General features: G+C 40.0%; 1 protein-coding gene and 1 pseudogene across 1 annotated transcript; both read right to left on the reverse strand.

The window, feature by feature from the left end:
- Positions 1-4,777: 4,777 nt before the first annotated feature.
- On the reverse strand, positions 4,778-50,118 carry LOC114886195 (annotated as a pseudogene).
- A 247-nt stretch (positions 50,119-50,365) lies between these two features.
- On the reverse strand, positions 50,366-54,852 carry CUNH12orf42 (chromosome unknown C12orf42 homolog). The gene is made up of 2 exons (XM_029206730.1): positions 54,447-54,852; positions 50,366-50,814 (listed from the first exon to the last, which is right to left on the reverse strand). The coding sequence occupies exons 1-2, from the start codon at positions 54,850-54,852 to the stop codon at positions 50,366-50,368; spliced, it is 855 nt and encodes a 284-aa protein (XP_029062563.1).
- Between the last annotated feature and the right edge of the window lie 17,237 nt (positions 54,853-72,089).

A 72,089-nucleotide genomic window follows, 5' to 3' on the forward strand; every position in this document is an offset into this window, starting at 1 on the left:
TTTCTGGCAGAGTCTTCATAGCTAAATGATAATTCAAGCCAAGGCAAGGCAATTATTCATTTAAGGGCTCCATATGAACAAAGCATTTTTAAGTTGAAAATCAAATTGTCTTACAAATGTTTATATACAGACATATAAATGTTTCAGATGTACATATGTACATATTTTGATACATGTAAGGGGTCTCCTCATCCCTTTGAGAAACATAAGTATGTAAGAGTGATCTAGAAAATTTCAAAGATTAAGGAAGTCATGAAGGAGGTGAATTTTCAACTGCTTTGAGGCAACCTCTTTGGAGGCAAATATAAATGGAATGGGATTCTGGTCTGACACCCTCTAGTTGTGGGATCTTACACAAACCACTTAACTTCTTTATCTCTTAATATCTCCATCTGTGAAAATGATGTATTGAAAGAATTAAATGTAATTATGTGTGTGAAAGTGTCTAACAGTGTTCAGTACAAAGCTGACTTTAAAAAAGTTAGTTCCTTTTCTCTCTTTTAACATTTTTACATGCACTTACTGAGCCCCTACTAATGTTCTAGACATGGTTCATCCCTTGAGAATACAGAGTTGGAAGACAACTGAGCCTCCAAAACAGTCCACAGTTTAGTGGATAAAAATGATCAGAAAACTTACAAATAAACACAACATACCTTGTGCTGAACCAAAATAAGCACAGACTGGAGGGAGGACCAGGTTGGGGTGGGGGCTGATGGGGGGATGGGCTTAAGGGAGCCCTTTGTGGGAGCGTGATACAGTCTGGTAAATACTCGTGGAGATTGACAGTGAGGTTCTATAATTTTTTTCTGTGGGGGAATTCAACCTCACAACAAACCTGCAAGTTACATATGAATATTCCCATTTTTCAGGTGATGAAACAGCAGAGCCTAGAGAGTGCTTACCAATGTTTATGAGCATGAATACCAGAGAATAAATAAGGATGACAATCATATGATACCATGATTCAAAGACACAGCAAAAGGGCTTCCCTGGTGGTGCAGTGGTTGAGAGTCCGCCTGCCGATGCAGGGGACACGGGTTCGTGCCCCGGTCCGGGAGGATCCCACGTGCCACGGAGCGGCTGGGCCCGTGAGCCATGGCCGCTGAGCCTGCGCGTCCGGAGCCTGTGCTCCGCAACGGGAGAGGCCACAACAGTGAGAGGCCCGCGTACCGCAAAAAAAAAAAAAAAAAATAAAGACACAGCAAAAGAGCGTCGTTGACTAAAACCAGCTGGGCCAGAATCTCAACATAAGTGAAGCAACAGACTAACATCAACTCTATTCCAGGCTGGAGTGACTAGATTTCTAAAGATATCAAAGGTCCTTTTGGAGGTCCTTCCTTGGAGTGGTGAAAAGTTTGGGAGTGTCCATTTTGCTAAGAAAACCTCCTCACATTATCCTGCGTCTATCATTTCCCTGGTCCAACTCAATCCAGGAGAGAAGGCAGGCACTCATAAGAGGCTGCTGAACAAATAGAGACTACCCAGTTTCAGTACAGCTCCTATTAAATAAGAGAAGAACAAACTGAAACACACAGGGTGGACAATACCCCGTGATGCAAATCGGTCGGCTTTATGTTATCATACTGAAAGACTAATATTACCTGTTCGTTAGGAAACAAAAGGCAGGGTGAGTGAGCAAACCAGTCAACCTTCAGATTTTCTTGCCTTCCAGGAAAGAGTTACATATGTCAACATTGACTCAGCGGGGCTGGTTGCTATTTAGAAAGAAAGTCGTGTTACACCCACTGAGGTTTTTGTTCAAGCTGTGACAATATTCCCTATAGAACATCAGCTTCTGCATAGTTAGGGTCATAATCTGGGGTTGAGGTAAATGAAAAATTTTCCCTACTTTTACAAAAATCAAATATATCTAAATGTATGTGTGCTTAATTTTATAAAGGATTCATATTTAACTTCTTAGAAAGTCAGTTTAAGAGTCTTTGAGATAAAGATGCAAAGAGGTTTACCAGCTCACAGAAAAGAAACAGGGCTTGCTTTAGACACACCACAGTTAGGGGCTCAAAGGTCACCAGGTCCTGGTTTTCCTGTCTCTCCTTTCTTCTCTTTTCCACACATCTCGCCTTCACATGCAGTAGGAAAGGCAAGGCTTTTTCCCAAGAGCACCTACCTAAGCTTCTGAGATACGATCCAATTGGTATAGATATGGACTGTACCCATCCCAGAAGAAACCAATCATTACGGCCACAGAAATGCAATATGTTGATAATTCAGGGAAGCGAGAGGCCAATAATAAATAGTGTTTCTGTTCATGAAATATGGCTCAAGAGTTTTCCAAAGGAGAAAAGGGGGAGACTAAAAGCAAATCAAGCTGGTCTTCAAGGGATGTTAGGTGAGAGAGAGGGTCACCATCCCTGTAGATGTTGATTTATAGCAGATAATCACATTACTTCAATAACAAGCTATGTTTATTTATTTATTTTACACTTTTTAGGTCGCGCGGCATGTGGGACCTTAGTTCCCCGACCAGGGATCGAACCCGTGCCCCCTGCATTGGGAGCACAGAGTCTTAACCACTGTTCTGCCAGGGAAGTCCCAGCAAGCTATATTTTAAAATGCTGTCTTTCCTGTTTTCTCCCGTGCTCACATGGATTCCTAATGCCCAGAATCATCTTCACAACTCATCCTGCCTTCCGCCCTTTTTACCTCAAACTTTTTCATGGTTATCTTTTCCTCTAATCACTTCTTCTCAGAATCCTTCACCAGCTTTTTCTTCTCTGCCATTCCTTTGAGTGTGAGTGTCCTTTCAGGGCCTGCCCTGGGGATTCTTTTATCACTGTGTATATATCCCTGAATAAGTCCATCTACTTCATGGCTTCAAGCACTATTCAGATCCATATCTCAAATTCTGACCCCTCTTTGGTGCTCCCAAAAGCACCCCTTTCTTGGTCTCTTAAGTTGCATTAACCTAATATTTATCAAGCACCTGCAACGTGCCATTCACTGCTTGATATGCTAGGGTAACAACAAAGCACAAGCAAGGCGTGGTTCCAGCCCTCAAAGAGTAGTCATTCTGGCATGGAGGGTAGGTGCTAAAATGAGTAATTGCAAATGTAATTAATGCTAAGAAAAGAGAAGAACAGGATAGACTGGTGGTCTCTGGACCCACACTGTGAACTGCTTACTGGATGCTTCCACCTCCAGGATTTGCAATACCTCAATATCTACAGATTCTAATTCAACATATTCTCCCCAAATCATGTTCTGTACTCCATGTCAGGTTAGTGAAATCACCAACTACGTAATCCCTCACACTGGCAGCTTCGTCTCTTGCCTCTCCTCTTCTCCTACCGTTCACTAAATCCTATTGGTTTTCATTTCCTGAATACCTCCTGCCATTATTGCTCTCTATGTGCTATACACTTCAGTGAACTTTAGGCTCCTTGAATTTAATACACTCTCTCACATGCTATTCCTAATGCCTGGAGTCATCTTCGCAATTCATTCTGCCTTTCTCCCTTTCTACCTCCAAGACCCTTTGCATGTACCCAGTAACCCACTTTTGTAGAAACAGGACTTTACTCAGTATCATGGGTCATAGTTTTCTCTATTCCCTAGCCAAAAAAACAGTGCTTGGAACACAGCAGATTATCATTAAATACAAAATGAATAAATGAATGAATACATAAATAAAGATATCTGCTGTACCATGACCTCCACTGGATTAAAGTAGTATTTTTGGTAAGCACTTCACATCAGGTTAAGACCACATGTCCACTATGCAGTATGGTGGTTTTGTATTGCATCAACTTGGCAAAGCCGGAATTACATTTCTCAGGATAGCTTTTCTATATGGTTCTGGGTTAGAGATGGTCAAAAAGGAACTTGTGGGCAGAAATGAGGCAGTAACCACTATATTCTTTTCTCTCTCTCTTTTTTTTTTTTTTTGCGCAGGCCTCTCACCATCGCGGTCTCTCCCGCTGCGGAGCACAGGCTCCAGACGCGCAGGCTCAGAAGCCGTGGCCCACGGGCCCGGCCGCTCCGCGGCATGTGGGATCTTCCCGGACCGGGGCACGAACCCGCGTCCCCTGCACTGGCAGGCGGATTCCCAACCACTGCGCCACCAGAGAAGCCCAACCACTATATTCGTGAAGGTCATTGTGGTTAGAGGTGGTGAAACACAGTTACACAGGTATCAGCAAATTCCAGTTTGTTCGCCTCTTAACCAGTCTGCGTTCTTTTCTTTCAGACAGCTTGGTTTGCTGACCAAAGGCAAACCTAAGCCCATCACGAGACACCTGGCTTCAAACTCACCGAGCGGGCACACCGAGCTTCCAGGGTTCTCTGCAAGCTTTGATTTGTCCATGGCACCTGTGCTTTATGATGGCTGATTAGTGTCTCTGCTCTAAGCCTCCAATTCCCCTTTATAGACCTTCAAGCCCCAGCTCTTTCCACACTGTGTAGTCCATGCTTATAACTTATTCCTTAATCCATATTATTCATATAGTGTTCTGCTTTTTTAAAACAGATGTAAACTATTTATTGAATATTTGCCACCAAATATTGTTAAATACATCATCTGGCAGCATATCGCTTCCAAGTTAAAATGTCAGAAACAAATACGAATATTTACAATTCTTTTAAGGAATGTTATATGAGACATTAGACTGTAAATTTTTTGGCTTATAATTCTTAAATAAATGATAATAGCAAATAAAATCTTCAGTGCGAGATTGTGATTAAGAGACATTTTACAAAAACACAAAGTGGCAATAATACCACTCAACATCCTGGGTTAGATCCCTTCAGGAGAGACTCATAATTTATACAGCCAAACTTGAAAATTTACAGATAAAGGTAGTTCAACACTGCCACTGAGAAGCACATCTCTTAACGTGTACAGCCTTGAGGGCACAGTTTTGAAGGTCTGAAATACCAAGTTGGTTTGATGAGTTAGTCGGTTGGCACCTAGGAATACATTGATTGCCCTGCCATTTCAAAACAGCTTTTCAGAGTATGTCTGAAACTTTTGGAATACTTTAAAAATTCTTTACTTTTGGCACTCAAGTGCTATGCGGTTCTGGTATTAGTATTTCTTGAAGACATTACTCACTGCATCAAAGAGTTCTTTAATTGTACTAGGGATATCCTTGATTGCTTGCAGGAATCTCACTCTGGTATTGACCTCCGCTGGGATCTTACTGGGACTTTGTTTAGGCGCTCCTGCCTTTTCAGTTGGGTCCTGGAATTCTGCCTCTGGTTGTTTAATCACATATTCTTCCACATCAGCAACTGCCATTCGAAGGAGGGACTTAGTGAAGTTAACGTCTACACTGTTTTCCTCTAAAAGTTTCATAATGACGTCTTATGTGAAACCTGTATTTTCTTCCTGTCCTGATATGTGCAGTCTTTGTGCTGAGCCCAAGGATTTTACTTTAGTTTGTGTTATACCTCCTACTCTACCTTCTTTAGAAAGGAAAGGTTTCTCAAACAAAGAAATAGGAGCTTGACCATGTACTGTCCCAACTACTTTTGAACATGGTCTGAATAGTATAACATCTACTAGGACTTAAGGCACTAGCATTGATAATGAGAATCCTTCACATGGACAGTGTGTTACAGTTTTTAAGTGCTTTTATATATATCAATTAATCTTCATAACTTCCACTGTTGATGTTTATTTGCTCCCTACTGGGTACACAGCACTGTACTGGACCTTTATTAGCCTATCTGATCCTCGCAATGCAATGAATAAAGTTTTCTCTTGTGATGAAATAAAAATGTACATTTTTAAAACAGTGGCCATCAAAATGCCTTTTAGGACAAAAATTGTCTTGGGAGGAAAAGGGGAATATCTTGATAAACAACTGGGAATAGAAGTTGGAATCCTAGAAGCTTGGCTATCAGCAGGAACCCAAGGAAAACAGAGAGAGATGGTCAAGAAGATGGGCGTAAATGGGCATGGGGGGTGAAGTTTAAATGTAGAAAGGGCATTCAGGGAAACCTCACTGATGAGGCCATGAGGAAGAAGCATCTTAAGGGATTCTCAGAAAGCCAGGGGAGGATCTGAAACTTTTATGTTTGAGCTAATTTTTTTTTGTAGTTCAAGGAACAGAGACTCTCTAGCTGTCATATTAGTATTTGTAGAGAGATAGGGAAATTGAGGCTAAAAAGAGGGGCAATTTGAGATCATAAGAGTCAGATACAAGTTTATCTTACTTGAGCTGCCGAGATGGGTCTGAGGTCACAAGCTTAGGCTCCACCCCAGACATACTTGACTCCACATACCCTCTTTTGGCTAGACCCCTGCAGCCTCTGACGATGGGGAGAACTCTCCAGAGCTAAAGAAGGGTTAGCCAACCTTTTCCCTGTGTCAGAGCAGAGCCCAGAGCAGGGGCGGCCCTGTACATCCCACAGGCGAGCTTTGCGCTGAAGGAGTCTAAGCAACTGACGACAGCAATGCCTGACCTTCCCGGCTCCCAAGCTAAAGAGGGGTGTCTGGATGTTGGGTTGAGAGGGGTGCCTGCGAAATATTTCCAGAATGTAAGAGGTGGGGCAAAGGTCCTGGCAAACGCTGGAAAGAAACAGGTCATGGGCTCACTGCCTTTTTCAGCCAAAGGAATTCCTAAAGGAGAGACACAGAGAAACTTCAGCCTATAGGAATAATTGCAGACGACAATGTCCCCGAAGTTACCCAACACAGGTAACTTCTGTTCTTAATGATGGGTGTTTTATTCCCCAAGCATCCAGGTTCACACAACAGGGGATGGTGGACATGCCAGACGCTTGAGTGGGACACACTGCCTGCTGACTTCAGGGGTCCATCCAGCCAAAGAGAGTTCCCATGGTGTCCCTGCGGGTCCTCAGCAATGAATAAAACCAGAGGCAGCTCCCTTTGGGGACACAGCAATTTTTCAAGCGTTATCTCATTTAATCCTCATAACACATCTATGAGGCAGGTCACAGTATCATACCGATTCTACAGATGAATAAGTGGAGAATAAAAGGAGTAAAATAACTTGTCAGAGGCCACACAGCCAGTCAGGTGAATCAGATCTGATCTCAAAATCCATGTCCTGGAGTAGTTTGAGAGGATGATGAACTTTCAAAAGCTCCTCACTAGAATATGAGCTCTTGAAGGAGACAGGTGGGGTCTTACTAACCTTTACAACCTTTATCACTCCCCAAAGCACAGTGCCTAGCACACTGGTACCCTGTCAACTCATTCATTCATTCATTCATCAGAAGATCTTCACTGAGCCCTGCTGGGTGTAGCACAGTATTGGTCCCTGGTGATACAGAGCATGGCAAGGTGCACAGGAGTGAGCTGACTTTCCCCAGCACTGAAAAGACAGAATCATAATGTTCCTGGGCTGACCTGATAGGGGAGGGCATACATGGATAAATAAGAGGCCACACAACCGCCCACTGGGAGATGTCATGGGGTTGGACCCTGAGAAACACTTGACTCAGCTCTAGACAATGGAGCTCAAGGTGGACCTTAGATTTCTAGTTAAGGGTAACCAGTTTCTAACACCCAGCTTGGCTGTAGGCCCTGCAACTCTGGTTAGTGGAGCATGGAATAGACTCTACCTTTTGGCCAGTGGGCTTGAGAACACAGACTGCTTGTGTGCCAATCCTGGCTCTGATGCTTTGTAGCTTTGTGACCTTGAACAAGTTGTAAGATGGGATAATAAGAGAATCACTCTTGTAATATTGTGAGGATTAAATGAGTCAATGTGTTTAAACACTTAAGAGTGTATCTGTGTTAGCAAATGTCAAAGCAAGCATCACAGCCTGGCACCGATGTCGCATCACATGCTGCAGGACGCCCCCTGCCTTCACACTGCGTCCTCCAGGTCTCCACACCACATTCATCAGACTCACGAACGGCCGTGAAAAACGGTTGAAAGTTACCACCTTCGAGACTGCGCTCAGCAGATGCAACTACTCCCCCTGCTCCCTGGCTGACTATACCACAGGTTAAGAGCGGCGTCAGCAAAGAGGGAGATGTATCCCAAACCAGGACGGAGATGAAAAGAGCGAGGTCCACAGAGCTCAAAACTGAAGAAAGCACTCAGGCGGACGATCATGCAAGTGCATCTGTCCATGGCTTTAAGGAGAAAAGCTGCAGGGATAGGATTTCAGCGTTTGAATTACTGCTGCGTGTACAGTTTATAGAAGTTTATTTTCTAGACAAGTTGTATTCCTCAAAAGTTCTAAAAATGGAACTATAGCTTAAAAATACTAGGGGAACTTGCTACTTAAGGGCATTAACTTGTGAATGCATTTGTAGAACCAAGAATCCATTAGAGAATAACTTATTATTAATCAGAAACTGGACTGTCCCATGTTATGTTTGGCTGCACTTTCTTTCTAAAAATTGTCATGCGTTATGCATGTGATATTTGTTTTCCTGATAGCAGAAGAAGTAAATTCATGTAAGGAAATCTTTGTGCAAGAGAAATGCCGCCTTGAGGGAAGTAAAGCATCAAAAGGTCTCAAAGAACTGCCATGGATTTTTGTACACTGTTGTACAGTAGGTACAAAAGAAAATCTTTAAAAGGTGCAGCAGAGTTGTGTGAACTCTACAAGAATTATGGTCTTGCTAGGTTTTGGCCACTTGATAATTCTCCTCAAAGAAATATCTTTTATCTTTTTAAAACTTACTCTCGTTTTTATTATTTTGTGAATATGCATTATTGTCAAAATATTCTCTTTTTCCTTCTTGAGTTCACTCTGTGGTTCTCTTTTTTAACTTCTTGAGTTGAACACTTGGTTCATTAATTTTCTCTTTCTTTTGGATATATGCATTTCAGATTACAGCTTTAGCTGCATCCTGTAAGTTCTGAAATAAGTTTTCCTTCTCAAGTTCTAAATATTTTAAACTTTCATTAGATTTCTTCCTTGTTTCATGACACACTATGGGCGTTTCTAAAATTTCCAAGCGTGCAGATCTGGGAAGAGAGAGAATCTTTTTTTCTGATTATTTTGCTTTGTGGTTGAAGAATGTGGTCTGTGTAATTTCAGTTCTGGTATTTACTGAGTTTTCATTTGTGACCTTCAACAGACTCTTGATTTTGTAAATTTCCATGTATCTTTGGGAAAAAATGTATTTCGTAATTGTTTTATGCATGATTCTAAATATATCAATATTTTCATCAGATCAACTTCATCATTGCTTTGTATATGGGAGTAATATGTTACAAATTCCCATTTAAATTACATATTGGTCAATTTCTCCTTGTAATTCATTCAGTTTTTACTCTCTGTATTTTTGAGAATTCTTTTCTTAAAAGAATGCAGGTTTCTGATTATATATTCCTGGTGAATATTTTCTATGTAATGATACTGTTTTGTTTTTTTGTTTCCTTTGCTAATAATGCTTTTTGTCTTATGGGTTATTTAATTTAAAGTAATATCATTATATCAGTTATATTTTGATTTATAACTGCATGGTATATCTTTTTCTATCCTTTTATGTTAAAAAAATTCCTTATAAATATGTCTCAGGTATACCTATTATAAAAAAAACATATTACTGAATTTGTTGTTGTAGTTGTCATTTTTGCTTTTAATGTCCAATCTAGAGATTCTAGGAAGATAGCAGTGACAGTGACATTGTAGCTTTCCATCTTAGTGAATCCCCACATTAAAGCAAACACAGCAATTAAATAGCAAAACCAAAGATCCATGGACAACATTTACCACAAAACGAGGCAACAAGGTATCTCCCCTAGTATAAGCACATGGGGACAAACCAGCAACAGCCATGAGACTCACATGGTATTGGCATCTGTGCAGGAGAAAGTAGAGGGAAGTACACAGGGTTGTGTCAACTGGTGAACAGAACCCCAAAAGAGCCAATAGTTATTTACTGGGGAGTACAGTGGGTCAATTTGAGTACATCAGATGAAACTGAGAATGAATTCTCTCTCTGATACCAAGTGAGTTCAAGGAGCACGAAGTAAGGACTGAAAGGGTTGAAGCAGTTTAATCCTTATGAACTCTCAAAACTTAAACGGATTTTCTTCCAATTAAGGAACCATACTGTGAAGAAACTACTAGAAGTAGAATAAAATTGAGCAATTAGGGAAAAGTAAGATTAAAAAAGAGAAGATTCCCACCCAAGTGGAGAAAGGAAGACAGTCAGGAAATCTTGGGAAGCAAGTGGCCATATTTTTAAACATTACATAAAAATAACAGAAAAAGGAGCTTTGTGACATTAGAAAAGCTTTACTAAATCCTGCCTCAATCTAAAAGGTCAGGAAAACTAATTTCACATAAAAGTGAGCAACAGAGAAGCATCAAGTTCAAATCTCATATGAAGTTATAATAAGAAATGAAGTAACAGGGAGCATGGTAATATTTTTAGAGATGATGAAAGCATCCCAGAAAAGTATGCCCACAAACAGACCAAAATGCAACTTACTATTTAAAAATTAGTTATGGCATCCTACCAGGATACCTGTACTGGACACAATTTAGAAGAAGAGAGCTTGCACTTAGCATCAGACAGGCATCATGCTGCAGTGATACCTGTTATCATCCTGCCTGTAAAGAAGAGGACATGAACTGAGGAGTGTAGCAGGTAGCCTATTTTGAATATTAAAGAACTAGTGAAGCCAGATGCAGCCCTCAAAATTCACCTCTGTTCTTTCAGCGCCCATCAAGTTTGTGGGACTTAATGCCTTATAATCAAAACTGATCCACATCACTTACTGACTCCTTTCCAAATTAAAAAGACAAATGTTTCATGTCAAAAAATTTTTTTTAATTTTAAAATAAAAATGAGTTAAAAGACATTAAGAAGGTTACACAGAATATGAAAAAATAACATATATCAAAATTTTTAAAGCTGGGAACTTAAATTCTAGAACTCAGAAAAGAATTAGAAATAAAATATCCTTTAAGAAATCAAGACAAAAATAGAAGGATACAGTGTGGAAAAAACACTCAGCTAACGAGCTAAAGGATAGAAGGTGGAAAAGGAATTTTTTTTTTATTCAAACAAGAAGTCACAAAAATTATAATCATCCTCAACAGTTCACTCAGTCCCATGGAATTAATTTTTTTCATGTTGATCTTTTGTTAGCACTTTTACGAATTCATCAGTTTTCCATTAGCGTTCTGAAAATGCTTATTCATTCAGTTCAGCAGTAGAGTCAGTTACCAGAAACCTGTACTTGTCAGAGTGTTTGCCATGAATTCCTTGAAGATGAAACGCTTTTATAGGAACATTTTTGTGAAAGCATCAGGGTACACCCAGAACTGTCTGTAAATGACAGAAGACTTAAAAATGACCACGGTTAAAGATGTGATGAAAGTTCATGATAATGCAATTCACAGGGAAATTTAGTTATTTCTGAGGTATACATTTTAAAGTAATAACTAGTATTATGACTTATAACGTTATACCAGAACATATAAGATGCTTAGGAATTTCATGTAATGTCTGAAACATTTATATTAATATATTTCCATACAAATAACCCAAAGAAAGTTTCCTATTAGTTTCTCTTTTTCTTGAATTTTATTTATTTTTTTATATAGCAGGCTGTTATTAGTCATCAATTTTATACACGTCAGGGTATACAGGTCAATCCCAATCACCCAATTCATCACACCACCATCCCCAACCCCCCACAGCTTTCCCCCCTTGGTGTCCATACGTTTGTTCTCTACATCTGTGTCTCAACTTCTGCCCTGCAAACCGGTTCATCTGTACCATTTTTCTAGGTTCCACATATATGTGTTAATACACAATATTTGTTTTTCTCTTTCTGACTCACTTCGCTCTGTATGACAGTCTCTAGATCCATCCACGTCTCAACAAATGACCCAATTTCGTTCCTTTTTATGGCTGAGTAATATTCCACTGTATATATGCACCACATCTTCTTTATCCATTCATCTGTCGATGGGCATTTAGGTTGCTTCCATGACCTGGCTATTGTAAACAGTGCTGCAATGACCATTGGGGTGCATGTGTCTTTCTGAATTATGGTTTTCTCTGGGTATATGCCCAGTAGTGGGATTGCTGGATTATATGGCAATTCTATTTTTAGTTTTTTAAGGAACCTCCATACTGTTCTCCATAGTGGCTGTATGAATTTACATTCCCACCAACAGTGCAAGAGGGTTCCCCTTTTCTCCACACTCTCTCCAGTATCTGTTGATTGTAGATTTTCTGATGATGCCCATTCTAACTGGTGTGAGGTGATACCTCATTGTAGTTTTGATTTGCATTTCTCTAATAATTAGTGATGTTGAGCAGCTTTTCATGTGCTTCTTGGCCATCTGTATGTCTTCTTTGGAGAAATATCTATTTAGCTCTTCTGCCCATTTTTGGATTGGGTTGTTTCTTTCTTTAATATTGAGCTGCATGAGCAGTTTATATATTTTGGATATTAATCCTTTGTCCATTGATTCGTTTGCAAATATTTTCTCCCATTCTGAGGGTTGTCTTTTCGTCTTGTTTATTGTTTCCTTTGCTGTGCAAAAGCTTTTAGTTTCATTAGCTACCATTTGTTTATTTTTGTTTTTATTTCCATTACTCTAAGAGGTGGATCAAAAAAGATCTTGCTGTGATTAGTGTCAAAGAGTGCTCTTCCTATGTTTTCCTCTAAGAGTTTTATAGTGTCCAATCTTACATTTAGGTCTCAAATCCGTTTTGAGCTTATTTTTGTGTATGATGTTAGGAAGTGTTCTAATTTCATTCTTTTACATGTAGCTGCCCAGTTTTCCCAGCACTACTTATTGAAGAGACTGTCTTTTCTCCATTGTATATCCTTGCCTCCTTTGTCATACATTAGTTGACCATAGGTGCGTGGGTTTACCTCTGGGCTTTCTATCTTGTTCCATTGATATATGTTTCTGTTTTTTGTGCCAGTACCATATGATCTTGATTACTGTAGCTTTGTAGTATAGTCTGAAGTCAGGGAGTCTGATTCCTCCAGCTCCGTTTATTTCCCTCAAGGCTGCTTTGGCTATTTGGGGTCCTTTGTGTCTCCATAAAAATTTTAAGAATTTTTGTTCCAGTTCTGTAAAAAATTCCATGGGTAATTTGATAGGGATTGCATTGAATCTGTAGATTACTTTGGGTAGTATAGTCATTTTCACAATACTGATTCTTCCAATCCAAGAACATGGTATATCTCTCCATCTGTTGGTATCACCTTTAATTTCTTTCATCAGTGTCTTATAGGTTTCTACATACAGGTCTTTTGTCTCCCTAGGTAGGTTTATTCCTAGGTATTTTATTCTTTTTGTCACAATGGTAAATGGGAGTGTTTCCTTAATTTCTCTTTCAGATTTTTCATCATTAGTGGATAGGAATGCCAGAGATTTCTGTGCATTAATTTTGTATCCTGCAACTTTACCAAATTCATTGATTAGCTCTAGTAGTCTTCTGGTGGCATTTTTAGGATTCTCTATGTATAGTATGTCATCTGCACACAGTGACAGTTTTACTTCTTCTTTTCCAATTTGTATTCCTTTTCTTTTTCTTCTCTGATTGCCATGGCTAGGACTTCCAAAACTATGTTAAATAACAGTGGTGAGAGTGGACATCCTTGTCTTGTTCCTGATCTTAGAGGAAATGCTTTCAGTTTCTCACCATTGAGAATGATGATTGCTGTGGGTTTGTCATATATGGCCTTTATTATGTTGAGGTAGTTTCCCTCTATGCCCACTTTCTGAAGAGTTTTTATCATAAATGGCTGTTGAATTTTGTCAAAAGCTTTTTCTGCATCTATTGAGATGATCATATGGTTTTTCTTCTTCAATTTGTTAATATGGTGTATCACAATGATTGATTTGTGTATATTGAAGAATCCTTGCATCCCTGGGATAAATCCCACTTGATCATGGTGTATGATCCTTTTAATGTGTTGTTGGATTCTGTTTGCTAGTATTTTCTTGAGGATTTTTGCATCTATATTAATCAGTGATATTGGTCTGTAATTTTCTTTGTTTGTAGTATCTTTGTCTGGTTTTGGTATCAGGGTAATGGTGGCCTCATAGAATGAGTTTGGGAGTGTTCCTTTCTCTGCAATTTTTTGGAAGAGTTTGAGATGGATGGGTGTCAGCTCTTGTCTACATGTTTGATAGAATTCACCTGTGAAGCCATCTGGTCCTGGACTTTTGTTTGTTGGAAGATTTTTAATCACAGTTTCAATTTCATTACTTGTGATTGGTCTGTTCATATTTTCTATTTCTTCCTGGTTCAGTCTTGGAAGGTTATACCTTTCTAAGAATTTGTCCATTTCTTCCAGGTTGTCCATATTATTGGCATAGAGTTGCCTGTAGTAGTCTCTTAGGATGCTTTGCGTTTCTGCGGTGTCTGTTGTAACTTCTCCTTTCCCATTTCTAATTTTATTGATTTGAGTCCTCTCCCTCTTTTTCTTGATGAGTCTGGGTAATGGTTTATCAATTTTGTTTCTCTTCTCAAAGAACCAGCTCTTAGTTTTATTGATCTTTGCTATTGTTTTCTTCATTTCTCTTTCATTTATTTCTGCTCTGATCTTTATGATTTCTTTCCTTCTGCTGACTTTGGGTTTTGTTTGTTCCTCTTTCTCTAGTTCCTTTAGGTGTAAGGTTAGATTGTTTGAGATTTTTCTTGTGTCTTGAAGTAGGTTTGTAGAGCTATAAACTTCCCTCTTAGAACTGCTTTTGCTGCAACCCATAGGTTTTGGATCATCGTGTTTTCGTTGTCATTTGTCTCTAGGTATTTTTTGATTTCCTCTTTGATTTCTTCAGTGATCTCTTGGTTATTTAGTAATGTATTGTTTAGCCTCCATGTGTTTGTGTTTTTTACGTTTTTTTCCCTGTAATTCACTTCTAATCTCATAATGTTGTGGTCAGAAAAGATGCTTGATATGATTTCAATTTTCTTAAATTTGCTGAGGCTTGGTTTGTGACCCAAGATATGATATATCCTGGAGAATGTTCCATGTGCACTTGAGAAGAAAGTGTAAACTGCAGTTTTTGGATGGAATGTCCTATAAATATCAATTAAATCTATCTGGTCTATTGTGTCATTTAAAGTTTCTGTTTCCTTATTTATTTTCATTTTGGATGATCTGTCCATTGCTGTAAGTGAGGTGTTAAAGTCCCCCACTATTATTGTGTTACTGTCGATTTCCTCTTTTATAGCTGTTAGCAGTTGCCTTATGTATTGAGGTGCTCCTATGTTGGCTGCATATATAATTGTTGTATCTTCTGGGATTGATCCCTTGATCATTATGTAGTGTCCTTCCTTGTCACTTGTAACATTCTTTATTTTAAAGTCTATTTTATCAGATATGAGTATTGCTACTCCAGCTCTCTTTTGATTTCCATTTGCATGGAATACCTTTTTCCAACCCCTCACTTTCAGTCTGTATGTGTCCCTAGGTCTGAAGTGGGTCTCTTGTAGACAGCATATATATGGGTCTTGTTTTTGTATCCATTCAGCCAATCTGTGTCTTTTGGTTGGAGCATTTAATCCATTCACATTTAAGGTAATTATCGATATGTATGTTCCTATGACCATTTCCTTAATTGTTTTGGGTTTGTTTTTGCAAGTCCTTTTCTTCTCTTGTGTTTCCCACTTAGAGAAGTTCCCTTAGCATTTGTTGTAGAGCTGGTTTGGTGGTGCTGAATTCTCTGAGCTTTTGCTTCTCTGTAAAGCTTTTGATTTCTCCATCGAATCTGAATGAGATCCTTGCTGGGTAGAGTAATCTTGGTTGTAGGTTCTTCCCTTTCATCACTTTAAGTATATCATTCCACTCCCTTCTGGCTTGTAGACTTTCTGCTGAGAAATCAGCTGTTAACCTTATGGGAGTTCCCTTGTATGTTATTTGTCATTTTTCCCTTGCTGCTTTCAATAATTTTTCTTAGTCTTTAATTTTTGCCAATTTGATTACTATGTGTCTTGGCATGTTTCTCCTTGGGTTTATCCTGTATGGGACTCGCTGCACTTCCCGGACTCGGATGGCTATTTCCTTTCCCATGTTGGGGAAGTTTTCTACTATAATCTGTTCAAATATTTTCTCTGGTCCTTTCTCTCTCTCTTCTCCTTCTGGGACCCCTATAATGTGAATGTTGTTGCGTTTAATGTTGTCCCAGAGGTCTCTTAGGCTGTCTTCATTTCTTTTCATTCTTTTTTCTTTATTCTGTTCCACAGCAGTGAATTCCACCATTCTCTCTTCCAGGTCACTTATCCGTTCTTCTGCCTCAGTTATTCTGCTACTGATTCTTTCTAGCTTAGCTTTCATTTCAGTTATTGTATTGTTCATCTCTGTTTGTTTGTTCTTTAATTCTTCTAGGTCTTTGTTAAACATTTCTTGCATCTTTCTTGATCTTTGCCTCCATTCTTTTTCCAAGGTCCTGGATAATCTTCACTATCATTATTCTGAATTCTTTTTCTGGAAGGTTGCCTATCTCCACTTCATTTAGTTGTTTTTCTGGGGTTTTTGTCTTGTTGCTTCATCTGGTACATAGCCCTCTGCCTTTTCATCTTGTCTGTCTTTCTGTGAATGTGGTTTTTGTTCCACAGGCTGCAGGATTGTAGTTCTTCTTGCTTCTGATGTCTGCCCTCTGGTGGATGAGGCTTATCTAAAAGGCTTGTGTAAGTTTCCTGATGGGAGGGACTGGTGGTGGTAGAGCTGACTGTTGCTCTGGTGGGCAGAGCTCAGTAAAACTTTAATCCGCTTGACTGCTGATGGGTGGGGCTGGGTTCCCTCCCTGTTGGTTGTTTGGCCTGAGGCGACCCAACACTGGAGCCTACCTGGGCTCTTTGGTGGGGCTAATGACAGACTCTGGGAGGGCTCATGCCAAGGAGTACTTCCCAGAACTTCTGCCGCCAATGTCCTTGTCCCCACGGTGAGCCACAGTCACCCCCTGCCTCTGCAGGAGACCCTCCACCACTGGCAGGTAGGTCTGGTTCTGTCTCTCCTGGGGTCACTGCTCCTTCCCCTGGGTCCCGATGCACACACTACTTTGTGTGTGCCCTCCAAGAGTGGAGTCTCTGTTTCCCCCAGTCCTGTCGAAGTCCTGCAATCAAATCCCACTAGGCTTCAAAGTCTGATTCTCTAGGAATTCCTCCTCCCATTGCAGGACCCACAGGTTGGGAAGCCTGACGTGGGGCTCAGAACCTTCACTCCAATGGGTGGACTTCGGTGGTATAAGTGTTCTTCAGTCTGTGAGTCACCCACCCAGCTGTTATGGGATTTGATTTTACTGTGATTGCGCCCCTCCTACCGTCTCATTGTGGCTTCTCCTTTGTCTTTGGATGTGGGGTATCATTTTGGTGAGTTCCAGTGTCTTCCTGTCGATGGTTGTCCAGCAGCTAGTTGTGATTCTGGTGTCCTCACAAGAGGGAGTGAGAGCACGTCCTTCTACTGTGTCATTTTGGTTCCTCCGTCAGGAATTTTTTTAAATCAAAGGAAATATGGGCCTTTTTAAAGTTTCAAGAGAAAGTGACAAATACAAAGATGGGCAAAGATAATCTAACGTACAGATATTAGGAGTCCCTTAGGAATAAAACCAAAGCCAAGAAACAGAACAGAAAACTTTCTTAAAATTAAAAGAAAAGTAGAAGAAGAAGATTTGAAAGTATCTATTGAAACATCATACTGGGCCTTTCCTGAGGAACTTACTAGAGAGTAAGTTTCAAGCAACTGAAATGAAAAAATGACTAAAATTAAATAAAAGCTTGAAGGAAAGACTACAACGTGTGGTAGATAAATGTTCTGATAATGTAAACATCGTAAACTACTTTTAAAATATGATATGGATTCAGATTGAGATATGTTATGTATCAAAAACCTAGAGCAAATGTATATTTCGTGATCAAGCATTCAATTTAAAATTATGAACAAGTCAAAGATGTCCCATCACCACTTCTATTCAACATTATATCAGTGTTCCAAGCCAGTACAAAGTGCAAGGGAAAGAAATATACTAATTGAAAAGTAAGAAAAATGTTATAATCCAGACATGATAGTCTAAGAGGTGATATAAACTATTAGAACTAATAAGGATGCAGAAAGTTCTGGATATAAAAATCAATATTCAAAAAATTTGTGTTTCCATATATCAACAAAAACAATAGAATATATAATTTTTTCAAGATACCTTTGAAGATAGCATTGAAACCTATATGATACCTAGGAACAAATATAAGTGAAAATATGCAAGGATTTAATGAAGAAAAAAATCATAAAACTTTGTTCAAAGACCCAAAAAGTGATTGAAATAAAAGGAGAGATATACTATGTTCATGGATGAGAAGATTCAACATCATAAAAATATCATCTCCTCAAATTAATCTATAAATTTGACATAATTTCAATTCAAACCTGACAAAAAGCTGATCCTAAAATTCACATGAGAGATCAAATGGCCAAGCAATTTTGAAAAACAAGATAGTATCCTCACCCTAGCAGGCATCAAGATTCCTAAGAAAGTTGTAGCAATTAGGATAGTGTCGTTTTGGTAGCAGGACAGACCAAGAGACCAATTGAATAGGTCAAAGAATCCAGAAACAGAAACACGTAGATGAGAATTTGAACCCTGAGTCATAACTGTTTTAGTCGATTCTGTTCTAGAGTCTGGAATCAAGTATTTTGTCAGGACTCAGATTTCACTACTGTAAGATCTTGAACTGGAATTGGATCTATTCTCCTGGAATCATAACCTTGTTATACATACGATGAATTTAAATTTCAGACTGTTCAGTTTCCATATAGGCTTTTTTAAGACTATCCATTAAGGCAGAGTAGAAAAATGTTGGCATAGAAGGCAGATGTTAATTGCAGTGTTGTTCTTTGTCAGTGGCTCATTGTTAGCAACTCCACCTTTCTTTTCTCATTTGAGGATAAAATGCAATAATATTCACAAAAGCACTTCAAAAATTCTCAGGTATCCCTCTGTCTCAGGGCCAAATGTAATAATAATAGCTGTTGGAGGCTTTATCATGATCCAGACACTCTAATGAACATGTTATATGAATTATACTAGTTAATCCTCGAAACAACCTTATGAAGAAAGTGCAGTTATCATCCTCATTTTATGGTTGGCACATTGAGGGTAGGAGGAATTAAATAATTTACCCAAGATCAAGGTCAATTAGCTGGGAAGTAATGGAGCTGGGACTTATATCTATGCCTGTTGAACAGCAGCACCTGGTCTCTTAGTTACTCCTCCACAGTCTTTCTGTAAAATATTGTCATCGCCCTGTTTGAAACTGAACTGGTACATTTTCAGTCTTAAAATCAGAGTAAAGGGAAAACTGCATAATCTGAATTAATTAAAACCAACCAATCATCTCTCCCCAAAACATCTTTACAGAACTAAGTCAACCTTATTTTCTAATATAATTTTTAGTCTTCTGACAAGAAATGCACAGGTGACAAGCAGGCACTGCTAAAAAACAAACAAAATTTTAAAAGTGTGAGAAACTTGGAGAGGATGCTGTTTCCTGAAACAAGAGTCAACTCCTAATGCCCCATTTATGGACCAGGTCTTACACTGACACATGAAGAAGCTCTTTTAATTAACTGGTTAGGAATTTAATATCTTCACATATGCAAGGCAAGTCGACTTGCCCAGGCAACCAGATACACCAAGCTTTGTATATTAGTTCTGCTCTTTTGGCTTTTGAATGAACCTTCTAAGTCACGGGCATTAAGGCTGTCTTAAGTAAGTGTTTTTTTTACACCAGTGTTCTTTGGGAAAATGAGGATATGCTAACCAGTGGCGGAGAGTACAAGGTGACCGAGCAAATTAAAACTTAACAATAATAATATTAAGCGACAAGGGCCCAAATAACAAGATCCAGGAGATTAATTTGCTGAATATCATGTGGTTCTCACTAAATGTGAACAAAGAGATCTTCAGAGCCTTGCCAAAATATGAAGATAGCGATTAGGCAAAGTACCCAAATGCATATCTGCCTTTGCATGGCTTTTTCAGAAACCATTTCCAAGAAGTTAAGGTGAGTTTTGCCACCTTACTAGAGTGGTAAATTTGAAGGCATGTCTTTGGTCTTAGTAACACTGCCAAACTCAGGTATTTTTTGTATTTGTCTTAGTGGTCCCCTGAACTCTCTTACCTTAACAAAACTGTGGGTAGTTTTCCTAAAAATAGAATATTATTTCTTCTGATATCTGCCTTCAAGAAATTTAATAATTGCACTTGGGATAAGCATAACACTTTCTTACACAATTTCTTAGCTGTATCATTTACACCTTTAACTTTTTCTTAACCATTTTATTTGAGCTATGTCACCTGGGTCCACAAACTATCTCTATGAGATTACAATCACCTTAAGAGTGAGTGCTATAGTAATTCCTATTTATTTTTAAATTCTCCCATCAAAATTCATAAGTGATTCTTCATGTAAAAGTTCTACAGGGTTTTTCTGTTTGTATTTCTTGTCTCCCATAAAATTTAACATGGATTATTACCCAGAGGAGACAGGCAGTAATTTATTCTTTGAGCGAAATTAAATTTGTTTAATTAAAAATTTTAAAGATTTTACTCTACTTTATATACCATATTTTGTAACTTTAATTTTTCCCCTCACTCAACAAATATGTATTGATTGGTACTATGTGCCAGAAACATATTATTACTATATTTCTCTTAAAACAATTTTTTTCCACAGAAGAAGATCATAGAATTTGACAGCCAGAAGGAGCCTTGAGGGTTACTAATTCAATACACTGATTTTAGAGACGATGAGGGAATTTTTCGAGAGTTTGCAAAAGTAGTGTCAGACCTAAGGAAAATAGCTGGTTGGTGCCTCAGTGGGAAGTAACACCCAGGTCTCTTGACTTTGGTGCCAGGACTTTCCCTTGTCAGAAGTTACTTTTAAATTTTCTAGTATGTTTATAGATGAGAAATTCATCGGAATATGCCATTTATTGTACCTGAAAACGGTTACTGGTTGCTGCTTGTCCCAGTGACCCTACTGTAATAGAAGAGAAATGAGCCTATGTTAAGAATGTTTATAATCACAGTCAAGAAACATAAAAGTATTTGTACCCTTTGATTCAATAATTCTACTTTTAAGGATTTATCCTGGGGAAATCATGAGAGATACAAACAAAGATTCAGGTACAAGACTCTACTTCACGCTTTTTATCAAAAGTCTAACCATAAACTACGTGACACCTCATGGCAGAATATTATACAGCTTCAAAGGATGTGTAGTCATGCAACAAAACTTAGTATAATGTTAAGTTTTAAAAAGGTAAAATTTCACACAGTCTAATTTCAGTTTAGTAAAACGAAATTAGATGTGTGTGGTAGTGCATTCTAGTCTGAACAAAATAGACTTAAACTCATAACTGTGGTTATTTTGAAGTAATAAGATTATCAGTGATTTTAATTTTCTTTTGTTACTTTTTCTGCATATCCAATTTTATAAAACAAATTTGTATGCATGTATACTAAGGAGAGTGAAAAGGAGTACTGTCATAAAAAGAATACCTCTAGTCAAGGTAGGCCCAGCAGGTGGCCAAACTGAACAGACACCGACAGGGAGAAAAAAAAAAGTTGATTTAAGTGAATCCATAATACCTCTCTATTATTTTTTTTTTTACTTTTTAAAAAGTTAGTAAACTTTACTTTTTAGAACATTTTAGGTTCACAGCAAAATTGAGCAGAAAGTACAGAGAATTTCCATCTACCCTCTGTCCCTACACATGCACCACCTCTCCAATTGTCAATTACCACTCTATTTTAAACTTTTTAATGATCCCTTCACTTCTGGCTTGCCACGGTTATCATTCTTTTCTGGACTGAACTTGAACACCCTTGGTAGTCTACTCACATATTCCTAGCAAGGAGTCCCCTGCCACACACTCTCAGCCTTACCGCCCTAACCTGCACTTGAGATCATAAGGTGAACCCCATCATGCCCCTACATAACTATTTATAATCCCAGGTCATCCCATATAATCCAGACTCTGCTCCCTATGTGTCTCTGTACACCCCCTAGTCTGACCCAATCTCTCACACCCCTTCATGGCTCCAAACCCTTCCACTGCAGCCTGGTGGGGAGGCTGCTTGGTCAGCAGCAAAATATTCTACATGGCCAACCTCTTCTTCGAGCATCTCCTTCACTTTGTCCTTTAACTGAAACCTGTCTCCTGGGGCCATTCCTTGTTAGGGAGGAATGGGAATTTCTCTCCCATCCTCTACCACCTGGCGTGAAGTGGGTTACATGTCCTCTGTGTTCTTCACTTGCAAAACATGTGTTTTTCGCTTGCAAAACATTGTCCTCCCCTTCTCCATAAAAACCAGTTTTTGTGAAGCTCATACCACCAGAACATACCCTATCTTGGAAATACATTTATTGAATGTTCTGCTTTGTTAGCTTCACACCTGAGACTGATGATGCTTCTAAAACGTACACCTAGAGTAAACCCACACTTAAAAGGCTCACCTGGCTTTAAGTCACAGATGTGCTGCAGCACTGCAGCTGTAAAATGAATTGTCATTGGTATCCATTGTAAAATGAACCAAATGTTCTCCATAGATGATGCTGAAATGGTCAGAAGAGAGAGAGGTTTAATTCAGAGTGCACTGCCCATTTGACTACTGTGTCCTAGAGGGTTAAGGAAGGAAATGAGCCACCATCCAGTTAGGACAACGGAAAAGCCCTATGGACTGTGGCAGCCGCAGTCCCCAGCACCGTCCAGGCACAGAGTAGACCCTCTGTACCTATTTATTAGCTGACTGACTAATGGGTTTTAATGCCATTCCACACATTCCAAACTAGTTTAGCCTATAAATTCCTGTAGCCTGACATTTCCCATTCAACAATCCACAACTTATCATGTTATCTGATCTTTTGATTTGACTGGTTTACTTAAAGACTGGAATTTGTAGGGCCTGACCCATAGAAAAATAGAAAACGAGTGGACTTAAGAGCAAAAAGAAAAATGTTTATTTATAACTCCAAAATTAAAGTCTGAAGCTAAAGCACACTCTGATCATATAGGGCTTTTGTTTGATTGGATGATTAGTTTCATCTCCTATGGTTTCTCCTGCCCCCCTCTTATTTATGCGGCTACCTATGCAAACGGCTCGAAGCAACACTGTTACTCATTCTTTGAAACATTTGTTTTCCTTCAGCAAGTATTTATCTAGTGCCTACTACGCGCTGTGCACTATGCTAGGTGCTAGACTAGCACAAACAAGACTGATAATGTCCCTGCCCTGTATGCCTTCTACCAAAGTGGCAGGTAAGGGCCTTATATATTTTGATTCTACTTCATTCTATTCTATTCTAATAGACTTAGACTTACATAATAAAATAATAACAAATATTATTTCAGTAGCAATTTTTAATTAACAAAGTATTTTCACAACCAGTATCTTATTTGATGCTCAGAAAAAGCTCCATGGGAGGGTGTAGAGAAAAGGGAATCCTCCTACACTGTTGGTGGGAATGTAAATTGGTACAGCCACTATGGAGAACAGTATGGAGGTTCCTGAAAAAACTAAAAATAGAACTACCATATGACCCAGCAATCCCACTACTGGGCATATATCCAGACAAAACTATAATTCAAAAAGATACATGCACTCCTATGTTCATAGCAGCGCTATTCATGATAGTCAAGACATGGAAACAACCTGAATGTCCATCCACAGATGAATGGATAAAGAAGATGTGGTACACATATGCAAGGAATGCTACTCAGCCATAAAAAAAGAATGAAATAGTGCCATTTGCAGCAACATGGATGGACCTAGAGATTGTCATACTAAGCGAAGTAAGCCAGAAAGAGAAAGACAAATACCATATGATATCAATTATATGTGGAATCTAAAATATGACACAAATGAACTTATCTATGAAATAGAAACAGATTCGCAGACATAGAGAACAGACTTGTGGTTGCCACGGGGGAGGGATGGAGTGGGAGTTCGGGGTTAACGGAGGTAAACTATTACATATAGAATGGATAACAATAAGGTTCTACAGTATAGCAAAGGGAACGATATTCTGTCATGAACCATAATAGAAAAGAATATTTAAAAAAAATAATGTATATGTATGTATAACTGAATCAATTTGCTGTACAGCAGAAATTAACACAACATTGTAAATCAACTATACTTCAAATTTTAAAAAAAAGCTCTATGGGGTAGGAAAAGGGGACTAGTTTTAACTGATGTTATTTTACAGATGACACCGTCAAGACACTGAATGTAATGACATTAGCGGACATTATTCCTAAGGGACTGAGACTCACATGGGGTGGGGAACCTGGGACAGAGAGAGCACGAGCTAGCATCCAGTGGAGAAAAGACAGTCCATACACTACCCACCATCACTGTTTGGAAATCTCTTAGGCTGGTTTATTTGTTCATTTTTGACTTTTACAGGACGCATGCTGCTGCAACAGTTTTATTTATCACCATGCCTGAACCTCTTGCCTTGGGAGGTCTGTTGATCAAGGCTGCCGTGGTCATCTTAAACAGATATCCTTCTCACTGGCATTTGGTGGGAACACCTCTCTCACCAGGTAACTTACCAGCCTTGCAAGCAAAGGACACGATCTTTGCCCAGACAAATTTACCAACATCACCTGCAGTAGTGTTTACACACCTCAAATACAGACACTGTGGCTTCCTTTTATGAACTTCTATGAAAAGCTTCTAAGAGCATTAAACAAGTGCATTATTGAAGAGGTCTCTTTAAGATCAAATCACGATAATTACACAGAAGAATATATTTTCATTTGGAAAGGATACCAAAGTCCTGAACACTAGATACCCAAAACAGAAGGAGGAAATCCCATGAAACAAAATCCTCAGGACTGATTGTATTTATGTCTGTATCTTTATATTAGGCAACTGGCCCAGCCCTGGACTGTTCAGCCGAGGGCTACCATCCAAGAGGACGTGTAGGCACTCTGCTCCCCAATAAGTCAGAGTGGGAGATTTCTACTAGGTTATCTAGTCTGATCAGCCCCTTATGCAAGACTTTTTTCCTCTTCGGTTAAAGGAGCGATATTTGTATCCCTTTGTGGTTTTTAAATTCTGAAGAAATCCAAAGAAGTAACAGAAAAACAAACAAAAAAAAACACCAAAGCAAGGGAGTGTCAACTTGGTCAAGATAAGCATGTACAAAAGCAGGGGCTGTCGCTTCCATTTCCTCTCTAGATCTGGCGGTGAACAAAAGCAGCCGTCAGATGGAGCCCAGGTTAATCTTGAATGTTTCTTGCTTAATTTGACTATTTAAACTTTTTAATTTGTTTTTTTTTTCTTTTCTACATCTTAAAAGAAGAGTAGAGTATTTTTAGTTTAAAGAAATACCATATTTTGTGAGCAGGTGGAGAGCTAGAAAATTCTAGTCACCAGGTGTCACACTATCAAACAGCACACCAGGTGTAAAAAGTGGAAAAATAGGGCCTCCCTGGTGGCGCAGTGGTTGAAAGTCCACCTGCCGAGGCAGGGGACACGGGTTCGTGCCCCGGTCCGGGAAGATCCCACATGCCGCGGAGCGGCTGCGCCCGTGAGCCATGGCCGCTGAGCCTGCGCGTCCGGAGCCTGTGCTCCGCAACGGGAGAGGACACAACAGTGAGAGGCCCGCGTACCGCAAAAAAAAAAAAACAAACAAAAAAAAAGCCCCATGGTATAGGAAGGACAGCTAGTTTTAATGACGTTATTTTGCAGATGACAAAAGCCCAAGGAGTAAGCGAGTGGGGTATACTTAGAAACACGTGAACTGAACTAGAAACACTAAGTTCAGGAAGGGGTTGTTACCTTTAGAGATCCAGGAAGGTAAGGAGTAGGGTGGGAAAAGGGAACTGAGGTGACTTTAAGTTTATCTGCAACATTCTATTTATGCTATTTAAATAAAATACAAGGTAGAAGGGGCAAAAGGTGAACTTTAATTAATTCTTTCTGATGAATAAACAGTTTTTCCTCTATTAGACTCTGTTTTCTGCATTTTGAAGTATCTTTTCAAAAAAACAAAGGAGAAATATGCAACAAAAAAGGAACTAATAGTCTTTAAGAATATTTATACTCCCCTCTGTTTTCTTGACATTACAAAAATCAAATGTGATCATCGAAGTGGAGACTCTAGCCTAATAGTAGCAACAAGCATGTATAAACTATCCATTCCTTTTATTTTCTTTTTCGTTCTTTTCCTTTGCTTTTTTTCTTTCTTCTCTTTTCCCCTATACTCAGCAATGAAATTATTCTAAATTATTCTGTTATTTTATATAACAGTTAGAGCAAGTTGTTTAAATGTCTTCATCCTTTCATAGATTAGAGTGTCCTGACGGCAGGGCCTTTGTCTCAGTCACCCTTGCATATTTCAGGGACTGGCGTCACATCTAACAGGTACATAATAACTGTTTGCTACAGAACACACACACACACAAACACACAGGGGACTTAATTCTAAATGGTAGTAGCAGTACCTATTTCATTTATTTTTTAGTGTCCTGCTCTTTCATTAGGATTCAGTAATTTAAAAAAAGAAGTAATTTTAAAAAGAAACACCACCACTCACGATCAAGTCACAATGTCTTTTAAGTGTGGTTGTCTGAATTACAAGTCCTCCTGAACTTGTAAGCAAGATTTGGTTGCATTATACTTGGAGAAAAATGAGGACTTGGTATTGATTTTTTTCCGCCTTGATCCAAAGAGAGTGCAGGTGTTTAAGCACTTATGAAATTGATTGACTCCCCTCTAGCAGCCAATTGATAATAAGTTTAAGCTTCAGAGTGAGGTTGTAAAAGGTTTGATTATAGTAACAATACTAATAGTCATGGGTTCATAAATCTTAAGAGAAAGGATGCATATGTCACATATAATGCATGAAAAAGTTGTTCTTTTATCATGGATAACTCACCATTGTGCGGAGACCTAGTTGATCAGCTATTCCATTATTTGAATAAGTATCTGATGTCTTGTTTTCTTTCAAGAAGGCAGGTGCAGGATGAAGCAGGAAGCCTGCCAAGAAAGATGATAAATTACCATTGGTGCTGGCGACCAGAGCTCTACGATTGCAGGGCTGCCAGGAATTAAGAGGGAGAGTAACCAGAAACGCGGAGGGAAATGACCTCTGACTACAACTTCAGAGGTGTTTACTTTTTGCCCTCATTATCTTGGTGGTATTTTAAGGGTCTCCGTTAGTTTTGTAAACTGCAACATGAAGTGCTGTTTTAAAACAACCGTACACAGCCTCAAAATATTATATTACACCTGCTGAGGTCAAATACTAAATCGTAGTTGAGGGTGAACTGATCAGTGGAAGCAAATAAATGGCCTAAGTAGACAAATGACATGGTAACGCAAAGGTGCAGTGTGGCTGCAGCTTTGTTTGGGAGGGACCTGAACTTTGTAGCATAACTTTGGGCTGAACTCCCAGGAAGCATTCTTCCCCAAGCCAAACTGAACAGAGGTGTGCTCGGATTGTGTTTCACCCTCCAAAACTCTGAAGAATTAAAAACTAACAATAGTAATGATCATAATCACGGTTTTTGGAATAAGTCTGTTCCGTGAACATCTCCTGCCTACAGGTTATCTTTTCTGCTATCCAAGTTTATAATTCAGTGTTTAATATTCACGCAATGACAACTGGAATCACCATTGGCCATGGCTGTTCTTAATTTATGAAATTCAACCAGGATTTATTGAGCAACTAAAAAGTCCCTGGCACTCAGCTGGGTGTTACAGATATACAGATAGAAGACCCAGCCCCTCTGAAGTCATGGTCTAGTTGGGGAGAAACAAATCCAGGGCAGTATGCTCAGCAGTATGGTAATGATACAGGGAGTGTAATGGAGGTCCCCTGGGGAGCCAGGCAGGCTCAGGAAAGGGCTTCCAGGAGTGGTGACATCTGAACTGGGAAAGAGTCGGAGGTGGGTAGTTACTCGAGGCACTGGGGAAAGAATGAGCTAGAGATGTACAGGTGAGCAACATAGCCCTTTTCAACACTCCAGTTTTCTGAATGAAAGTGTGGATGGCAAGATGTGAAAGTAGAGGTTCTCAGGAGAGGCTCTCCACAAAGGATTCTGGATTTCAGATTAAGGAGTTTGGAATTTATTCTGAAATGAATGAGATATCCCTAAAGGACTCTGACCAGGGGAGCCATGTGATCCATTAGCATTTGGCAACAAATGTTTACAATACAATGTGGTGGGCACTCTGACAGAAACATGATCTAAGTACTATGTGAACACAGAAAAGCAGCCTCTTCACTGTGGGTATGGATTGGGGTAAGTCCAAGATGGGTTTTAGAGGATCAGTAGGAGTTCACCATACAAAAAGGGAATAGATAGCATCTCTACTAGATGACAGTGGTGGGGGAGAGATTGACAGAGAGAGAAGGAAAGAAAGAGAAAAAGAAAGAGAAAAGGAGAGAAAGAACAAGAAAAATAAGAGAGAGAAAAAGAAAAAAATTTCAACAGAGTTTTGAAAACTTAAAGAGAACCTCAGATTAGATTTTGATTATCGGTTTTCTGTTAATAATCATTTAGCAACATCTAGATCTTACCAATGAAAAGAAATCCAAAACATGTCAGATGATAAATAAAAGGAGTTGTAACCATTTCTCACTTTATCAAAACTAAACTTGTTACCATTCTTCAGTTATGGCAATATCTGAGTGAGATAATTTTGACAGTTTCCCAGAGCAAGGTAACAAAGAATTATGAAACAGAAGACAAAAACAAGGACCCAGAAATATGATTTGTATTACTTGCTTGGCCAGGGACAAAGCAGTAATTCTGGAAATATTTATCTGTTTGTTTGTCTTCTTTCTCAGCTCTAAACAGCAGGACGGCACCTTATTATGTGTCACAGAAGAGCTATGTAACTTTATGCAAGCCACAGTGGCCTGCCCTGAAAGGCTGGGTGCTGGGTGGGCTCCTCTCCATTTGGGGTTCAGCACCTACACCTGTCATCTGCACTCTAAATTGATAATCAGTTGTTGCCCCACTTTAAGTACAGCCATAGATTAACGACAACCACCAGACAAATAAGCCACATTGAAATAGTCGTTCTTGGGAAGATACAATGCTTAGATGTAATGTCCCACAGAGGTGAGACCAAATCCACTCTTTACATTTCCCTTGTGTCAGCCCTAGACTGTGGCTTTGAATCAGAGTGAGAGCAGAAAAGTGCAACAGAGAGGAAAGAGACCCATCTGCTGGGCAGCTGGGTCTGCCCCTTACCACTTGGGTGACTCCAGAAAGACACTGTCTCTGAGCCTTGGTTTACTCATCTGTGAGATGGAGACAATAATGCCTATTTCACTGGATTTTTATGAGAGAAAAGGAGATAGAGTAAGTAAAGCACTTAGAACTGTGACTAGTGCTTAGAAAGGGTTAAGTAAACTGAAGCTCTAATAGAATGACCACGAGGCTGGATTGCTCTGACCACGATGAAGAGAAAGGGCACTGGAGGAGGTGGGCATTCATGACCTATGGATCCCCACTGAAATTCTGTGCCTGACACTTATCACCAGGACGTGCATTGCAATGGTCTGATTTGTCTCCACCATGCCAATACCTTTTGATAACTTTTTCAAAATAATTCTTTCAATAATAAACACAGCACTGAATACTGGCCACACGGTGCTATACCTGCCACCCTAATGCTGGAGGGCATGTCTTAACAACATAATTTCAGCTCCACCAGCAAGTCTGTGTTGTTCTGGGCTCATCACTTAACTGTCTTGGCACATTCTCCCACCTATGAAGTGAAAGGTGTGGACTCTCTAATTTCATGATTGTACCTCTGTTGAACTTATTAATATTCAGGAGGCAGTGTCTAGAAATCTAAGAGGTGAGAATAGGAGGTGGTATGGGAATAGGACGACTCATTTGAGCATGGCTTTAGACAGTGCCGTGGAACAAACACAGGCAGGAAGAGGAACACACTCTTCTGGGACAAAACACTGACCGTGACTGTGTTATATCTAGTTTCCCAGCCTCATAACTGTGTTGACCTTAAAAGAGACACAGCCAGTCTGCTCAGTTTAACCACATTTAAACCAAGGAAGGGGTTGCCAAGAACACTGCGTGCTTACTATGTGCCGAGTGCTGTGTTGAATCATTTCATCCCCACAGCAGCCCACTGGACAAACAGGCCCAGGAGCCATCTCTCACATTCCTAAAGATCACCCAGCTCGTCAGCAACGATCCCAGGCGTCTGCCTCTGAGGCCTGTGCAGCCAGCCATTAGGTTGAACTGCCCCTCGTGAGAAACTGTTCTGAAAACTTGATCTCATTTAATGCATTTTCAATAAAAAGCACCCTTATATTCTAATGCACTGCCTCTGACACCTGACACAGAGACTGCATGCAGTGGGGTTCATTTTCCTACAGCAAATCGACTCATAGGAAATAATGTAAGGTCAAGACGAGATAGAACTGCAGACCTTGAATCACTGAAAGTCTCTTTCTCTAAAGAGAGTTTAGAGACCCGTGAGTCTGAACTCCTCCTTATATACAGGAGAAAAGTAAAGCCCAGGGAGGTAAGTAACTTAGTTCCGCGGACACAGCTAATGAGAGGCCACAGTGAGAAGGACGGTGCAGGCCTCCTGATCAGCTTAGCGTGTGACCTGCCTTCTCCGTCTCCTGACTGTCACCCAAGCGTGCCTTCTCTTTAAGTACTTTTCCAGGCTCTCTGCTTCCAATAAATCACAAGTTCATTATATGCACACGTAAAGTCTCGTTTGCTCATTCGTTCCAGTGTACTTTTATGCTACCTGCGTGTTCCCGGCAGACAGGAAGCAGAGGAATATTTTTAACACAGGTTGTTTTGCTCCACCTCCAACACCTGATGGTGTTTAGCTGTTAGGACATTAGTCATTCCTTCTGTGCTGGTGTGACTCAGTCTCTGACCATCTGGGAGCTGGAATTCATGTTTCCAGCTTAGATCCACCAGCGACCCATTGGGTGACCACTGGGAAGCCTTGCCCAGGTTCAGTTTGATAAGACAAAGAGTATGACTCTCCTCTTCCACTTAGGGTCACTAAGGTGTAAAAAGGAGGTACTAACAGAAGAATAAGAATGTGTTTTGTGTACATAATATACTATCTAACTAAAACTATAAGTATTTAATGGACATCAATGATTGCTTTTAATAGTTTAAAAATAAACACCGCATTACATATTGGGCATACTCTACCGGTAATGGAGTGTGTGCCACTCTGCTAGAGGACACATCCTAACTGTAATTTTAACTCCATCACCAACCCTGCAATCTTGAGCACATCATTTAACTCTCCTGGCATATTTTCTCCTCTATGAAATGAAAAGTCTGGATTCCTTGATACCTAATGTCATGACTAAAAATCTGTCTAGTTTATTAATATACAGGATGCTGTGTCTAAAGGTCTAAGACTAAGAATAAGGAGGTGGTATGGGAATAGGATAATTAAATTACTTTAAGGAACCAGAAATTAGGGAAAAGAAGAAGAAAGAAAATGAGGAGGGGAGGGGGAAGGGGAAGGGGAAGAGAAGCCCTTGTGTCCTACATGATAATTTCATGGGTCTGAAGCAGCATTAATATATCTGCAGTTTCAGACTAACACACTTGCAGAATTCCTCCGGATACTGGCTCTCTGAACTAGGAAAGTTAAAGTCTGGAAAGCAGAAAGAAATGATATTTTTTACACCCTCATGGTGAGTATTCAATATGCTGTCCAGGGTCAAGAAAAATCCTCCCAGACTCAGGATAAGATATTCCTCACAGTTTACTCAGGGCCAGAAAACACTCTACATGCTTTATCATGTATTCAATTATTTAATGCTCACAAGGACCCTAGGAGGTAGGTGCTGTTAGTAGTCCTATTTTATAGGAACATAATTTGCGACACAGGGATATTAAGTAATATACCCACGGCCACACAGCTGTCAAACAGCAGAGCAGGATTCTAGCTTAGAGGACTTGCAATGTCTGTGCTGTTAAGCACATACTCGACTGTCTCCAATGAGATGCTCTTGTGTCCTTTACATATGAGATAGTTAATCTCGGATTCATTTAGACTGAGTCTTATCTTTAAACTGAGGACCAAAAAATCCTACCTCCCTGGGTTGTAGTGAGTATTAAATTTGTTTAATACCTGGTATATACGAAGGGCTCAATACTTTTTTTCTTTCCCCTAAGATGCTCAAGTTAGGGCTCTCCATTTCTCAGCTTACAGAGCTATCATTCTTCTTGTGTGCCATTTGCTATCCTTTCTCATTGCGGCTGATTTGGAACCTGGTTTTTCATATATTCGTTCTTCTGGGCATAGAAAAAGATGTTTGTTTTCCTGGTGTGTGTGTGTGTGTGTGCACGAGTTTGTTTCAAACCATATATTCATCTGGATGCAGTAAATGAATCATTCTCAAGGTTTAGCATTTGCGGTCTGAAAAAACAGAATTAGAGCCTTTTCAAATCTGATAAACGGAAGTTTCCAGCTGCTATTCTTTCGATCTAGCCAAACACTTTATGCTCAGTTTGAAATTGGTCTCCTTTAGTTTCCAAGCTCCTAATTGATACACCAAGATTGAACTCTCTTTCCTCCTGATATCTTAACTGCTCAGTTCTAAATTAACTGCTCTGTTCCATTTAGCATATTTTAGAGTTTTCTTTCATGTGAAAAGAGATGATCTCTGGAGAAAAAATAATCACTTTTTTCCCATCTATAGTCTATTTTTTTAAATTTAAAGTAAATGCCTTACCTAAGTTCATTTGGATTTCAATCCTTAAATTCCAACTCTATATTTTTATCAGCATCTTCTACATTTCCATTTTCCTGTGGCTGATAATCCAAAAAGAAGAAACTTGTTTCTATGGTTATTTCATCCAGAAGCTTCAGGAATAATTATTGTATTGGAAAGTTTGACAAAAAAGAAAGAAAACAAGTTAACAGAATTAGAAAAGAAGACATATCTTTCAAACTATACAAGAATATCATGAATAACCATATACCAATAATTTTGAAACCTATATTAAACACATTAAGTTTTTTGGAAAATAATGTAAAGAGCAAATACTGATGCAAGAAGAAAAAGAAAACTAATGCACCAACATGTTAAAGATATTGAAATTATATGCCTAAGATCCTTTCCCTCCCCTACAAAACAGCCCTAAGCTCAGAGAGTTTTATGCCAAACTTCAAAAGAATCAATAATCCTGATCTTAAATAAACTGTTCCAAAGCACAAAACAATATGGAAAGGAGCCCAATTCATTTCGTGAGGCTATGAGTTTATACCAAAAATGAGGTAAAGACATAGAAGAAGAAAAAAATTAATTTTATTTAATAAAATAGATGCAAAAATCCCAAATAATAAAAATGTTAAAAAATAAAAAATGTATCATGGGCTTCCCTGGTGGCGCAGTGGTTGAGAGTCCGCCTGCCGATGCAGGGGACACGGGTTCGTGCCCGGTCCAGGAAGATCCCACATGCCGCGGAGCGGCTGGGCCCGTGAGCCATGGCCGCTGAGCCTGCGCGTCCGGAGTCTGTGCTCCGCAACGGGAGAGGCCACAGCAGTGAGAGGCCCACGTACCGCAAAAAAAAAAAAAAATATATATATATATATCATGATCAAGTAGTTTTTTTTCCAAAAGTGAAGATAAATAGACATTTAAAAAAATCCATTCCATTCATGTTAATGGACTACAGGAGAAAAATTACATGTTCACCTCAGTATATATTGGAAAAAAATTTAATGAATTTCAATACCAAGCCAATATTTTAAAAAAGTTAAAACTACAAATGGGAGAGAACTTCTATAACATGGTAACAAGCTACCTACCAAAAACCTATAGCAAGCATTATATTTAATGAAAAAAAATTTCAGTCATTTTCTTAAATGTTGGAAAAAGACAGGGGTGACTACTCTCATTATCATTCTCCCTAGTGTCTGTGGAAGCTTATAATACCTTTCCTAATTATCCCCTGTCCTCTGTACTAAGTCCATCTCTAGACAGCTCTCCCCTGGGACCCTCCCCTTAGCAGAGTAGACTTCCCAGGTCATGGCTATCAAGTTTGCCCATGCCATATCCAACAGAAGCTCTAAGAGTTACCATGTGGTTCTGCAATTGCTCCTTTCCTTCTGCCATCAGAAGGCCATTTCTCAGACAGGGGCTGCTTCTTCCACTGGATCGCAGAAGAAAGGAGATAGGACTGCAGCCAACCATAGTCAACTGTCACCAATGGGTAGGTGCAATTAAGAAGTTAAGACTTGATCTTGGAAACCTCTGAGATTTGAGAGTGTTTCTTATCATATCGTAACGTAATGAGAGCTGACCAATACAGTCCTGAAGGTCTTATCCAACAAGAACATTTTTAAAAAATTAGATATAAGGGCTGCAAGAGAAAAGGCAAAAAATTCATAATTAGATGATATGATTTATGATAAAAACCCAATACATTCAAAAAACTACTAGAACTCATAAATTTCAAACAGGTTGTTGCATATAAAATCAATTAAAACATCAGTAACTTACACCAGTAAAAACATAAAAATGACAATCATCCCAAAACAGTGGACCATAAATTCCCATCTCTTATGTGTGGGCTGCCCATAGTGACTTCTTTCCAAAGGGTACAGTACAAAAAGGGGGATGAAAAGGATAACTTCACAGTGGAGACCCCTGACAAACACTACCTCAGCTGAGTGATCAAGGTCAACCTCCACATTGATAAGTCATGGCGACAGCATCTATTCTTGACATGATGTGATGAGAATGGGACTTTACCTCTGTGATCATCCTCCTCAAAACCCACAACCCCAGTCTAATCATGAACAAAAACATCACACAAACCCTAACGGGGGGATATTCTACAAAAAGCCTGACCAATATTCCTCAAGTTGGTCAAAGTCATCAAAAATAAACCCCACTTCAGCCCATGTATTAGTCAGGTTTACTGTGACAATTCTGGGTAACAAACAACCCCGCTCACAATGTTTTACAACAATAAGTATTTATTTTTCACTCTCCAGCTTATAGATTGGATTGTGGGTCTGCTGGGCGTGGCTGAGTTCAGCTGGACTTGACTCTGGACTTGTACCCAGGATACACCTTAGGTTTAAGTCAGCTTTTCAGGTGTCTCTCATTCGTTTCACCGGAATGCACCCTTGGCTAGATGATACATTTGTTTACAAAAGAACAAAAATAGGAAAACTTTCTATGGTAAGCCTCAGAAGCATTTTTGATTATTGATTGGGTCTTTTTCTATGGTAAAGGAGAATGAAACTAGCTCACTTCAAAATATGTTTCTAGAAATCATTTTTTCCTCCACTAGATAAAAATATGCTTTTCAAAAATCAACTCTTTTTTTCTCCACTCAGAAAAAAGAGAAACAAAAAAGCCCAAGAACATAATATCACAGACCAAGCATTATGTGATTTGTGAAGATGAGCTCTATCTTCAGACCTTGACAAATCACATATGGAAGGAAGTCATATGGAAGGAAGGGACAGTTTTGATGAATGATGCTGGGATCAGATGTGGATGACTAACCTCTGTCCACATGCTGGGCTCTGACTGGCACCCTGCACCTGTCAGTCAGCATATGGGTGAGCTGCCCTATCTCATCTGTCACATGAAAGAGCAGGCATACTAGGTGTCCTTACTGATGAAAAAACAGAACATGCCCCTCTCTGTCTGTTCACTGTAGCAATGTAGACATGTCACAGAGGCTCTACATGGGGAAACCACCCTGGGGGAGGGCTTAGTAACACCTTAAGACCATATTTTTCAAGTTATTCCATAGAAGTACCTCTTTTCTCAGAGACAAATGCCAAGTGCACACACATATACCCAGGGAAACCAGGAGATAGAGCCCAAAGGATCCTGGCCTAAGTAGAAAATGTCTTCTAAGTCTACTGATTGGGTTTTTAAATGTCATATGAATATTTCATTTGATTTCATATTATCTTTTATTTAACATAAAATAATGCTTTAAATTGCCATCTGGAATTGAAAAAGTCCCCTAGCATTTTAGCCTGGGCCTTGACCTGCAATCAGCATACCACGTGGGCACGGAGTGAGGTGCTGACAAAGAATACGAGAGCTGGCGTCTGATACTAGCGGAATCTGTCCACTTTTCCATTTCCACAACTGCTATCTTAGTCCAAGTTACCACCATCCTTTTCCCGGACCACAGTTTTATGGCCTCCAAGCTGGACTGCTTGCTTCCACTCTGATCTACTCTTCGCTCTGTGTTCAGAGTGTATCCCACTACTGTAAACCCTTCCATGACTTTTCATCACTATCAGTAGAAAATCAAAATCTTTAGCAAGGCCTCCCGGCCCTTGTGGTCTGACCTCCACCAGTTCACGCAATCTCCTCTCTGACCACAGCCTTCTCACTCTCTGTGCTCCAGACACGTGGCCTCAAGCCTGCTAGTCTGTTTCCTCTCCATAGACTTAGAACAACCGATTCTCCTACTTAAACATTCTTCCTTTTACCCTTATTTTTGTTTAGACCCCCTAATAAGTCAATTTTCTCCTATATGACATTCTGACATATTTCTCTAATCCACTGGCACTAAGCTTCTTAAGGAGAAAGGTAATGTCTTCTTTCTGTCTGTTCCTGATGCCTGCCTAACACCTTCCCTGAACACATAGTAGCTGCTCAATAAACGTTCTGTAAATGACACGAGAATGAGCTAGTGAAAAGTGCATCTTCTTTCAAGTCCAGAAAACTAAGGCTGAGAGTGCATGAGTAACTTAAAGAATTTTCTAAAACAATACATACTTTGCTAAAGGTCCATTCTAGCTATCAGGAGGCAAAAGAAGTGAGACCGAAAGCTTTGTTCCAGCTTCGCCTAAGACACCATTTAGGTAACTCTGGGGATGAGAAAGAACTTTTGGGTGGCAGAATCTCGTCAAAGACTTGAGACAGAATTTATGAATCTCTCCTGAGTCCTGACACCTGAGTGCTCCTAATCAAACTGGTCCCCCAAGAACATTAAATGAAATGGCAAGGGCTTCTCACATTTTTGAAATTTCAAAACTGCTATCGATATAAATAATTATTTGGAGTTTTTTATTTCTTATTCATCATGCCTATTGGGAAACATCAGAAAACAGAATGTTTTGTTAACAAGCACCATCCCTTGATGATGATTCTTGTACTGGCTTGAGGGCAACATGAAAAAGGGGGTAGAATAAACTGGCAGTGAAAAGCAGAGCATTCACTCAGTAATCATTCCACCAGCTTTATGAAGGCCCACCTGCTTCTTAGAGCTACTAGGATACAAGACTGACACTCCTCGACTACAGGTAGCTCAAGGCCTCCTAGGGAAGATGGGTCATCATCAGAGAGTTACTAACAGTCTGTGATTTGGGCGTGGTACATGAGCTCTTTCAACCTGATTCCTCATCTCTAAAATTAGGAAAATGACAGTACTTACCTCTTAGAATTGCTGTGAGATTAAATGGGATAATGACCATAAAGGGCTTAACTCAGTGTCTGGCACGTGATTATTTATATCAGTTGGAATGTTTTTGCTTACAAGGGACAGGAAACCTGACCAGTAGTGACTTAAATCATGGATTTATTGTTCTGTTAACAAGCAGCCTGGGGGTGGGCTACCCACTGAACTGTTTAGCAATGATGGGGATCTGGTCCAGCATCTCTGGAATTCTCTTGACCTGACTTCACAGTGTAAAAATGGCTGCCATTGCTCTGATCAGGGACTTCTCAAGTGCCTCTCTCTTGACAGCAGTAGGTACATCTTTCCTAAGAAGCCCAACAGACTTTCTTTTATACTCCACTGGCCAGAAGTATAATATGTATAAAGTGCTTAGCACAGGGCCTGGTACATACTAACTAGTCAGTACAATTTAGCCATTAGATGACAATGATCGTGATGATGATGGTGGTGGTGATGGTGATGACAGTGGTGATGATGCAACAGAGAGGCAAAACATATGTACTTTCGCCTTATAATCAAGACATCTCTCAACTTCTGGATCCATGTGTCCCTCTTTTCTAAGGTCTGACATAAAGATAAAGAAACGGATCACAGAATACGGAAGCGAATTGGACTAAGTAAAGTTACTGTTTGGGATAGCAAAAAGGAAGGATGGTCACGGATAAACCGAAGTAGATAAAATAGGATGTGGTGTTTACACTAGGGAGGTTGGTAAAGTTGGAGAAAGCATGGAATCATAAAGCATGAGCTCTGAAAGTCCTTCTCATCCCCCAAATGAGGAAACCAGGGCCCAGGGAAGTTAAATTATTTATTCAGAAATTCAGTTAGAACTCAGGTCTCCTAAAGCCTACGATTTTTAAAAAATTTTTGTTACAAAAACGCACTCTAAGGGTAACAGAAAGAAATGCCTAAAATAGACTCTAATTATTTGTGGAATCAATTGCTGTCCGTCTGCTATAATTTTACCCTTCCATCCTGGCATAAAAAGAGTTAATAAATAAGAGTTTTCTGGTTACAAACAACAGAGAATTCCAAAGATTCCTTGGTTAGTTGAATGGCACAAAAGCCTGACGGTCAAACCCTGCTTTCAAAAGATTTCATAATCTATAGTGTGTGCTTAGTTATAAGCTGAACTTTTGATTCCTTGCCCCTGGAAACAAAGAGATATCTCTATTTCAGCAATCAAACAAGTGATCTGGGTTCAAATCATGGCGTGTGTCCCTTGAAAAAGTTCAGTTTCTCAGAAACAGACTCATAGACATAGAAAACAAACTTATGGTTAACAAAGGGGAAAGGGGGGAAGGGAGGGATAAATTAGGAGTTTGGGATTAACAAATACAAACTACTATATATAAAATAAACAACAATGACCTGCTGTATAGCACAGGGAACTATATTCAATATCTTGTAATAACCTATAATGGAAAATAATCTGAAAAAGAATACATACATATAAATATATGTACATATGTATATATAAATATATACTTTGTTATATACCCAAAACTAACACATTGTAAATCAACTATACTTCAATTAAAAAAAAAAAGTCCAGTTTCTTGTCCCTCTGGAAATAGAAACAGCCACTCCAGTCATAATCCCATGATACTGAACAATTTATATCTTACTCTGTTTCTTGATTTAGCAATTTGTCTGTGGACTGGGTACATATGCAACAGATGGGAAATAAGTATGTGTCAAATGCTATCCCAACACTAATACATAGATATCTGATCATCTTTTGGACCTTAAAAAGATGGGGTTAACACAAACATCAGAGAGACCAAACACAGTGGCACATCAGAGGCGATGGCAGTCAGAGCTAAATCCTTACTAACAGTAATACCTAATTTATATCGACACCTTCCACATGTCAGATGTTACGCTAAGACTTTGACATGCATTGCCTGTTGCATTTAATCCTCACAGCAACCCTCTGAGGTAGGGACAGCTATTGTCAACTCTCACTTGGTAGATAAAGAAACAGGTTCAGAGAGCGTCACCCAAGTGGAAAATGATGGAGCCAGGATTTGAACAGCACTGATCAGAGCTGCATTCAATTGTATGCAATAGGAACCAGACTTCAGTGGCTTAACCAAATAAGGGTTTAATTTTTCTTACACACCAAGAAATCCAAGCATAGAGAACTGAGGGCTCATACATCAGCTCAGGAAGTCTTCAAAGACTCAAAGACCCAGTTGCCTTCTCGCTTCCATAGGCACCACCCTTAGCTTGCGGCTGTTGTCAGGAGAGGGCTGCTCCACAGAGCAGCCCTGTATCTGTATCCACAGATACAGGCACTGCATCTGTAGTGAAGCAGAAAGAAGCAGAAAAGCAAGGGACAAAGGACATGCTAGCCGAATCTGTTCCTTTTATCAAGAAAATGATAGCTTTTCCAGTGGAACTCCATTTATAAACTAGTTGACCAGGACAGGTTAACACAGCCATTCTAGCTACAAGGAAGTATGGACATGTGAATATTTTTAACCTACCATATTGTTACCCTAAATAAAACTGGGGTTCTGTTACTGAGAAGCAGAGAATGGATATTGGGTAGACAACCAGCAGTGCCTGTCACAAATCCAGGTGGCTATTGGATGTTAAAGCTCAAGAAATAAATGTGCTCATAACCTCTATGCCAGCATGAACATCAGATATTCTACCCCATCCCCCCACCGCCCCCCGCCAAAAAAATGTTTACGGCCAACTTGTCACTCAAGTGATAGTTTTTTTACTTCGCTTCTTCTAAAAACCCAGTCCTGGAGCATAGAGGAAGGAAGCCTGAATGCTGTCTGGGTTCTATAACCACCACTTGCCTCCCCCGCCCCCCCTTTTCAGTGCAGTAAATGACCATCAAGCCTTCTGCTTCCCGATGACCAAACACCGAAAATAATTTTCTTTGAGAAGATTTTGTTCCACCTAATTTGTGAGTAAAATTTCCTAAGGGCAGTAGTGAAAGGTCTAAGATAATGAGGAAGTCTTCAAACTCAGGGGAACTGATGAGATCTGCTCTCAAAGTTACCATACACCATTAATCAATTGTTACTAGGCAGAGTCATGGAACCCAGATAGAGGTCAATGGATCACATGACCCACCGCAGGCCAAACGGCCAGCATCCTGCTGCTTAAACAAAGCAGAAGTGACTTTGTAACTATTCCCACTTAGCCGAATTCACAACCTATGCTGGTTTTTCATAGCCAGGGTTCAGTTCAGACTGTGGAGAGTCACTGAGTAAAATAAAGTCGAAAACCCAGAGGTGGGTGGTAGTGTGTATGTGTGTGTGTGTGTTGAGAGGGGCGATGTCACCAAGTAAACAAGATAAGTTGGCCACATAGTTTACAAGAAAAACAAATTGGAAATAAAAATCACATTTAGCACATTATCCAGTTTAACTTAATGTGTCCTTATTTGAAAATTGCAGGTACTGTTACCCATTATTTTCAATATGCATTGAAATTTAATCTTGTCCTTTTTTTGATCTAAACCACAGAACATGGTACTTTGAATTTTCAGATGCTCTGTAAACTAGCTCCCATTATGTCAGACGTGTGACAGATCTTGCCCTTCTTTGATCTGTTTGTTACTGCTTATGTGCTAACTCTTTGTAAGAGTATCTTTAGATGGTTTTGAAAGGTAGATAAATAAACATCTCAACACCGCCTTTAACTATTTCTTAGCAAAATCCAAAACCCCTTCTCTGTTAGTTCATTCTTCCTCTGATTCTAGAACTTTCTTGGTATTACGGAAAAATATAAATTAAAACAAAAAGTAAAATCACTTATTACAGAGAGCAGGACAATTTTATTTTATAAACAATTCTCTCCTATCTTGGTTCAGCCTGTTCTTTTTAGTCATACTTGGGACAAGACGCTGGGCATAAACCACATTTAATAGAAATACACAAAAGGTGATCCCGAGAAACAAATTGGGCTGTGTTAAGGTTCTCCTTCCATATCCATTTAGATATGGAACAGTTAGTGCTTGGAAGCCCCCAGTTTTAGTTCCTGAAGTAAGAGAAGTCCTCTAATTTGTCAAATAAAAACTTACCCACATTTGTACCAAGGCAGAAAAATCTGTGCGGATCTAATTTACCACAAAAGATGAAGAAGCAAAATGAATCCGTTTAGGATCTCTGGTGTGTATTTTTAGTTTATGCTAAATCTTTTCTAATATTACCAATTCTTTAAGTTCTGGAAGTCAGAGAGCATTCCAATGAAACATTTAGGAATCTTTCTGACAAGGGCAAAAGAGAAGCAAAAGTTAAATCTTACATGCATTTTGACCAGCCTTCCACGTTTAGGAATTTATATTATAAAAATAATCAAAAGAGTACAAATAAGAACATGTAAAATATATTCATCATGTTCATTAGAAAAATACTTGCTAATAGTGAAATTTGCAAGTCACTAAAATGTCCCAAAATAATGGATTGGCGAATTGCATGATGATGCTGCAATGAAATTCTCTGTAGGTATTTGAATTGGTAATGAAGATCACTATTTATTGATATTACAAAGATGTCCACAGTTCAGTGTGATGGGGGGAAAATCAGCTTATAGAACAACGTATGCAGTACGAGCTCATTTTTGCACAAAGTGCAAAGATGTAATACGCTAAGAAAAAAGTATTTAAAGGATATGCTCCAAAATGTAAACAATGGTTGTCTTTGGGTTTATTAGGCCATAGACAATTTTCACTTTTTCCACAATAGACAATTCACGTCAAGGTTTTAGCATAATATCTGAATACATAAGGTCCATATGTATTAGGTATTATTCATATTAGGGTTTTAGCTTTATCAGCCATTGCCTCTGATGTGTTTTGTCCCCTTCTAAGTAATTTCCTTTTCTTTTAACAATCATGAGAAAACTATACAAGAAGTGATTTCCATTTTGAGGGAAAAAAAGGCTGGGGGGAAGGTTAACGAGAGGTTCCTGCACCAATGCCTGCCATCCCATCTGGGTTAGTGACATGCGTGTAAAGGGCTAAAAAGAGAGGCGGAGGGAAAGTGAGAAGGAAGGCTTCGCCACACTAAATGAAAGGCAAACAATATGCATATCAGCATCCCAAGATATACCACTCTACTGGGAAAACCCAAGACAAAAGAATTATCGGACACAACAGTTCAAAGCATATTGCACCTGTCAAAACGTCTGTCATCTTCTATAGAAATTCACCATTCTAAGAGAGAAAAGGGAAACTTTCGCAAAGTCACTCAGGAACAACAGCTTACTTTGTCTCCTTCCTCTGGCCAACTCCTCCATCTGAAAGCCATTTAGCTCCATGCTAAAGCTTGCCTGGAAGGACCAGACAATAGGAAGGTCTCTTTCATTGTCAAGGACAGTTACACTTTGAAGATGACACTCAAAAGAGGTTAAAATGGGTCAACAAGCAATTGTTGGGCCTGAGCAAGGACATGTGAAGAGGACATTGTTCAAGTCACAAATGAAAAAAATCTCGATCTCAAAGAATTTAACTTTAATCTAGAGGAGGTGTGGGAAGGAAGGAAGTAACAGGCAATACTGATTTCATCCCAAAGAAGAATTAGGAGGGGAGGGGATCTACCCCAAGAGGATTAATTAATAGACAGTTTGGGGATGATCTCTGCCATCCCAAACACGCACCCACACTATGTATGAGAGAGATAAGTGTAATTTAAGGCAAAGTGAGAAAAACGTGACTTTTCTAAAAATGATGTAAATGCAAGTGGTATTAATTCTATGCTGGCTATTACATTTGTTAAGTTTAATTTTCTGGATGTGCTTCGGGAACTATGTGTGGCATCTAGTCAGATGATAGGTAAGTGGCTGGGTGGGTGGGTATATTTAAACAGTAGTTATTTCTTTTGTGCAATTTCTTAGATATCTTTAAAAGGCAAGTCTCAAAATCCCTCTGAGAAAAGCTGATCTAGAGAGAAGCAACAAGGCAAATCTGTGTCAGCCCACCTAGATGCCTAGGTTTACAGTCTGGGTCTGCCTTGTTCAGGCCACGTGACTCTGGACAAGCACCTTAACCTCACTCCTGTCGGTCACCACCTGTGTAAAAGGGGATAACGACAACAGGCCAGCAGGAGTATCGGGAGGATTAAAGGAGAGACTGCATCCAGGAGAAATGAAAATGCATGTCTACACGAAAACTTGTACACGCGAGATTATCACGGCATTATTCATGAGAGCCAAACAGTGGAAACAACCCCAATGGATAAACAAAGTCTGGTCTAGCCACACAATGGAATATTATTCTGCCATAAAAAGGAATAAAATACTGACATGTTACAACATGGATGAATCTTGAAAAACTATCTTAAGGGGAGGAATCCAGTCGCAAAAGACCACATATTATATAATTCCATTCATATTAAATGCCCAGAATAGGGAAATCCATGGAGACAGAAAGTAAATTAGTGATTGTTTGAATGGGCTGAGGGGTGGAGAAGAAGGGGAGGATAGAAAGGTGATAGATAGCTAAAGGGTATAGAGTTTCTATTTGAGTGGGTGAAATGTAAAAGTTACTGTGGTGATGGCTGTACATATCTGTGAATATGCTAAAAACCAGTATATTGTATACTTTAAATGGATGACTTGTATAGTATGTAAATTATATCTCAATAAAGTTGCTAAAAATAAATAAAACAAACCAATCAAGAATGATGGACAAATCTTTGTGGCAAAAAATAAAACAAAATACTTTTTTTAAAGGATGGGGGAGAGATACTACAATAAAGCAATCAGAACAGTGCTTGGCACAGAGTAAGTACTCAATAAACACTGAGTATCAGTAATTCTTTTTGAGAGTAAGTATAAATCATTGTGAAGAGTTTTGGGAAAGCTTTGGAAAAGAGTACTATTACGTAGTGTGACTAATGGTAAGACTGAAATTTCCATTTTAACCTTAAAATATTCATCTTTAAAGATTTTGCAAACTTCAACCTTATTCCCTGAAATCTAAAGACAATCTATTCCTCAATAGTCTATTCAAAAGGTAAATTTCAAAATACAGTGCAGCTTTTTCTCTTCCTTAAAGATTTTGATATTTAAGTACATTAAATTATTTATGATTGTCAGATCTTCTTTAAGCTTTAGAAACTGACTAGCTACAGAATCAAACATCAGAAAAGTGAGAACGTTCATTCATTCTGAAATACACTTACAATTGAAATCATTCTTTAAAAAAAATCTTTGGACTATTTTCCAAAGGCCACACATATTATGCCTAGATAAAAAAAAAATAGCTGTTGTCAATTTTCAAAATCTCAAACAATTCAAAAAGATAAAAATGGTAGATTCACTCCTATGCCCCACAAGAACCCAACTCCTCTCTCCTTCCATGTGTCAACATATGTGTCTATTTATAGATCTACAGGTACGTTTCACTTTATAAATTATCCATGCCTTTGGCCTTGCTCAAAGGTGAATTTACTAAGAAACTAATGAAATTTAAGTTTCAGGGCTCCTATTTGCAAAGACCCTTCCAAGGCCCTCTACCTATGTTCATAATTTTGTATTCTTTTTCTTAAAGAGGCCCCCTCAAAATATATAAGCTCAGGCTCCACAAAGTTTGACCTGTCTCTGGTTGCTACTTCCTGCACTACCCATTACTTTGTCCTTTCAAATCCTACCTCTCCAAAATCAAGTTTAAATCCTACTATGGGAGGCCTTCTATGATTACTCCAACCCAAACTGACTTCTTTCTCTAAGTTTTTGCTGCACTTATTCACTAGACAACTTCAAAATCCTTTTGCCAAAACTCTCCAGGTCAATTAAGTTTTTTTTTTGTATATTATTGTGCACAAGCTATATATTATGTAATGGTGCATAAATCATGTATTACATAACACTGTCCCATCGGGATCCCAAGTAACACCCCATAGTCAATTATATTAACACATCTTCATCAAAATACATAAATATTCACACTGAGTTAAAGGCTATAAATAGCCTCACTTCAGTTTGGGTGATACTAACACCAAATGAGTTAGAAAAGAACTTTCAGAGATTTTAGATTTTGGAATTATGGCTAAAGGATCATAGACTTGAACCTTATTGTGTTATTATTTCATGTCTCATCAGTTAGGTTTTACTTGACCAAAACGGCTCTTCACCATTATATCCCCAGTGGAAGGTGTCTGGCATATAAGTGGGTGTTTAACACATTTGATAGAATGAATGAATCAATGAAAGAACTAAGTTTTATACTAGGTTGAGCTTGTCAAGGGGAAGGATTGTGTCCTTTTCAGTTGACATTCACAATGCATGCTGGTGCCCATAGTGTCTGGCACATGGAGAATACTCAACGCATGCTGGTTGAGTTGAATCACACTTCTCAAATCTCCCACAATGACTACCTAGGATATTGATCCCAATATCACTGACTTACAAAATCAGATTGATTCCCGTAGTGGAGGGAAAACACCAGTTGCAGGATACGGAGGTGAGTAGTAAGAGAAGGAGCCTAGACATGGCAAAAATTTGTTGTGGGAAAAGTATTGATGCAGGTGAAAAGACCTTGGACTGTGCAATAGGGAGGCCATATACCTTAAGAATTCTGGAGCATTTTTCTTAAGGAAAAGTAGTCTCCTGAAAACAACTTCTTTCCCGGGTCTCTACATGACAGAATCCTCAACATCACAATGGTATTTACAACATTGCTTTATGCCTCCCCGCCCCCGCTGCCTTGTCTGGGTAGTTTCAGACTTTTATAGATAGTCGGGATAAAAGATTACATGTGATAGTAGACACTGCCCACTGTCATTCTATACTCTATGCTGAACTCTTCTAAACTGGGGGTTCTAAATGGAATATTTTGTTGAGCTGTCAACTGTCTACATTGTTTTTAATAGAGAATGACTGTGAGCTTGTGTGCTGGGGGCAATCACTGAACAAATTGCTTTGTGTCTCTGTGTTTGTTTCCTTGTCAGTAAATGGGATACTGCTGTACTACGTGCCTCATAATGCTGTGATGAAGGTGAAGAATATGGTATATAAAACTTCTCAGAGAGACATGATCACCTGGTTACCAGAAATAATATTCACTGTCAGTGTAAGGCAGCTGGATCTATAAGCCTGAAATTAGCCCTGCATAACTGATGGTAATATTTATGCTAATTGTTGTTGATATTAACATCAAAATAATTATTTGCATTTGCATAGTGATCTTGCTTTTCAAATGCTTTGATTTGATAGCAGACTTGTTCCCCAAGTATCCTTTGCAGTAAACAAAACACGTTATCCCAATTTAACAGTGAAGAAACTGCAGCCAAAGGATGGAGTGACACTAAGTTCAGGTCACGCTTACAGGAACAAATTCTTGGCTCTTCAGACCCAGGTCAGCCCCAGCACCTTAGCTCTTCATTAGTTCTCCCTCTAACAGCCTTCCATCCCTTCCGCAAGGCTGATGTGGGTCAGCTCCAATAACCTTGGAAAGTGCTTCCGTCTTTAGTAAAACCTCAAAACCACCTTCCCTTTCTTGAGTTTCTGAGACTTCATTCACAGCGAGGATGTTGCTTCAAACAAAAAGAACGATGTGATGATCATCTCTGACCCCACTCTGCTCTTCAAAGTGTTCAAACATATCATATGTCATCAACTCCCAGCTATCACCTCCTACTCTCCACTTTGTTATAAGGAGGAGACGGCTATAAGTAGAGTTTCTATATTGACCTCACTTAGGCACCAATAGCATGGAATAAAAACTGATTTATATATGATATCTGTATGAGGTGGAATACACACATTCACATGTACATATATTAGCTCTAATGATACAGAACGTAATAACACAGCTTTATACACAAACAATATTGTATAATATATAACAATATAGTTTGTAACTTATGTATATATAATTATAAGCTTCAATATATACATGTGTATATAAAATTGTTAAAAATAAAGCTTTCTCATCTGTGAAGTAGCGATAATGATATCAGTAACTACTTCATGAAGCCGTTATGAGGACTAAATGAATTAATATATTCTAAATGCTTAGAACAGTCCCTAACATAAAATACATACTCAGTAAATGTTATCTGCCATAATTATTATTTTACAGAGTTCCTCACTTGTAAACATTATTCACTAGAGACTCTCCTAAATATTTCATTTCTTCAATGTACTAATTTTTTAAATTTATCACTATCTATTTTCCGGTGCAACTTTCAGAAAAACATTTTTTTCCCTAAAATGACACATTATCTTCCTTAGAAAACTGTTGTAGTATGTGGTAATAAATGTCCCTTAAGTCAAACCACATATCCCTGAAGAAATAAAAGCAAACTGTAATTCAGAACCTTAGCAACAATTATTTTATACCATAAGACCTCGTTCTAGTCCTCAAGCACACACACATATTATTTATTTCCTAAAATTGATGTGTACCCAATTATAACTGCTTAAATCAGCACTATTTTCAGAAATAATGACATTGGGAAAGATTTAACTATGTTTACCTTGGTGCATTTGTGTCTACGTTCTAGTGTCATTCAGAAAGACTTGGACACCTGTAGCCCATAACTATGACAGTCAAAGCCGAAAAAGCTCTTCATCCATCACTATCTAAGCTATGGTCATGGTTAGACCAACTAAACTCCCAACCATATGCACCCAAAATGAGGAAAATTAAGATAGCTCTTTACATTCCTCCAAGGAAGAATGGACTCCTGGAGGTATTTATGAAGGGCTGCTTTCTTTAGCTCTGATTCTTACTTCACTTTTTTGAAAAGAAATCCTTACCTTGAACCCTACCAGTTTACATGGATTCTAGTACATTAAGAATAGAGTTCTGAGCAATGTTTTCTCAACTGTGTTCCACAGGACACTAGCGCTGCAAGGTATTGATAGGCGTTATATTTTTAAAATACATATATGTGTACACACACACACACACACACATACACACACACACACGTCGGTGTTCCCTGATCACATAAAACTGGGATACACTGGGTTAAACAGAGCTTATCAGATTTTTTGCCATGGGATTTTGAGGGATCCTTAATATATTACCATGACTTTCTAAGTGGGAGCATCGTGGCCACATCTCCCAGACATACTCATCTATAGCTTCTCCATCTCACAAAGCATCTTTCTAATTCTAGTGTTCCATAGAACACACTTTGGGAAATTGCTTTAGAATATCATGTATCACATATTTTATATCTGTTGCTTGTATCCCTTTTCTCAAATCTGAGCAGAATTGCTTCTTCTGTACTGTATTTTTTTAGTAAATTCACTCTTTTGTATTTCCACAGGTGAGGAAATCCATTTACTATATATCAAAAACATTTTCTATTCCTGCATTTGACCATTATAAAATTTTGGTTGTTTTATAATCACTTAAAGCAATGCTCTCTTGACCTTAAAAAAAAAATCAATTGTGCTAACTCATAATTAACATATCCCAGAATCAAAATTTTACATAAAACCCACGAGTGTGCCCACCCACTTCTCCCTAACCAAATGACATGAAATTGAACTTACGGTTGTCGCAAGAACTCTGGTGAGCAGATGCCATTATATCCTCAGGAAACCATAGCAACCACCATTGATAACCCGTACATTCTTTTATCTAAAATCAGGCTAATAAAAATAAAAAAGCATATTTATTATAAAATCATATTAATCTGGAACAAAAAAAGCGCTAGTTTGGGGATACATTTTTTTTTTCTTTTTTTTTTTTTGCGGTATGCGGGCCTCTAACTGTTGTGGCCTCTCCCATTGCAGAGCACAGGCTCCGGATGCGCAGGCTCAGCGGCCATGGCTCACGGGCCCAACCGCTCCGCGGCATGTGGGATCTTCCCGGACCAGGGCACAAACCCGTGTCCCCTGCATCGGCAGGCGGACTCTCAACCACTGCGCCACCAGGGAAGCCCTGGGGATACATTTTTTAAGTGCATTACTCCTAGGGAATAATATTCAAAAACAATCAAATCGTCCTCAAAGGATTAAACAGACTTCTAAATGTTAAGCAACTATCAGGTATAACATTTCATTTCGATTGAAACTTTGAAACTTTAGACAGGAGGACATCTTAAATATAGACATACTACATATAGTATACACATAGTAGTATGTAGGCATTTTATATATATATATATAAATCTCGAACTGAAGGGGAAAGTGCAGTAGGATTTTACATGTATCAAATTCTATGAATCCAAGCCTGTGGGAAAATTGCAAGAAACTTGAGTGCAAAACTGCACATGAATGACTTGGTCACATTGATTTGTGTTTCTCTCTGAATGTTGAAAAAAATAACACATTAAAAAGAAAAAAAAAATAACTAAACCCATAAAATCATTCGATAAATCAGTCTGCATTGCCTCACAGCGAAAAGCTGCCATGTTTAACTGACGTTAGCCAAAATCAAAAATACTGCCTAAAACCACCAGTTTGATAAAACATTCCCTAAGCATCTCTTTTGCATTAAACTTAGTTCCATGTGTTTCAGAGCCTCCAGAGAGGATCCAGCTTCAGGTTTCTGACATAAAAACCTTAATATAGCCTGAAGAAAATTCCCCTAGGCACATTGGGAGTAATCAAATTTCATGTTAACTATTAAATTACAGACATTCATTATGTTTTCAAAACCTCTGTTTAGAGACTCAGAAGGCCCTTAGAAAACATCCTTAAACTAAAGCCCAAGTTGGCAAGTGAAACCGTTTACCTGCGAGAGCAAAACAAAGCGGGGTCCTGGCCGTCCCTGACGGCGGCACATTGCGAAGTGGCACTCGATGTACCCCATCCCCATTGTGAGGCACAAATTCTTTGTGACACTGGGAGACACCGCAGAACAAAAATACTATTAGAAATCCTTCAAAAGGAACATTTTTGGCTGCGATAGAGACTTTTGACATTATTTATTAGGTTCAAAACTGCTTCTGTGAAGCCTAACAATGGTTCTGTGGAAACCAGTACATCTGAGGCCCTCTCTGTTGTTCAGGGCAGGCATTGATTGGAAGACGGGCAGCGCTCACGGAACAATTCCCTCGCAGTGGTCAGTGTAAGTGAGCATTCACCCCCGGCCTAGGAGGGGCCTGTGAACAAACCGTATGGAAACGCAGGGGTAGGCAGGAGGGCGGAGAGGAGCAAACCTTGATTAACCTCTTGGAGGGGAGATGGGTGGGAGCACGGGCAAGCACAGGAAGGGACGCTCCTGCCAGACCGCCGGGGAGAGAGGCGTCTGCCCCGGGCCCCCTTTCCCCGGGAGGATGAAGATGCCTGGGGAGCATCTCTGGTGCCATGGCAACGGTGCCCCTTCCCACTGAATTCCCGAATGCACCCAGGAGCCAGCTTTGGGAATCTGGGTTTGCCGGTGCGCCTACTGCGGGTGTCATCCTCTCTTCCAGCTCAAGCTCTGACAAACTCCAGGAGACCCTGGACGAGGCAAAGGGGGTCTGGCTTCTCCCGTTGAGGCCGACGGCAGTGTATGGCCTCAGAGTAAGACCTGGAAGGCAAAGAAAAGCCAGGGTGGTGCTCAAGTGTGTGGAATTTACCTGCCCCGCTGGGACTTAAAAAAAAAAAAAAATCTCCTGATAAGTGGATGTTTGAGAAATCGATGTTTGTAACGTGCTGAGAAAAAATTTTAAATCCCCTGACATTATCCTCACGTGCTTCCCATATTTCTTTAAGAAAATAAAATGCTATCGATTCTTTTCCTATTGTTTGAAAGCACCTCCTTCCCCCAAAATAACTTTTACAGAATCCTCATAAAACTTTTTTTTTTTTTTTTTGCAGTACGCGGGCCTCTCACTGTTGTGCCCCCTCCCGTTGCGGAGCACAGGCTCCGAACGTGCAGGCTCAGCGGCCATGGCTCACGGGCCCAGCCACTCCGCGGCATGTGGGATCTTCCCGGACCGGGGCACTAACCCACGTCTCCTGCATCGGCAGGCGGACTCTCAACCACTGCGCCACCAGGGAAGCCCAATCCTCATAAAACTTTTAATTTCAAGACAAACAGTTCAAAACTTCTAAAGAGAGGGAAACAGAAGAATGGGTGACTAAAATAAATCCTCAAATTGGAAATCTGGGGAAAATTTGTGAATGGAAGTTATTCAGATCTGGAAAAACAAACAGATCCGCGGCGCATTTAGACACACTGCTGACAATTTAAAACTCCAGGAGGCAATTATTTCATGACTTTTATTAGAAATGTCAAACTGGGTGAAAATGAAAACAATCAGTGTTTTAATCTGATGTTGGCTCTACACAACACATACATACACACTAATAATAGATTTGATGTTTTTTCTTTCTTTGCCCGATCATGAAATCATTGTTTCATGTAAAAGATATACAAAAGATATATATATATATATATATTCCACATGCATTTATATATAAGTATGTATTTATATATATATATATATATAAAATCTTGATATATATCATATGTATAAAGTCGTTTGGGGGGTACTTCCCTGGCAATCCAGTGGTTAAGACTCTGCGCTTCCACTGCAGGGGGCACGGGTTTGATCCCTGGTCAAGTAATTAAGATCCGCAATGCCCCGCGCCCTGTGCCCCCCCCCAAAAATCGTTTTTAGGTAAGAAATCCTGCCCACTGACCTACGCAAAATTAAAGTGTAATTCTTCAGTAGTGTATTAAGATAACTTAGATGATTTAAATCACTTTCTGTAAACTTTTAAAGGGCTTTGAATAGCATGCAGATGTCTGAAATAGTTGGAGCCACCCAAGGGATCATTGGCAAACTCAAAAAATATGTAGAAGATTTCAAATGCACATTGCCTTCCTAACAGTGGGTGTCAAATGGTATAACACTAAGTATTTCAATTTAGTTCATCACACGCTGTTCTATGTTTGGTATGTACTGGGCAGCTCCCACTACACACTTAACATAACCAAGTCAAACTGTGAAAAATTTTCAGTGATCCTGATTTCTCCAACGTGAGAATTACTTCCTGGAAATAAAGGTAGAATGGCATTTCAATATGGCCAGGTAAATAAAAGCTTTCAGAGAGCCAAACACATTGCTTTGTGAAAACTAGACGCTTAATAACTGTGTGGTGATTTAGATTTACAGCCCTGGCATATGACCCATTCATTGCAAGACGACTCCACCTAAGATCATAGATGTGACTCTGGAATTTAGAGAAACAGAATACAACCTAGACAGAATATGCTGTCCTCTGTCTTGGGACAAAGAATAGGAATTCCTTCCCTGAATGTAATTCAATAATGATGCCTTTTGTAACAAACTGTCTTAGAGGGACAGTTTGGTGTAAGGCAATAAACAGGCTTTGGGGGCAGACCATCATAGATTTATATCCCAGCATATCACCTGGCCTAAGTCTCTTTGTCCTTACCTGAAACATGAGGATTGTATTACCTACTTCACAGGGTTGCTAGTGGGATTAAATCTGTCCATTCGTTTTCTTCATTCATTAATATTTGAGTGCCTGTTATGTGTCTGGCAGTATTCTAGACATTGGGAATACAGAAAGGAATAAAGCTGCAATATCCCTGCACTTATGGAGCATGCATTCGAGTTGAGAAGAGAGGGAGTGGAAGAGAAAGCAGGCTAACAGATAAGCAAACAAAGAAATGTATAAGTGTCAGCTGGTAATAAATCTTAAGGAGGAAAATAAAGTGAGAACGGTTAGGAAAGCCCAACCGTGTAGGTGACATTTCAGTAAAGACCTGAAGGAAGCGTAAAAGCAAACTAAGCAAGTATCTGAGGGAAGAACACAATAAAATGTAAAGCATCTCGTACATAATAAGTGCTCAGTACCTATGAGCTATTATTGTCATATCTGGAATCTTAATATAGGAATGCTCTGACCTGGAGTCAGAATGGAGGCTCGAATCCTCGCTCCGTCCCTAAAGTTACAGAATCTCTGTGGGCCACCAAATCGTCATCTAAACCATGGGAAGAGAACAGTTCCTGTCTCAGAAGGTAGCCGTATGGACCATAATTGAAGATGTATGTTCAGATTTTAGCACATTGCCTTATACATAAGCCTCAAAATGTGTTAACCTGCCAGCATCCTCAGCATGCCATCATCAAGCCCATCCTCCCAGCAAAGAAGAATCTCTGACTCAGCATCTTTGGCAGAAAGTCTCCCAGCCTCTACTTTACCATTTACAGTCCAGGCAGGACATTATCCTCTAGTTCAAAGAAGGTTCTCCTTTGGATTGTGTCAAAATTTCTCTTTCTTCTATTGGTCAATTCCAACAAACTGTATAAATATGTGCAACAAAATCTACCCAAAAACTTACCTAAAAAAAAAAAAAAAGCATCAAATCAGTCTAATCCTTCTCCTTCTACATGACACTTCCTAGAATATTTGGAGGTATGCATTGTCTCCTGACATTTCCTCTCCTGCAGTCAGAATATCAGCACCATAAACACCATCACCACAACCGCCATTTAGTCGGCCCTGCTGTGTTCAGGGAATTTTATATCAACAACATCTCTTCAAGGTAGTAATTGTCAGTTTACAGAAAATACTGGGCTCAAAGAACATTTATGGGACTTGATCATGGCGACAGAACTCAATGAAACAGCAGAAAGCAGAAATTTGAGCCCAAGTATTTCTGGTTCTGGGCTCGGGTTTCCCTGATGTCAAAGCTCATTCCTTCTGGTCCATCTTCTTACCTTTAAACCATTCCTCCTGTTACACAGTTTTGAGATACTTCATTTTTATACACATTATTCTGTGCTACGAATTCACACCTTCCTTAATGGGGATAATAACATTATCTGCCTAAGAGGGTTATATGAGGATTTCATAAAATAAAGTGCTCAGCACAGTATCTGAGAGCATCATAAATGGGGGTTGGGATGCTAATGATAATACTTGTCATTATTATTATTATCAGGTGTAATACCTGAATCATTAAACTCTTGTCATCAGCTCACACCTGTGCTCTCCTCCAATACAATACAAAGCAACAAGTAGACTTCCATTAAAGACTGACAACTACAGTTCTTATAGAATGTTCTAGAATAGGACTTACCGTTGGGTCAAATAATTTTGCTGTTTCTATTGAAGTTAAAAATGAAATGTGGCCAACTGAAAAGAGGAAGAAAGAGTTAGGAACCACAAAGTGGTACTCACCAGATGGGACAGAATCTCCCTTGGAATTACAAGGGGGCTGGCTCTGAAATCTCAAGTGCCTGTTGATATGTGTGCCTGTGGCCTCCAGGTGCACAGGATTTACTGAGTGGACCTGAATAGGCGTTTTTGTCATTCCCTGTTCCAGAAATGAACTGCCCCAGGCCTGCCTGGGTGATCCTCTGGCTCCCATATTCATTTCTTGTCTGACCGTGAAGATCAGTGGGGTCTCCTCCCATTCACTGGATGGTGTTGGAGAGGGATTTGCTTCTCCGTGGCTTTCTTTATCGAAAGAAGCTATACTTACAGCAGGAGGCCTGGGGATGCTGGACTGGAGAGCACAGAGCAGTCTTCTATATGTCACTGGAGTCTGAATCCTTTCTGGAAATATTGTATAAGGTAAACACATTATTTTGAAGGAAGGCACTTAAATATCACCTACGAAATTAATGGCAGGAAGGATAAAATCAGGCAACGGATGGATGTTTTTGTTTGTTTCATGTTTCTATCCTGAGCGAACAAAATGACAGAGAAGTCAAGGACCCGGGTGCCCAAGTAGGAGAAGAAGAGGAGGACAAAGGTGTGGAAGGGGAGGGAAAGGGCTGGAAATGCTTTTGTTGAGTTCAAGCTATATTGCAGGCACCGTGTGAGGGCCCAGACATGTTGGTCATTTAGTCCTCACGGGAACCTCATCTAACAAATAGAATTATTATCTCCATCTTTTCAGGTCAGAAAGCTAGTTTGAAGCTTATGGGTTGAGTTGTGTCCCCCAAGAAGATATGTTGAAGTCCTAACCTTCTGTAGCTGTGAATGTGACCTTATTTGGTAATAGGGTCTTCGTAACTGCAGTCAAGTCAGGATGAGGTTGTTAGGGTAAGGCCTTAGTCCAATATGACTAGTGTCCTTATAAGAAGAAAAAACTGACACAGACACACAGGAAGAATGCCATGTGATGACAGAGGCAGAGAGTGGAGTGATGTATCTACAAACCAAGGTACCTCACGGACTGCAGCACTCACCAGAAGCTAAGAGAAAGGCATGAACTCTCCCTTAGAACCTCCAGAAGGTGCCAAGCCTGCTGATACTTGGTATCCTGCTGATACGTGGATTTCCAACTTCTGCCTCCAGAACTGTGAGATAATAATCTTGTTTTAAGCATCCAGTTTGGGGTTCTTTGTTATGACAGTCCTTGGAAACTAATATACCCACAATGGTTCAAACTCACACATGTTATCCCAGAATAGTTATTAACAGTATCCCTTTTCACTAAAAGAAAAATTGTTCAGACTTGGGGGATAGAAAAGAAGAAAAACCAGGAGGTGGGGAGGTATGGAATGGGGGGAGGGACGAAGTGGATTTCTTGAGTTCTACTATGTGGCAGAAACCGTGCCAGGACGCAGCAACTCTTAGCAAGACTCGTATTCCCTGCGGTCAAGGTTCAGTCAAGTGGCAAAGATGCCGGCCATGTTAGGTAACAGGACACACTACTCCTAAATCACAGCTTTGCCTGCAGGAGGGGAAATCAAAAGAAATGCCTCCAGGGGCCCCAAAGATAACAGAAATGAGAGAAGAGGTCAAGTAGAAGCAGCTATCAGAAGGGGCCAGCCACAACTCAGTTCTTTTATTGCCCTGAGGGGATGTGGGCCCCATGAAGACAGATTTTTCTGGATTCTCAGGAGAAGCAGACATGTTTTTTCAATATATGTAAAAACTTCTAATTTTTAAATGTTGGTAACTCACTCGATTTAAAAAAATCTATGGTATGGATGCCACAAAACACATCTGTTCTCTGAATCACCATGGGCCACCAGTTTGCATCTTTGGCCTATGGCCAGCCCTATAAAAGTTACACTACCGGGCTTCCCTGGTGGCGCAGTGGTTGAGAGTCCACCTGCCGATGCAGGGGACACGGGTTCGTGCCCCGGTCCGGGAAGATCCCACATGCCGTGGAGTGGCTGGGCCCGTGAGCCATGGCCGCTGAGCCTGTGCGTCCGGAGCCTGTGCTCCGCAACAGGAGAGGCCACAACAGCGAGAGGTCCGCGTACCGCAAAAAAAAAAAAAAAAAGTTACACTATCATTTACCTCCTTTCATACCATCTTCATCTCAGAAGATGATTTTCTTAAGTATTCTGCTTGGAGTCATGGGGATGTATTTGCAAGCTCTGTGCATAAGCAGGTTACAGAGTTCTAGAAGTCTCGTCTTCCTCCTGCACTTTAGGAAGACTGAGCTTTTCATTTTAATCTTAACTGCCTGCCCCTTTTCATCATAAATCCCAGAATTTGAAATGGTAGACAAATGTATCAGTCTTTCCCAAATGCAGAGAAACTCCTAGAATCTTTCAAAACAGTAGCTCTGGGACTCTTGGTCCCACAGGAAAGTCTACAGCCTTAGAACCAATGGCATTTGATGTGCCTTCATTCTGTTGTTCAGATATCAAGAACAGGACGGAAGGGCTGAAGGCACTTTACACACCTTCACATTCCACAAGTTATGGGTTGAAAGAGACCTTAAAGGTCATCTGAGGCTGACCCTCACCACCTTCTTCATCCATCTGTGTTTAAATGCCTCCAGGGCCCCGAATCTCACTACCTCTGCCTCAGAGATTTCATTGCTTATCAGAAAGGCAAATAGGTAACTTTGTAATTGCCATATAAGAGGCACATTTAGATAGATAGATAGAAAGAAAGGTAATACTTTATATAGGTAATATTTATCAAGGTCACCTTATATGATGTTGAGACGGCTGGTGACTATGTCTGTTTATTAGTTATTCAACCAATATTCATTAAGCTCCTACCATATACTAGGTACTGCAACAATGACAAAATCTTACTCAGGTCAACAGAACCCATCATCTTGAGGCTAAATTGACCGGCTGATTTTTGGCAAAATGGAATTCAGCACAGCAACCCAGGAGCCTCCCAGTTTCACAGACCCCTGCATGGATTTCAGGTTTCCTCTATGATACAGCTGCCAGGTTGCCTGAATTGAATAGAACAACCAGTAGTTTGGGCATCAAACAGAGACTGTTGTTAGAAATGCAAGGGCCGTTTCCAATCTCCAATGGCTTTCAGTCTTTTTTTTTTTTTTTTCAAATTTTCAAATCTCCCCACCAAGACAGTGGCAGAACTTGAGCCCAAGTCCACTGCTCGTGATTCAAAGTCCAGGGCTCTTTGTTACATTACCGGGCTGTTGAGTCTACTTCAGTGTTTCCCATTCTTGGCTGCACCCTCACCAATGTCTGGCAGGCTTTGAAAAAATACAGGCACGTGGTCCCGGGGCCCCAGTCTCTGTAGTTTGTTAAGCCCCTCGGGTATTACGATGTGTAATTAGGGAGACACTGGTCTAACTCACTCATCAGAGATGTCAGGTACTGTTATAAATTGTATGTAGTCCAAACACTCATGAACAATCTAGAGCCACGACCTCAGGTATGTCTTTCTCCTCCAAGCATTATCTCTCTGTGAACAGTCTTCATTTCAGATACCAGCAATACCAGCCACTTGACAACTGGTCTACCCCTTATTTTATTTGTTTTCACACCAGTAAACCCACTTGAGCCAGACCACGACCCTTCAGCTTATTCACTCAGGAGGGGCCTGAGGCCAGAGGGTAAGCATCTGTCCACACCACGAATCAAGCACCAGAGAAGCTGGGGTTGGGACTCAGGTCTTAGATTTCGAAGGAGTTTGGTTTTTCTACTGCCCAATCAATGCCAGTGGCATCATAAGAAACGTGTGACTACCATGAACTGGGCTTGACGAAGGGAGGGATGCCAATGTCCACAACAACAGCTAGCAAAGAGTGGGTGCTGACCACCCTCCTGGCCATGCCTTAGCCCGCCATCAGTGCCACCAGCATGACTTCTATTGTGCAGAAGACAGGGCACCTTAGACTGCGTACTCTGCCTGAGGCCCAGTGACTGACATCAGCTCCCAGGAAAGCCCACATTCTAACCCCGCCTCCAGACAACCTCTCCCAGTGCTCACTTACCGATGTAACAGGCCAACTTTTCTCAACTACCTGTTTTTGGGTGTTTCTCATTTTTTTTTTTTTTTTTTTTTTTTTTGCGGTACGCGGGCCTCTCACTGTTGTGGCCTCTCCCGTTGCGGAGCAAAGGCTGCAGACGTGCAGGCTCAGCGGCCATGGCTCACGGGCCCATCCACCCCGCGGCATGTGGGATCTTCCCGGACCGGGGCGCGAACCCGCGTCCCCTGCATCGGCAGGCGGACTCTCAACCACTGCCCCATCAGGGAAGCCCGGGTGTTTCTCATCTTAAGAAATTCTTCCTGACATTCAAGTTTTGCAGGTTCTTTCAATGTGTAGACAACTCTGACTCTTATTTTGCAGCACAGGTCTTCCATCTGTTGCTAATTTCTTTTGAAATAATATTGTGGCAGACAGGAGATTTCAAGGAACAATAAGATAACCCTCAGAGCTGAATGTACTTCACAAAAACAATTTATCTTTCTCTTGAGCTGCAAAATAGCTCATGATAAATCATGACAGATGCAGATTTATTCATCTTCTATTCATTAGAAAAAGACAAATATGGTAACCCCTGCATATTCAGCCCCTCTGGGCTACCAGGGAGCAGGACGGTGCACCCCATCACACCTGCTTCTGGCAGCTCTCCCTCAATGTATAACTTCTGTGTTTGATCCCCGCCCTATCTCTTCTGCTCCCTCGGGCTTCTAACTCCAGCATGTTCATGTTACAAAAAAACTAGAGGCACCTGTCCTAGAAGGAGAAATGAAACCCAGAGACAATTAATTCCCCAGAGCTCGTCTTGCCCTTAACTGTAGGCATAAATAGAGGCTAAAGCTAATTAATATCATCTCCTGCATATCTAAAATCAAACTTAAACTTTAAATAGGTCTTCAATTAATACTGAAAACCCCAAGGACACACCTTTAAAGGATTCTTAGACCACGTAGCGGAGTCGGAGTCTGCCACCTCAGTCTCACCACTGCTCCTAGTGGGGGAATGAGAGTTTTTAAGCTAGTGGGGCTGAGTCCATGGGAGGGGTCTGGAAAGCATCAAGCCCTGAGCCCAGACTTCTTGGATCAAATCTGGTTCACCTCCTCCTGGCAGTGTTACCTAAGTCAAGCTACTTAAGCGCTCTGTGCCTCAATTTCCCCATTCACAAAATGGCAATAATGATTGCCACTACCGCCCAGGGCTGAGGTGCAGATTAGCTGTTAATAAACAAGAGTTTAGAGCAGTGTGCGACACACAGGAAGTACTCAGTTAGACTTAGCTGTTGTTATTGTTCTCTCTCCCTCTATAGCTCCTGAATAGCCTCTTTTGGCAATAAGGACTCAAGTAGAAAATAATATCTTTTCCACCCATCCAGAGTTTGCCTCATTTTATTCATTCCTTCATTCAAAAGCATATTTATCAAATGCCTACTATGTGCCTTGCTCTGTATTTGGCCCTGGGGATACAACAGAATAAGGCAAATGTGGTCCCTGCCCTCACAGAGCTTACAACCAACTGGAGAAGATGACAACAGCACGCCACAACTAAGTGATTACAAATTGTAGTGAGTGATATCAAGGAAAAAGCAAGGGAGCGAGACAGAGAAACATGGGTGGAGACCTAGGAAGGTAATATTTAATTTGGGACTGACCCGAAGGTTGAAAAGGTCAGTCATGCAGGAGGGGGGAACAGCATTCCAGCCTCACAAGGACTGAGATATATTCCTAAGATTGCTACACCCAATGGCTAAACGGAAGTGAGCAAAAAAGAAGGGACAGGTGAGGTCTAGAAGTTACACAACGTATGATGGAAAGCTACTAAAACTTTCCCATAGATGAGTCACGACAGCAGCACTTACCCTTGAAAAAGTTCTCTAAGGAAAACTGGGCAGAAGAAGATGAGAACAGAAGCCAGTTCGCAGCAGTCAGCTACGTGAACAGTGACGGCGACTTGGACGTGCCTGGGAGTTGTGTATAGTGGTTGAGACACAGGCTGTCTGGGCTTGATTTTCTTCATCTGTAAAATGGATAGATAATGATAATCCCCATTTCTGGGGGGGAAGGTGTTGGCAGAAATAACATGTAATGGACTTCCAGTTTTAGCTCCAACATGGAAACAGCCTGGAAACTGACAGTCCTATCCTTACAACAAGAAACAGTTTAAGAAAGTGAAAAACAACAACTTTTCCTGGACCCATCAGAGAACTGAGTTTGCAGGGCAAAAGGCCACCCCAAAATCTGGAGAGACAGGTGAATCCAAAGAGTCAAACCAAGATCTGTTTACCTGGAGTAGAAGCCTCTGGAACAATACAGTGGTTCCTACACTGGTAGGAACATTTAAAGGATCATTTTGATGAATTGCTGGAGGCTGGGTGTAGACTAGCTTGAGAGTTAGAAACTCCTGAGGACAGCAGGTTTTTAGGTGGTCCCTGCACTTTAGTGGATTTTGTCTATAAGAACTCCACTAGTTTCTCAAGGTGAAAGTCTGAAAAAGATCCCTTCAAAGCTCTGATACAGGCATGGGAAAAACAATCATAGTAAAATATGCCCAGAGCATCCTCCATAACAAAAGCATATCCTTATCCCAGCTGAGGGAAGGGCATTTTTCCCACTCCAGTTCCTTTAGCCTTCTCATCTCACCTAAGGAGCAGTAAAAAAAAAAAAAAAAAGCTAAAAAACACTTGTTGAGGTCACAGCCAGAGACACAGACCCACTAAAAGACCGAGATTAATCATAAGATTATAGAATGTTTCCCTTCCCCCACACCCTATCAGCACACCAACAGGTGTCCAGTATAATAACAGTGGATTCCCGCTGGGAGAGCTACAAGATACAGACTCTCTCAGGAGGAGTAGTCAGGGCAGCCCAAAGTCTGGAAAGGGGACAAAAGTGAGAACACCGGAGAAACCTGAAGCCTCTCGTTCTTACAGCTACAGCAAACATTAAACACATCCCAGTATCGAGTCGGGTCCACACAAAAACCCACAGCAAAGATCTGTTTACTTCAGTTCCTATTACCTGATGTATCATGCTTGGCTTTCAACAAAAAGTTATGAGGCATGCCAAAAGGCAAGAAAAAAAAAAAAAACCCAATCTGAAGAGACAAAGCAAGCATAAGAACTCAGCTATGGCACAGACATCAGAATTATCAGAGAAGGAATTTCAAATACTGTGATTAATATGCTAAGGGCGTTAATGGAGAAAGAAGACAACATGAAAGAACAGTTGAGTAAGGTAAGCAGAGAGATGGAAACTCTAAGAATCAAAAAGAAACGCTCCACGATTTCACTTACATGTGGAATCTAAAATGAATACATAGGAGCAGAGAGTAGAACAGGAGTTACCAAGGACAGGGAGGTGGGGGAAATGAGAAGGTGTTAAGTCAAAGGGTACGAAGTTGCAGTTATGGAAGATGAATAAATCTAGAGATCTAATTTCCAGCATAAAGACTGCAGTAAATAATACTGTACTGAACACTGGAAATTTGCTAGAGAGTAGACCTCAGGTTCTCTCATCACACAAAAAATGGTTAAAAACTACATGAGGAGATAACAGGTTAATCAGTTTGACTATAGTAACCATTGCACTATGTACACGTGTATCAAATCATCACGTTGTACACTTCAAATATATACAATTTTTATTAAAAGTAAAACACAATCCGAAAATGCTAGAAGTACAAAACGCTGTAACAGAAATGAAGAATGTCCTTGACGGGCTCATCAATAAACTGAACATGGCCAAGGAAAGAATCAGCAAAAGCATGAAGACAGGTCGATAAAAACTCCTCAACTGAAATGCAAAGAGAGAAAGAAATGGGGGGAAAAAGAACAAAACATACAAGAGCTCTGGGACAATTTTATAAGATATAACGTATGCATCATAATTGGAATACCAGTAGAAGAAAAAAGAGAAAATGGGCAGAAGAAATGTTTAAAGTAACAATGGCTGAGAACTTTCCAAACCAAAAATTCAGGCAGCTCAGAGAACATACGGCAAGATAAATGCAAAAACAAAACAAAAACAAAAGACCTACTACTTATAGGCATAGCATATTAAAATTACAGAAAACCAAACACAGAAAGAAAATCTTGAAAGAACCTGGGGGGCTGAGAAACAAGCAGGGAACGCTTTTTAATAAGTGTCTATAAGTTTAATAAGAAGAACTCAGGAGGACTGCTCTTCAGCGTTATAGCTTACCGTTCTCCATGTCCACCTCATACCCTCCCTCCTCCCTTTCTGCAGACTTGCCTGGGGATAACCACTTCTCTTGCCTCAGGGATTAGTCCATGTTGCTCAGTTCACCATAATCAGTCATTCCGGCTCTAATGTCTTGTCTCCTACTAAGGATGGCAAACAGCTTTCTTCTTGAACACCAGTACCCATTGGGACATCAATTTTTAAGAGCCCCAGGGCTGTGTCTCAGTTCATGGGGAAATGACTGATATCTGCCATGGATGTGGGAGAATGAAGTGGCCACAAGAGGGGCAGGAACTTGTCCCAGCTCAGGTACTCTGCTAAGTATGAGGGTGACTTCCCTGCCTCTGGGGGAGGGATGTTCCTTCTTCCAATATTACTCAACCACCTCCCTTCCTCTAGTAAAAGGACACATGGAGTTGGTGTCTCACCAGGCACCAGAAGGTAACCCAAGTGCATTCAGATGCACTTCACCCTCCTTCCATGACACCACCTCTTCCCCATGACACCATCCGCCTTACTCAGTTGCATTTGAATCACAGAAAGTCTCCAGCCCAGGGACATGGATGTGTATTGAAATGTTTTGTTTTTAAATTTCCTGACTAGACTGTGAATTGTTTTAAACATGAGCTATAATTTGAGAGCCACTGTATTTGGTTTCTGGTGGATTCATTGAATGAGTGTCTGAAGGCCTTGATTTCTTCATCTATGGAAGAATTTAAATGATCTCTACAATATTCCCCAGCCCTAATAATCCTGTGAGTCTCTGAGGTTATTTTTTTTAATTGTGCAAAACATTTTTCATTTAATTACCTTATTTATTTTTGGAAGCATTATGTTACCATATGAAATTGCTGTTTTGTAGGACAAAAACTGTCAAATGTAGGCAATTTCACATGTTACAACTTAATACGATGCTTATAAGAGTATAGATGACATATACACATTGTTTAAAAGAAACAGCCACACACCAACCTAATTTCATTACATGAATATCTACAAATTATTCATCCATTCTCTTATTGATGGGAGTGTGCATGAAATCCATTTTCGTTTTGTTTTTTAATATTACAAACAAGGTGCTATGAACATTCTTGTACACATCCTCTGTTGCGTGTACTCTGCTTTCTCTAGGAGTGGAATAGCCAAGTCCTAGGGTATCCATGTCTTCAATATTATACAATATCCATTGTTTTTCAGAGTGTTTTTACCAACTGACACTCCCACCAGCAGTGTATAAGGCTTCCTGTTATTCCACATCCTTGCCAACACTTACTATTACTTAACTGAGTTTTTCAATTTTTGCCATTCTGGTGGGTATAAAACAGTACTCCATTGTGGTTTTAGTTTTTTCATTTTCCCAATAAATAATGAGCTTAACATCCCTCCTCCCACCACATCTTTAATCTGAATTGCTTACAAGCTATGTGATTATGGGTTGAGTTTCCACCCCTTTCCTTTCTTCTGCCCTTCATATTCTAACCAGCTGGTACATAGTGGCACAGCCCTGGAGGACACAGTGGGGAACACTTAGATAATCCACAAAGTCCATAATCTGCCTCTAAATAAATAACCAGGAGTTGACCCTCGGGGATTGTACTCACGCAATTCAACTGCCATGACCCAGTGCAATATTTCATGTCTTGCTAAAACTCTGGCCAGGCACTGTTTTGCATGCAACCAAGTACTTGGACAATTCTTTCATCTGAATGATGAGCTTATTTCAACCACAGCTTGCTTGAGACACAAAGGGCTTCCACTACCTGCCTGTAGTATCACTCCAGATGGCCCCTTACTTAGCCTTCTTACATGAAATGGTTTTCAAGTTGCTCACCTTTCTGCCTTGAGGATGTGTGGTTTCTCAGTCACCCTTTTAAAAGGTGATACTAAGACTGGAAAACATTTTAAATCACATCATTCAAGTGCACATATTCAGGAAAGCAACACTTCATTATATTTATTCTACAAGAAAAACATCAAAAGTGTTTTCCCTTCAAGCTAGAGAATGCACCAGGAATGTTGATCTTTCTTAAATGATGCTGATGAATAAAATTTAGGAGAAGGCTGGAAGAAAGAGTCACGCACAGAATCGGAAACAACTGAAAAAGGAATCCAGGCTACCCCCAACCCCGGCCTTTGTTGAAGGGATCACCAGAGATCTGTGTAGATATTATTTCGAAATTTAGAGTTCCAACTTGTATGAACATGAATGCCCATGCTGAGTTTTTGCATGCCTCTGTGAAACAGCAAAAAGAACCCAACGGACCCTATTCTTGGCTTAAAGCAACACACTGTGGAAAGCCTGAAAATAAACCATCTATGCTTGATTAATTAGGTTTGTAAGTATTGTTTCAGAACCAAACAATATTTCTAAAGATTTCAATAGTTCAAAGATTGCCCTATGGCCGTCTGGCCAATACATCTTCTAACACATGCAGTTTACAAGCATTTTTCTTCCCAATATGTTGTCTTTGGTTGGTGCGACATTGTTTGAGTGCAGGGCTATTTGGGTCATAGTGGTTTTCTCCCCTGCACAGCAGTGGTGCTAAGCACAGCACTTCCACCATACATCTTCCATGTCATTTCCATCAAAGGCACATGATACTTCCTAGTGACCAATCAGGAGTGGTCCAGCATCCTAACAGAGGGCATATTGGCAAACCCAGCTTTCTTAATGACAGCCATTGTTTGAGGCCAACAAAAGGGAGGTACTGAATATTAACATGTGGCCTTGTGTAAAGGTCACCGGTATGGCACATCCATCATATTCCACAACCGAGAAAGGGAACTTTATAAGTTCTGTCAGAACCTACTGTTGTCCAAATAAATGTATTAGCCTGACAGCTGACACCAACGAGGCAATGGTCTTGAGTGATGATCTCCTCTTTTAACAAACATCCTTTCACTTCTTTGAAGCAGGAGCAGACATTATGTCTAGAGATCATGTTTAAGGAATATACCTCGAGGCCATGGTGGGTGAGAATAACCAGGCAACCCAATTAAAATATTAATTTAATAACATGTAATCGTTAGACCAAATGGCATCTCCTTCTAATAGGCGTAACTTTCCACACTGAAAAGAGAAATCATATTTTAACAGCTCAGAGTCTTGAATGGTCTTCTTAATGGAAAAGACCTACAAGTTCATGACAATTCTATCAATAAGGTTTAATACAATTGGTGTAAAAGAACTCAAAGGCCTGGGTCTGTAGACCATACTGCATCTTGGCTAAAGGGTACATAAAGTAAAGTATGATGGCAGAATTGAATGAAGCTAGATGGTAGCGCATGCATTTAACACTAAACCTAAGAGCAGGTAGCAAGCTTTCTTACTTGACGATCTTGATCAGAAGCAGTTCTATGGTCAGTATTAGAAATATGGGGTTCTTGTTATTAAACAGCATTTTAAAGTAAAAGTTGAAATTTATTTTTATTTAAGACATCAGAAAGAGTACAGTCAATGGAATGATTAGTGAATAAGCATGTATCTCAGCTCCCTCACTCTGACCTTACTGTCGTAGTCCTGGAGGGGGTTGGGGAGGGAATAAAAGAGGGAAAGAGAAAGAAGAGAGAGAATGCTGTTCAGTTCCTTGGATACCTCATACTCTCAAACTCTCTCTTGACGTTTAGACAGTTTCTTTCTATCTGGCATATTTCCCACAGCCCCGTTCCTCTGACCAATTTCTACTCCTTCCATTCTTTTTCCCAAACCCCTGAACTGCTTAGATCCTTCTGGTTTTTGGACTTGCTTTATCATGACACTCAATACTTGAAATTGCTTATTGAATCATCTTGTCTTCTAAATTACTCCAAACTCCATGAGGAGAGAGATGGGATATGTCAGTTTCATCCTTGTAGGTGCTCCATAAACCTTTGTACATAAATAGTAACTTTCAATAATAAAACTGGATCAAAACTTGACTTATAACAAGTTTCTGTTAAATAAAAGAAATTCTTGTGCACATGAAGGAAGGATTCAGCACTGGAGCAATTTGCCTTTATCGTACTATAGAGAAGGTACTAAGCCAATATAATGCAGCTTCACCAATTCATATTCTATTATTTCAGAGCAAGCCATAACCAGATAAGAGATAGGAGGGAGTCAGTTTTCAACCACCTGTGAAAAGGGTGCTTGCTAGGCAAAACAACTGCATACATAACATACCAGGGGCAACTCAGCCACTTGTCTTGGCATTGAGTCCTTCTGCCCCCTCTGTACATTGACTCCACTTGGAATGTCCTCCGCTTGGAATGCTGTCCACTTGTCTACAGCGTATTAGCCTTCAAGGCCCAGGGTAAGAGCCACTCCTTTTATGCAGCCTTCTCCTGCTGTTCATACTCACAACCCTCTCCCTGAATTCTGAATACCTCTAGTTCTTCCCATATTCCCACTGGACACGAACCACATTGCAGCTGAAAGTCTTAGATGAGTGTGCATTTTTTAACAAAAAAAATTGTAAATTATCTGAGGGAAGAATCTGTATATTTGTACTTTTCTGAATCCAACCCAGTGCCTAGCACGTTGCACTCTGTGGGTGTTCAATGACTATTTTCGAAATAAATGCATTAACATATAAAAAAATCATTTAAATATTTAAGCAAATTCCAAAAAGAAAAATCTCTGTTGGCAATGCTTTATTAAACATAGATAATAATTGTGTTTTAGTCTGTCCGCTTAGACAACCACATGAGTCAATGATCCTGTGATTCTAAGTGGTTTGAACGAGAGCCTCCTGATTATTAGATTCTCCCTTCTTCAGCTACAATGGGAAAATCACTCAAGATGATACCCTACTTCCTGTTCACAATTGATGGGTCCAGGTTCCTGCAACTGACCCAAGCTTGGACAATCAGACTCTTTCAATGGATTTTTGTCCTCAGGACCTAAGAAACTACATCTCAGTTCCTTTCCGGAGGGGATGCTGTGACATATGAACTGAAAGTTATTGGAGGCCATGTTTTTAGTTTTCATTGAAGAATCTGCTCTGAGAAAATAAAGGTGACACTGCAGAGAGAAGGAGAGGCACAAGATGGAGGGTCCTAAGGATGCTCATATCCCCTGGTTCAGAGCTGCCCTGAGGCCCGACTCACCGCAAATTCCATTTATTTCAGATATATAAGACGCCTCTCTTTCTGACCAATGTAATTCCGATTGATCTCCATGATGTCAAAACTAGTCACTATTATTGTATTATATTAACTGAAACTGCACTTCTTTACAAGTTTAAACTTGTCTCTCCACCACAAATGTCTAAATTCATAAGAATGCTATTAGGTTCATCTCACCACATCAATCCTGAATACTACAGGGATTCCTGAAGCTGAATTCTACAACCTCCCTTTCTGACTTAGGGCAGCCCTTAAGCCTCTCTGCCTCTGTTTCCCATCAGAAAGAAAGACAGAAATAGTTATTATGTTCATCCAACAAAAAGGAAATTATTGGTTGATTAGATGCCTGTTCAACACACTGAGGATGAAAACCAGTCTTCATGGTGAATTATTGAATTAGGGGGCCAACTTACAGTGAGGCTGTGTCTACACAAAGCCAAACATCCAGTCAATTGAGCCAAAAAAAAAAAAAATACAGTTTAGCAACAGGAAAAATGAAATTAGTTGATCGGGACTGTGCAGACAAAATAAAATGAAGAAACGAAGGTCAATACAATAGCACGGTAAAAGTCCTGGTGGAGATTACAGACTTAAAAGGGAGAGTAAGTAAGGAGATTTTTGATGCTCACTGTCAGAAATACAGAGGTGCTACTGAACATACTAAAACAGATTCATTAATTTTGTGTGGGGTTATATGTTTCTCTCTCTCTCTTTCCTCTTGATTCTATTTCATTTTCAGAATTCAAGTTTAAGATGTAAATCTAGAAAAAGCAAAGCAGGTGTCCAAAGATCTGAGTTATACCCCGGCTCAGGATATGAAAAAGAAGCACTCTCTTTTGCTCAGTCTGGCATATCACAGATTTTGATGTGATCATTCCATGTGGCTTAGTTTCATATTTGATAAATCAAATATTATCTTCATTTTCTACAGGGCAAAAAGCATATTGAGATGCATACTATCTATGGAGAATTCTAAATAACAAAACTTCTTTGATGTTCACTGATTTCCCCAAGTCATTTATAACACTATGGCAAAAATCTGAACATCCTCTATAAGTTGTGTAACGTTTCTGGTTGACTCTTTAGATAGTAGTTGTTGGCTAGCATTAATGGTGTATGTCAACTGTGCTTTTAGGAGATGTCCTTTTGATGTCCTGTATCATTTTTAGACTGATGTTTCAGTTATGCTGTAATATTTAGAGTCCGTAAGCTCTAAACAGGCTCTAAAACTGCATGAGGTTTTCATAACTATTGACTCATAACTATTTCATTAGCTATTGACTTTTAAGTAGGGAAGGAGGAGAAATGATGATGACTTAGGAGTAATGTATCACTTCATTATGAGTGAAATACAATTAATTAAAATTGAAGATCTTAATTAATAACTTATTAATGTAACTCTCCCCCTAACCCTAAAAGAATTAGCCCCAGGAGCGAGACAAAGGAAGCCTTCTTCAAGACAAAGTGGAAAGTACAGTTTCGTGAACTGAGTCCTGAACCCCAGGAATGAACGTTTGCAGCTGTGCCATGAACTGTTTTCTGTTACCTTAAATACCGCTGGGACATATGGAGCATTTCTGAGGACCTTCTATTTTAAAACGTTCTGTTCATATCTTATGCTTTTCCATATGTCTCATCCTTATTTCAGAGTTTCTATTCATTTCCATAAAAATAAGACCTTTGTTTTCCGAGAGTTCATTTTCCTCTCTCCCCTCATCTCTATTATGGTCACAAACCTCTACTCGGGTTATTGCAGCCACTCTAGGACCAGCCAATTGTGAAAAGATGAATAGAGAATTATCTGGAAGAAAAACAGCAGCCACAGATGATCCGTGGAGCTGCAGAGCTCCTGTTTCTTTGCTCCTTCCAACCGACCCAGCGTGGAGGATAATAAACCTGACACTGGTGGTGAACTGCTTCAAAGGGAGAAAATGTTTACAGAAATGGTCGCTGAGACCCTGAAGGAGGTGCTGAAGGAAGATATAATTTGGTTAACGGAAAATTAACCAAAACGTGCTTTCTGCAAAAGAAAACTCCCTGTAGTTTGGGGTTGACTTGGAGCAATTATCCAAACAAAACAGTTGGCGCCTGTGTTGGCGACAAAACTGTGTTTGCATAAAGTAGAGGGAGATGACAAATATGCATGAAAATTAAATTTAGGCCTCTGGGACTCCCCTTTTGGGGCCATAGAAGAGCTGATTACATGTTCACAGCTGGAACTGGTGTTGGCAGGCAGGCCTTATTCATGGGCAGAGTGGGGAACTCCCTTTTTGAGCAACACTCTGTGGCAAAGCAAGAAGGGCGGCATTAAAAGCGTCTGATGTTTACAGACCTCAAGCCCCGTGGCCCCAAGCTTTGGCATCCAACTGCAGTTGTCTCCACTGAGAAATCATTAAGTGGCTCAAAGTGTGTGTCGGAGTACAGGTCCTCCCCCACATGCCTCATCACACTCTCAGCCGCCCAGGCTGCTTTTTGCAACACGTTTCCTTTAGAAGGTAGCAAATACAGCCAAGAGAACAGCCAGCACTCTGGACGGCAGGGAAGCTGGTTCTTGTGATACCACCGGCAGAGATCACAACATGAGGCTGAAGCTGTCTTGGAACAGGGTCCTTGGGGTACTTAAATGACCCAAAGTGTGTGTTTTAGCAGCATGTGGCAATGGTTCTCTTGGCATCTGTGGTGGCAGCTTCCAAAAATGGCCCTAATTCTCCACCCTTCCTTTGCAATGCAACTTTGCCCCATCACAAGACAGAGTGTTTCCCTACATTAATCGGGGCTCGCCTTGTGACTTATTTTGTCCAACGAAGTGGGGCAGAGGTGATAGGGGAGGCTTCCTGTGACAATTTAAAGCACAAAGGATGAGCAGAAATTAGCCTAATGAATAGGGGGAAATGGACAATATTGTCCTAAGGCAAGAAAGAGCATGCTATGCTGAATAATAATAGTATCTAACATTTACTGGGCACTCCTGATATGCCAGAAACTGTTCAAAGCAGTTCGCTTGTATTTACTAATTTAATTTCCCTCAACAACCTGATGAAGTAGGTGTAATTATTACCCTCATTTTCTTCAAATTAAGAAAACAAGGCCCTGGGTAGTTAAGAATCTTGGCCAATATCCCACACATAGTAATTGGCAGAGTTGGCCAAGGCCACTAGGCTTCAGAGCTCATATCCTTCCACCATTATACTATGGGGCTCTTGAAAGGACTGGGAGAAAATCAGCAAGACAAGAACACACTGAGGAGCATTCTCTCATGTGTTCGTTGGCAGTCTGTATGTCTTCTTTGGAGAAATGTCTATTTAGGTCTTCTGCCCATTTTTGGATTGGAGAAATGCAAATCAAAACTACAATGAGATATCATCTCACACCAGTCAGAATAGCCATCATCAAAAAATCTAGAAACAATAAATGTTGGAGAGGCTGTGGAGAAAAGGGAACCCTCTCGCACTGCTGGTGGGAATGTGAATTGGTACAGCCACTATGGAGAACAGTATGGAGGTTCCTTAAAAAACTACACATAGAACTACCATATGACCCAGCAATCCCACTACTGGGCATATACCCTGAGAAAACCATAATTCAAAAAGAGTCATGTACCAAAATGTTCATTGCAGCTCTATTTACAATAGCCAGGACATGGAAGCAACCTAAGTGTCCATCATCGGATGAATGGATAAAGAAGATGTGGCACATATATACAATGGAATATTACTCAGCCATAAAAAGAAACGAAATTGAGATATTTGTAGTGAGGTGGATGGACCTAGAGTCTGTCATACAGAGTGAAGTAAGTCAGAAAGAGAAAGACAAATACCGTATGCTAACACATATATATGGAATCTAAGAAAAAAAAAAAGATGTCATGAAGAACCTAGGGGTAAGACAGGAATAAAGACACAGACCTACTAGAGAATGGACTTGAGGATATGGGGAGGGGGAAGGGTAAGCTGTGACAAAGTGAGAGAGTGGCATGGACATATATATACTACCAAACGTAAAATAGATAGCTAGTGGGAAGCAGCCACATAGCACAGGGAGATCAGCTCGGTGCTTTGTGACCACCTAGAAGGGTGGGATAGGGAGGGTGAGAGGGAGGGAGACGCAAGAGGGAAGAGATATGGGAACATATGTATATGTATAACTGATTCACTTTGTTATAAAGCAGAAACTAACACACCATTGTAAAGCAATTATACTCCAATAAAGATGTAAAAAAACAAAAACAAAAACACATTGTCAAAGGCAGGAACCAAGACTCTGCAACAGCCTCACCATCAGGGTCCAGTGTCTATCCCTGTGCTCTTCAGCCTATTCTCCGTGGAGCCACCAGACGGATCCTTTTAAAGATTAAGTCAG

Source organism: Monodon monoceros, unplaced genomic scaffold (genome assembly GCF_005190385.1).
Source record: "Monodon monoceros isolate NGI ecotype Baffin Bay Population unplaced genomic scaffold, NGI_Narwhal_1 Super_Scaffold_6, whole genome shotgun sequence".
NCBI lineage: Eukaryota > Metazoa > Chordata > Mammalia > Artiodactyla > Monodontidae > Monodon > Monodon monoceros.

What these genes read in the sequence shown, in the direction of transcription:
- CUNH12orf42 (XM_029206730.1), bottom strand. Translation starts at nt 54,852, where the DNA reads ATGTGTTTACCTTATACAATATTTCCAGAAAGGATTCAGACTCCAGTG. An exon ending in GGGAGATTCTGTCCCATCTG is followed by an intron (nt 50,815 to 54,446) that starts GTGAGTACCACT and finishes TTTGCCTTCCAG; the next exon opens with GTCTTACTCTGAGGCCATAC.